Raw genomic sequence first — 72,089 nt, 5'->3', positions numbered from 1 at the left:
TTCTATCCAAGTTCAAGGAATCAACAAGAAGAAAACCCCTGTATCAGGAATTCTGCACACTCCGGTTGCCTATGACAAGGGAACCATAATTCAAAGCTTTTTGGTTATGCCTACTGGTACCATGGGAGGGACTGTAATCTTAGGGCGCAAATGGATGATGGCCACCAAGTGCAATATCGATTGGGCAACCAGACAAGTCACAACGCAAGAACCAACACTAGGTCTGACCGCTCAAAATCCCGCACCTAAGTCATCCACTCAAATATTAGATAACGAAAAATCACAAAGTCTAGTGGCAAAACCATCTTCGATTGTTGGCCACCCCTCTAACGCTTCAATGCCAAGAGTGGAAACAAGCAAGGTGGTCCCTAAAGCTTCACTTACTATGCCAAAGAGTACATACAAATGGGTCCCCAAAGCTTCGTTAACAGCTACTTCCCCTGCTCAATCTCGTTCAGCCACCAAGAAGCCTCGTAAAAGGAAAGCAGCTACCCACCCGAGAAAGGGCAATGTAACATCGCGATGGATCCCTAAAAAATTATTAGTAGCCCAAGGGTACTACGAGGGGAATGACCAGATTTGGGTCCCTAAACATAAGGTGAATCCCTCTACATCACCTGTAAAACCTTGCAAACCAATTGTTGCCACCCCAATGACAATTCAAGACCGTGGTAAGGGAAAGGTAACAGAGTGCTCCGCACCACTTCCAGAGTTAGTTTGGATTCCCAAACGATATCGATCATTACCACCTAGCTCAGAAAGGGGGGAGCCACATGAAGCTTCTAGCTCCTCATGCCAGGCACACACTCATATAGAAGTTTCTACATGCTCTACACCTACTCTTGTCAACACCCAACAAAAAACCGATGAGCCTACATCTCCCCTTGTAATAGTATCGATGGAAACCATTTCCTCCATTCGTCAATGGGAGCGTACACTACCATCTCTGCAATTGGATGTGGCCACAAGGGTCATAAAAAGCTATCTGCCCACATCACAACCTATGACCCGCTGGACAAATTGGTTCCAAGAGGCTGCAACATCATTGCAAATAATATGATCTACCCAAGGAAAGGGGGAGCATGTACTCACGCTCGACATTCTAATGCTTCCTCCTTAACCTTCTCCCCTGACCATGTAATTGCCAAATTCAAGGGGATGTATATATATAGCTTCATACATTATAAAAAACAAAAAAAAAACAAAACAAAGAAAAGAAAAACAAAAAATAGTAAAAAGACGAGAGCACAAAAAGAGGATAAATATCCGTATACAATCAAGAACTAGATTGACCTGTCTCACAAACCTACTGATGCTATATCTGTGTTTGCAGATATGGCAGATGCACGATCATCATACACTTCATCCACTCCCGCCTTTGATGAGAGGTATCATCTGTACCTTTCTCAGATATTTCACATGTGCTATCCTGTAATTGAAACTGAATGGGATCATATAGATGTATTAGCCAGAGAGGAAAATGTTGAGGAATTAGAATGGCTAATTCGCCTATTAACCATGACTGACCCCTACTCCGTAGAGGACATATCCCCGATAGCCCAATGCTTTCCTTTTCCACAAGATGACTATCCTCGCATGGTTACATTCTTGATGAGTCTATGTGGATGGGAAAATGAAAAGGAAATATCTGACAATGATGAATGGACGGATGAAACTCATGGCACTACTGAGGTTGATTTTATTTATTTGGATGATGTGGATAGAGGCTTAGCCTTAGGGCTAGAGCCAGGACTCTACAACATCCTCTTACCGTACCCTCAGTAGTAGTGTGGTGACTGGTAGGTAGGTTAGTGTTTTCAAGTTTTTTCTAGTTTAGATTCTTTAAACGAGTCTTGAATTTTCACACTGATGTGCCTCTCGAGGTATAGTGCTTGTTAGTTGATTGTACAGGTTAAAAAGTTTGAGGTGGGTTCGCTTCCAAGTCCAGAGACTGCCACAACATTCATCAAAATATATCTACATCAAATTGCAAGCTGTCTCGTCAAATCAAGGAGATCTCCAATTACAGGTGTAATTCTTCCATACCCACTCTCTTTCGTTTTTACTGTTCAATCAATTGCATAAACTATAATGCATGACCACATGGAAATTATCAATGTACTACTTAGTTTTTGAAGTTGCTTGCATGCTAGTGTAAATCATTAATGAGCTTAACTTTATTGGAAATATTCCTAGGCAGCATGACGTCTTTAGTTAACCTTGGAATACGATTGTCTTAGGTCTACGGTCAAACCATCTTAATGTTTGAACACCTGGCTGTGTGTGTGTTGACCTCTAGGACATAGATTTTACCCCTTGTCGAAAAGATGTAAGAACACATTTTAGTTCAGGAGCGAAGATCAAAACAAACTTTTAAAAAAAAAAAGAGCCTACAATAAATGGCAATACAAGTCTATGATGTGCTTTAATGTTGGCCTATCGCCTTATTGATACTTGGTAGGCGAGGAGTATTCTACTCCAGACCGATGCCTTGGTTGGTAGGGGGTAGCCTTGCCTAAAGTGAGCTAATAGATTCCTGGATAATGCCTTGTGTTAAACATGGTACCAGGATCGATGTTAGTTTTGCCTTAGGAAGGTCGCCATTGTGTATAAAAATTGTCATGTGCAAAAAAAAAAAAAAGGCAAAAGGCTCCTGTAACTCTGATGTTTCTTGTGTCCCTAGGCTCGTGGTAACTACTTGTTCTTAGAGTAGACACAGTATGGTCATCTGTTTATTTATTAAGCTTGGTTATTTTCCTTGACTTAGGCCAGTTATAAACCTTGATTAACCTTTGACACCTTGCTAACTCTTGAATTCCTTTCAATAATTTTAAACTCCTATTAATTTGCTACACTAGCTCACTCATGTACCCTTAAACTAAGTTCTAATAGCAACATCCATTGTGGTCTCACACGCTTGAATTTATACACTTTATATCTTTTGAATTCCAGCATACCTTCACTCTACTTCCCTGTTTTGCAGACGGTCTACCACAACAACCCTCTCGAGCTTACCATACCATAGCTTCCGAGGACGGAATCTACATCAGGAAGGGGGGCATGTTAACCCATGGCGGACATTGCGACATACTATATTTTACGTCATTAATTTAAATATTCTGAGTCATGGGCCGGGCTTGTCGGCACCATATGTTAAGGATGAAGGGATTGGGTGATCGCCGATGAGAGGCGCACCTTGGATATCAGTAGGATAAGGGTTAGGGTCGGCCGGCCATGTATGGGCGCCCAAGTGTGAACGGCCAAGTCACCTATATGAGTCAAATGTAACCCTAAAATCCTCATTCTCATGTGTTGTGAATACAAGAGTGCTCTTGCCTTATCTCTTTGGTTTCTTTCTCCTGCGAGTGTGAGAGAGAGAGAGAGAGTGAGAGAGCGATCGAGCACTGTGTAGCGGCACAGCGGCGGCGGAGAGGCGGTAGAGCGGCGACGGCGGCTCCTCCTTCACGGCTGCGACGCGGGAATCCTTCAAGGCAGCGGTTGAGCGGTGAGTGACACACCCTTTGGCATTCTGTTTGAGCTTCCTTCCCTGGTTTTATGCTTGCAGCCATTCGTGGCTCGCATACGGTGTCCGGCAAGTCCCCAGCTACGACCTGTGCGGCAAAAGCGCACACAATCCAATGAATCTAGTTTTCTTTTCTTTTCTAAAATAAATCCAATCTGCATTGATTTATGGAGACACAAACACCATCCATTATAGATTTCTCCCTCCATCAGTGGTTTAGCAATCCAAAAGCTAAGCCAGATTCCCTATCAATTATAGATTTCATCCATATAGATGGATCAAGATGAGGTTAAGAATTTGGGAAAACTGCTTTGAAAGTTTTTTTTATGGTTTTCTGCAAGTGATTTGCCACCCTCCTCTTAACCTTTGGTTTTTGCCTTTGGTTTTTCCCTTTGGTTAATAGAATCCTTCAAAAACCTTTGAATTTAGCTTTTTACCTCTCAATTCTTGTCCCCACATCCATAGATCTAGCTCTGATACCACTGACATGGATCTAAATTTCTAGGGAGATAGAATTTAAATAAATTTGCAACAAGAATTGATTTAAATTCAAAACAATTCATCAAACACCACATGTTCAATATATTCAAAAACAAATAAAAATTCTTAGCTCACAAAAGCACAACTCCAAGATTGGGTGCAATCATCCCCCCTCATGTGTGTATGGCCTATTTTTCCCCACACATGAGTATTTACGAGATACTATATTCCAATTGAGGCCATAGCCTCCAAAAATACACAAAAGGTGCTTTTCTTGCACGACACTCTTATCTTCAAAAATAGAGTGCCCATAAATTGAGGCTTGGGTTTAAAGCATATCACGCTTTACAAAATATTAAATATCAAGTCTATGCTTGATAAACTATGGCTTTTTTTCAAAATAAATCAAAATGTCCACAAGCTAGCACATGTATATACAAAGCTTGTTTACAAAAATAGTGTGCCAAGTAATAAATTTGTGTGATTTCTCTTCAATCCTCAGAATCCTCTTCACCTATAAAATAACCAATAATAAATTGGTAAAATAAATAATCCATAAGCACACACATGTTTGCCACGCGTAAGTAACCTGGGAATCACCCCTACTGAAACAAACATTGGAGACCCCAAGCATACATCAATTTATAATGGCATCACCCATGATATTAACATAATTTGGCATGATGCAAAGATAATCCAAGCATCTAAGAGGGTAGAATAATATTTTTAAGAGGGCTTAAAATATATTCCCATAACACACATGATTAAAGAAAAACACTCTGCACAATCTAATCATAGTCTCAAATCTAGATTCTTTTGATCAATGTTTTAAAGAAGTAATCCATTTGGACCATAACATGATGGAATATAACATTGATATGAAGTCTTCCTTGTCTAAACCAATAAAGGCAAGGAGCAAAGAGACATTGATCTCTGAGATGTCAATTGCAGAATTCTATAATGCCTTACTTGAAAACTTAGAAAGTCATTACAAGAAACGAGATGCGTTAAACTGCCAACAACCTTTACAATCCCTTTCTCTTGTAAACCTAATGTGTTGTGCACATTATGGGCACCACCATCCCAATCCACATTGCATGTACCCAAGCTAATCTTTCTATATTAGTCCCACTGTAAGGTGTTTAATCATGACATTTCACATCAAAACCAAGGAGCCCCACACACACATTTAGTCTCCTTGACTCAAATAAAAATAAAACCAAGGATAGAAACTACTAAGGAGGCAGTTAAACAAATAGTGTAGTGCAGATTACCCAATGATGCCACATAACCCATGTGTGAATGATGTGACATCGATCACTTATTCATAGACTACCCAAGGAGAGAGGCTTTATTACAAGCTGCCTCACAATACCCACTCTTAAGTGGAACCATAGACACTTGTCCATGGTTCCCACTCAATGTGCTCACATGGTTGTAAAGCCAAGGTGCAAGCCAAAGCCAAAAATCCTATAAAAGAAATCTCTACACAAAGGGTAGACAAAAACGTCTCTAAACAAGAACTAAAAAAAAGGATTCACAACCTCCTAAACCCGAGAAAGCCAAAGCTACACAAACTAGAGAGGTTAAGTCATAACCTCAAGACAAGGGAAAGAAGATTGCAAAAAGCATAAACCCAAGGGAGGTAAAAGCAACACAATGCCCAAGCATCGACACCAGGAACCCAATGTATGCAAACATTGCTACAAATGCTCAAAATTAAATTTGCTCGTTTGCTACATGGGAAAGAACAATCGGAACTTGCTAGTGATCTAAGATGAGGAAACGAGTCCTAGCACCTCCACTAGTGTAATTGACATCAAAGCACTAAGACATGATCCACCACCCCAAGATGAGAACAAAAGCCTTAGCAAAAAACACTCTCCAAGGAATCATGCTAAAACTGGTTGAATTGTTAACTAGGTTACCAATTGACATTGAACCACATCTTGTTAAACCCAAGAGGATTCCTTAAAACCAACTAGAAGAGGAATACCACTTTCCTTAAAACCAACTAGAAGAGGAATAAAACTTTCCTTTTCAAGAGAAAGAGGTACATCCTACCATAATTGATCCATTAAACTATGATGCTGCACAAGAACCTCCAAGGTCTTCCCAAGCTTCTAAACAAATCTCAATAAACATAGTAAGGGGTCCGTCAATGCCATTGTTCATGCTAAGTACACCACATTGGGTACTCTTCAGAATGACAAAAATAAAAATGAGGAAAACTATACTTTAGACCGACTCTATGGGAATAAATTTGGAAACACAGATTCAATGCCTCCATCTCATGAAGGTGAAACTAAGACATCCATGATTCCATTAGAGGAGCCTATCAAAGTTTGGCTAGATTTCCATATGGGAAAGAATGTTGAACAGAAAAAAGCCGTGATTAGTCCTAAATCCACTAACAACATTATATCCACATAAATGCGAGTATCCGTGGGAAAACCCACAATCATCCCTATACACATTGAGATGATAGATGCTAGTGGGAAATACCTATAAATTTGGGGCTATTTCACTATTCACATTGAGGGGACTAACATGGAATGGGAATTCCATGGTTACTCCTAATGACCTTTATGAAATCATCTTCTTAGGTGGTTTTGTGGGTAAATAGTTCTCACTACTCTATTGACCAATTAATGAAAACTTCCACTGTAGAACACCCAATGAATACATTCACACTACTGTCACGAGAAGAGGAGTCGTTGCCAGAAGTGGAACCTTTACCACATAAACACGTGGAGTTGGTGGAAAAATACAAGTCTACATGCACCATAGCCTCGTTTTCAATATCCTTCCAAGTGCATCTCTGGATGGGGGGCTATGGTGGGTGAAAGCCTGGTTAAGGTATAACCCATCACTGGGATTTCCCTTGAAAAGGTGTAAGCATAATAGGTTGTCCTTAGTGGCACTCATTCAAACCTCGCCAGTAAAATGAACCTGTTAGTATCTTCACCATAAATTCCCACAATTATCCCCAGAAGGTGAAGTACTTTTCAATCAACCTTGTAAGTTAAAAGAATTATTTCATGCCTCTCTAATGATTTTGACTTCAAGAGCAGCTACATCAAGAGACTTGCATACACTTCATTGTATATCTAGAATGAAGTAAAAAGCACATGGGATGAAATATGTAAGAACAAGTCTGTTAGATATATAGTAGTACTATACTGTGAGGACATATATTATACCATGGGCACTTTTATCCCACTGGGTTTTTTCCCATGGCCATCCAAGTGTGAAACGAGCACCTTATGGGTTAGCTAGTATACAAGCAACCTCATCCTCAGTTTAGGAATGCCACTCATTCAAGTTATGCTCTTATTGCTAGTTTATGTGATAAAGATGAACCTATCTCCTTTGATGAAGCAAAAGAATCTGAAAATTGGATGAGTGTTATGCAATCTGAGTATGATTCGATACTCAAAAATGATACATGAGATTTGGTAAACTTGCCTCGTGGGGCAAGAAGGCCATTGGTACGAAATGGGTTTACAAGCTCAAATGGCAATGTAGAGCAATACAAAGCTAGGCTTAATGCAAAGGGTTATGCACAAGAGAAAGGCATTAACTATGGTGAAACATTTGCACCCACATGTCGTATGACTACCATGCAAACGATCATTACATTTGCAGCACATAAAGGTTGAAAAGTACGTCAGTTGGATATCAAAACTACTTGTTTGAATGGAGATTTGCATAAGAAGGTATATGTACCTCAGTCTCGTGGTTTTATTCAGAAAATTCAGGAATCAAAAGTATGGAGATTGAAGAAAGCTTTATATGGTCTTAAGCAGGCTCCCAGAGCATGGTATGAAAAGAACAATCAAGAATCAAAAGTATGCAGATTGAAGAGAGCTTTATATGGTCTTAAGCAAGCTCCTAGAGCATGGTATGAAAAGATACATGCATACTTGGTTGCATAAGGTTTTTACAATAGCCCAACTAAAAATACTCTCTTATTGGTCATCATGTTATATGTTGATGACATGCTTCTCATCCCAAGCCCTAATGATGATCATATTTCAGCTTTTATAGTTGATTTAGAGGATTATTTTGAGATGTTAGATCTTGGACCGTTGCACTATTACTTGGGCATTGAGTTTTGGCAGCAAAATGATGGCATTGTAATACTGTAGAGGAAATACATAGATGCATTGTTGAAGAGGTTCAATCTTGAGGACTGTAAACCTGTGGCTACACCTATGGAGCCAGGTTTATGACTAAGGCTTGAAGATGCACTCTTTTGATGTTGGCTTGTATAAAGAAGCTGTTGGATGCCTCATCTTTTTGTGTAACACGGGGCCTGATATATAGTATATGGTCTCAATATTAAGTAGATTTATGCATAGCCCAGGCACAAAGCATTGGTACTCTATCAAACGGGTGTTCTGTTACCTAAAGGACACTAAGCACTTTGGGTTATTTTATCCCAAGGGGGGTAAATCACAGCTGCATGCATTTACATACTCAGATTGGCTGGATGTTATGACACATAAGTGTTCCATTACCTAAAGGGCACTAATCACTTTGGGTTATTTTATCCTAAGGGGGCTAAATCACAGCTACATGCATTTACAAACTCAGACTGGGTTGAATGTTATGACACACCAGTGTCCACGAGTGGTTTTTGCTTTCGCCTTGGTGATTCATGTATATCATGGCTCAGTAAGAAGCAACCCACTATGGCCACTTTTAACTATGAAACTGAGTACAGGGCAGTGTTTACAGCTACACTTGAGTGTGTTTAGCTTAGTAGGCACCTTGTTGTTGATTTGGGTTTTGGCGAGTCCTTAGCCACTACCATCTTCACTGGCAGTCAGAGCGCTATGATAGTTGTGAGGAATCCAGTTTTTCATTCTCATGTAAAGCACATTGAGGTGCACTATCATTATGTCAAGGCGAGATACTCTACAAAGGAAATCACCTTGGCTTATGCGCCAACACATGACAACTTAGTAGATTTGTTCACAAAGGCTCTCCCATGAGAGAATTTTGAAGCTTTTCACAAAGCTTTAAACTTACTTCCCTTTGGGGACTAGTCTGGGCTCCCTATCTTAAAGTCCAAAGAGCATGGCACATCTCTGTACTTCTAGTGCCAGCTCACACCTTGTTCACATCATCACTCCTAGGGAGGATTTATAGCCATATTTGGTAGTGATGTGTGTAAACACACTAGGACCAGTAGCTGAGTCACTTTTTCCTTCTTTAGGAGGTTTTTTCCCCCGTGCGAGTATACACCCATCTTGGGGTATAATTATCTTCTTTGTACAGCACACATTCATTATCTATCTATCATCTCATTGTGTGCTCTCTTGAGCTTCTCCATTGTGTGTGTGCATGTGTGTGTGTGTGTGTGTGCACGCGTGCACACACGCGCGCATTTTTACAACCCTATTTCCAACAGTAAAAGCCATGCAAGTTGAAATTCATGCCATTTAGAAAAATAGTACTTGGGATTTAGTGGACCTACCACTTGGTAAGAAAGCTATTGGTACTAAAGCAGGTTTTTGAAGTCAAGAGAAAAGGTAGATAGATATGTTAACAAACTCAAGGCCAAACTTGTTTTGTTGCAAAATCTTATGCCTAGCAGAAAGGGATTGAACTTTTGGCCCCACTTCCCGCAATATTCGATTTGTTACTGCTATGACAGCCTATCATGGATCAATTGGACAACATCAACTTATATAGGAAGAAGTTTATGTAAGTCAACCAACTAGTTTTTCCTAATTTGATCAATAATAGAAGGTATGCAAGCTTAATAAAGCTTTATATGGTTTGAAACAAGCTCCCAGTACTAGAAGATTCATGCCTATTTGGCTGAACTTGCCTCAAATTTTGAAATGTCAGGTCTTGGTCTTTTGCACTACTACTTAGGTATGCACTTTATACAACAAGCTCATGGTAAAATCATCAAAGTACCTCAAGGCACTACTCAAGAGGTTTAATAATCTCCACACCAATGGAACTTGGTGTAAAGCTTAGTCTACAAGATGACATAACCACTTATAATCAAGCTATTGGAAGCCTAATCTGTCTGTCTGTGTAACTCACAGCCAGACATCTACTGTGGTGTGTCACAACTTTCAAAGTTCATGCATTGCCTAGGCACTAAGCATTGGTAACACGTAGTCAAAAACATCTTCAGAAACTTATAAGGCACTCAAGATCTTGGATTGTTCTATGCGATTTAGAGCTGTACGATTAGTGATTCCGATTAGGTAAGCGATTATGATACATGATAGTCCACATCTAGAAATTGCTTCTTTCTTAGTACGTCATGCCTATCTTGGCTCAGCAAGAAGCAACCCCCACCACTGTGGAAACATCATCATGTGAAGTTGAATAGAGAGCATCATTCATTTGTGATAGTTAAATGTATATGGTTGAGAAGTGACACGGATCTAATTCTATGAAAATAGAGAAAATGGAAACTTGCAAGAAATAGATTTTCAAACCAAATAACTCATCAAAATATTTGAATGAATAACAAATAAAATACTTAGCTTAAGATCACAATTCAAACATTGGGTGCAATCATCCTCCCTCATGTATGTGGAATGTTATGGGAATATATTTTAAGCTCTCTCAAAAATATTATTCTACCCTCTTAGATAATTTAGGGACGCTTGGATTATCTTTGCATCAAGCCAAATCACGTTAATATCATGGGTGATGCCATTATAAATATTAATATGTTTGGTATACAATATTGACGTATGGTTAGGGCCTCCAATGTTTGTTACAGTTTGGTTCGTATGGAAGGGTGATTCCTAGGTTACTTATGCTTGGCAAACATGTGTGTAGTTATGGTTTGTATACTTATGAAATATTTGTTTACCAATTTATTGTTGGTTATTTTATAGGTGAAGAAGATTCATAAGATTGAGAAGAATTTGTATATTATTATTATTTCGTACACATTTTTGTAAACAAGCTTTGTATATATATATATATGTGTGTGTGCTAGCTTGTGCACATTTTGATTTATTTTGAAAAACCTTGGTTTATCAAGCTTAGACTTGAACTTTAATATTTTTGTAAAGTGTGATATGCTTTCTCAATTTATGGACACTCTATTTTAAGAGAGTGTTGTGCAAGTAAAAGAATCTTTTTGTATTTTTTGAGGCTATGGCCTATTTTGGAATAAAGATTTACGTAAAATGTATTCATGTGTGTGCCCTCTCCCCACACATGAATCTTTATTCCAAAATAGGCCATAACCTCCAAAAAATACAAAAAGGTGCTTTTACTTGTACGATACTCTCTTATGCTCAAAATAGAGTGTCCATAAATTGAGGCTAGGTTTAAAGCATATCACGCTTTACAAAAATATTAAAGTTTAAGTCTAAGCTTGATAAACCAAGGCTTTCTAAAATAAATCAAAATGTAGGGCAAGCTTAACAGCTCGGAATTTTTCAACACTCTTAAGTCTACGCTTCTCAATTCTCAAAAGTACATAATCTCCAATTTCAAAAAGATATAGCTTTACATTTACGGTTTGCTTTCTTAACACATTGTTCTTGAGCATGAGCAATAGAATATTTTACATCATTCAAAATGCTACTAAAATCAATAGTGAATTGATTAGTAACTTTGATTTTGTGGGAAAGTCTAGCTGCCAAAATAGGCAAAGGTTTTCCATACACAATGTTGAAAGGTGCTCGACTAGTAGTAGCCGAATGAGGAGTATTATTGTAAGTAAACTAGAGGAGATGAATGTGCTTATCCCATGAATTAGGTTGTTGGAAAAATACGCTCGAAGTAGATCCACGATAGTACTATTATTAACCTCAATTTTTCCATTCATTTTTGGATGGAAAGCTGTGGAAAAATGTATCTTAGTACCTAAGTTAGAGAAAAGAGTGATCCAAAAGTTACTGCAAAATCTTGAGTCTCTGTCAGAAACAATGACTTTTGGCAATCCGTGATGTATAAAGATTTGTTTGTTTGATAAACATAATCATGGCTTGCTGAGAAGTCAAAGTTTTTTTACAAGCTAAGAAATAAGCTTGCTTACTTAAACAGTCAACTATATCCATTATGACTCAATGTAGTAGGCAAACCTACAATGAAGCCATATATATTTGTTCCCAAAGTATCATTAGTAGGGTTTGGTAGAGGAGTAAGAAGTCATGGATCTTACCTTTATAGCTTTTAATTTTCTAACAAATAGAACATTCAACCACAAATTTTGCTACATCTTGTTTGAGATAAGGCAAAAAGAATTCTCTAGAGACTAATTGTAGAGTAGCTGAAAAACCTTGATGACCCATGTATGGTGGTTGATGCATTTCCTCCAATATGAATTGTCTAAAGGGTTGTGTAATACACAATCTCTTTTGGAAGAAAAGGTAACCATCATGACATGAATAATCACCAATAAGGTTCGAATTATTGTCTCTAAATTTAGTCCAAACCTCAGTAAAATTTGGGTCCATATCATAGGATTCTCTCATAGGACTCAACGGTTCACTTTGAATAACAAAAATGTTGTGAACACTAGGACAACTACTTAAAGCATATGCCATAACATTTTGTTTGCTTGGTTGATATTGAATCATGGGTTGATAACTCTGGATAAATGAAGCTCATTTGATATGTTGATCAGAGATCAATGGCTGGGTCAACAAAAATTTAGAATGAACTTCCTATAGTAGCTACATAATCCAAAAAAAGATTGAAGTTCATGAATATCACGTAGTCTAGACCAATTATCAATGCTTTTAATCTTTTTGGAGTTTGCTCGAATACTATCAACAGAAACAATGTGCCCTAAATATTCAATTTCCTCTTGAAATAATTTTCTCTTTTTAGAATTGACATAGAGCTGATTCCCTTGAAGAAGTGAGAACACATTTTCTAAATGGTGTTTGTGCTCTTGATAATTGTTACTGAAAACTAAGATATCATTAAAAAATCACTACAACAAAATTTTAATATTTCAAGAATATTATATTCATCATTCTGTTAAAGGAAGCTGGAGCATTAGTCAAACCAAATGGCATAACTAAACTCATAATGATTGGTTTGGGTTCTAAAGGCAGTCTTGAAGATATCCCCTTCATCCATTCGGATCTAATGATAGCTGGACTTTAGTTCAATCTTGCTTAAAGACTTGAGATCCCTTGAGCAAGTCATCCAGGTATCGATTCTTGACAGTAATCTTGTTTAGTGCACGATAATTGATACACATTCAAAATGTTCCATTCTTCTTTTTAACGAGAAGAACTGGAGCTCCAAATGGAGAACTACTGGGTCTAATCAATTATTTCTCTAATCTTTCTTCAACTTGCATCTGGATCTCTTTTTGCTCAATCATGTTGACTCGACAAGAAGCTTTACATGGCGGTGAGCTACATTTCAATTCTATGGTCTTCTGAAGGAGATTTGGGTAAGCCAGGAGGTAAGTCGTCCATGACGCAATTAGAGAACTTAGAGATGAAAGGGTCATGAGACACATTTGATTTAGAGTCATCCTAAGCACTAAGCTAGTTGACAAGAATAAAAAATGCCTTCTCTTTTTTCCATATGGCTCTTTTTTCTTGGATATGAGTCAAAAGTGAACCTAAGTCATTGGAGACAAATTTCTTTGTCACCTTCCATTAACCACATGGTATGAGTTTCATAATCAATCTGGGGATTATGCTCATGTCTCCATGGCATTCCTAAGATAACATCCACACCTTGCAAAGGAACCACTAGGAATGTTTTCTTTTCTTTTAGTGAATCCATTTTCAATTCTAAATCCTTAATCTCTTTTGTGTAGTTGTACTTATTAACTTGAAATGCAGCTTTTACTTTGTAACTAGAGTATGATGCATCTAGGTTAAGTGCTTTCAATGCTTTTTTAGAAATGAAGTCATGCATGCTATCATCATCATTCAATATAGAAATTGATTTTCCTTTTATTTTTCCCTGAATTCTCAATAAAGCATAAATCAAAAGCTTACCTTCATCTGAACAATCAAGACCAGAACTACCCTCTTGCTTGAAAGAATCATCGTCATCTTCTTCAATAACATTGAGACAAGTCACATATGCGGAGTTATTCTTCTTCTCGAGACAGTCTTGTGCAAGGTATCCTTCCTTGTGACATCTGAACCACTGGATGATTCGATTCTTTGGCTGAGGGTTTGTTGTTGTTGTCTTTCCAAGCATATCCTTTAACCACATCTTTACCCTTGTGCATCATCCTAGATTTATCAAAAGTACTTGAAGGAAAAGATGGTAGAAGACTTTGTAAAAGACTTTTCTTGCATCCTGAAATCTCTAGAAATAGATGTTGTACGTTTAGAATTTAAAGCGAGATCCATAGTAGAACTAATCCAAGGATGAAACATATTGATGTCAGCCCTAATAGTAGGCTCGAGTCTAGCAATGAATTTCCTTCGTTGCTTTTTTTCCTTAACTTTTTCAATCACTTGAATTTGTAATAGAATGTCCCATAATTTGTCGATGTAGGCTTGGACATTCTCTTTCTCGACCTGGCATAAAGTGTCCCATCACTGATACGCTTTAGCCTTGTATTGAGAAGGTAGAAAGTGTTTCTTTAAGAGTTTTTGGAACTCTTTCCATGTCGAAGGTCGATGTTTACCCTACTTGATCACATTCCACCATAAAGCAGCACTTTCAATCAAGTGATTGCAAGCACACGTAATCTTGTCCTTTTTCAAGATTTTTTTGCATGAAAAATAATCATCCAATTTGCTAAGACATGTAATAAGTACTCGTGCATCTTTCTTGCCATCATAGTTATGGAAAGCGGACTCCTTTCAGCTAATCCGTGAATCTTTTCGGGAACTCTAAGCACGTAAAGTAGCTTCGACAGTGCGCCTAACATTATCACTTTCCTCTTCGTCAGAGTTAGAAGAGTCATGCTTGCACTTAGAACGCTTCACTTGACACACTAGCTTACGTCAGAGTTCACACTCACTTGCAATTTGCTCTTGAAGTGCTAAAATTTTCTCTTTCATAGTGGGTTGTGTAGGTAGATTGGCCATTGCAAATAAATAAATAAAGAAAGTGCAATTTTATGATGTGGATAAATAAATAAAGATGAGAAACTTAGCTCTTGAACCATGTTGAATTCGGGTTTGAAGTCGTTAAATGGTTGATCTTGACACCGTCCTTTTACTCCAATTATGAATAAAATTCGAGCATGGTCAAGAAGCTTGAGTTTTGGTCGACTTTGGCAAGATTTTTAAAGCCACTTTAAAATCCTGTCGGACCTTGATGTGATGAAGAAACCGAAACCAAAAATAACACCTTCCAAAAAATTCCAAAATTTTGATGTCCTTTGATGCCCAAAATTTGTGTTACAAGAGGCTTCCAAAGAAATGTAGAACTTTCTGTAATTTTTTGTAGCCGTGAAAATATGAATAGTTGTGCCCCTTTCTTCTTTGAGACCCTTAAAAGCTTTTGAAGTTAAGCTTATCAATACTATAAGCTTTTGTTTAAGCTTATTTTATTGAGCTTTTTTCTTTCTTTCTTTCTTTCTTTCTTTCTTTTTGTTTTAAAGCTCATAGCATAAAGCTTTTGTAAGGCTTACAACACTTTGAAAAGAAAATGACTTCTCACACAGTAGGAAACCTGCGCAGTGCCTCTGGGAAAGAAAACATCTTCAGCCTGTTTTTCACGCTACCACCCATTGGAGAGAAGAAGAAAACTATGAGCTCAATTACTTTTCTTGCCCACAATTGCAATCTTCCAATTTGATTAAGCTCTTCTTTATATATAAAAATCCAAAAAGAATTTCTCCCTACAAAGCTACATTTCAGCGCTTTTCAAAAGAAATTGATTTGTAGATGATTATGCTCCCTTCCTCCTGCTAGTGGTTTAGTAATTTGAAGATTGAGCTTAAACCTCCTTCAGAAGCTGATTTCATCCATACGGTTAGATCAAAGAGAGGCTATGAATTTAAAAAACCATTTTTCAAGAGAAGAGTGGTTTGGTGGTTTCTACAGAGTGGTTTGCCACCCCCTTTATCTTTTGGTCTTTAACCTTTGGTTAAAAGCCTGCAACTCTTCAAACCTTTGAATTAACCCTTCAAGCTTTCAAATCTTGCCTCCATCTTCCTAGACCCATGGCTTTTACACCACTGACATGGATCCAATTCTAGGAAAATAGAGAAAATAGTAACTTGCAAGAAATAGATTATTCAAACCAAATAACTCATCAAAAGACCACAAATTCAACATATTCAAGAGCTAAATGAATAACAATAGCTCAAGATCATGACTCAAACATTGGGTGAAATCATTCCCCCTCATGTATGTGGCCTCCTCTCTCCACACATGAGTATTTATGTAAATCTTTATCAGGGATTTCATTCACGTCTTCACGTGAAGTGTGAAGTGGTAATAACCCCTGTTATTATCACTCTATCAAAGTGTTAATAACATCAAATTCACAATTGACCTGCCAAAACAGGCTAAGTCGGTTTTAGGTGCCTTTTTTGGAGGTGGCTATATAAACAAGTGGAGGTGGCTCTAGAAACAATTTTGGCACTCTCTCTAGAGCCCCTCACTCACTCACGAGTCACAAGAGCTTGAGCTTGATTAGGTAATTTTTTCTGGTTTGGAGTAGCTTTTTTTTCAACAAGCTTGTCTACGAATAGTTACCTCCCCTGGGTGTCTATTCGCCTTGGAACAGGGCTAAGTAGGGAGCATCCTTGAGGAGGAATTAGGTGGTGCAAGTGCTTGGGGCTCATTTCTATTATTGGAATGGAGCGCTCCTCGTCACTGCACCGATGTACTTGTATTTTACGAATAGTTACCTCCCCTGGGTGTCTATTCGCCTTGGAACAGGGCTGGGTAGGGAGCATCCTCGAGGAGGGATTAGGTGGTGCAAGTGCTTAGGGCTCATTTCTATTGTTGGAATGGAGCGCTCCTCATCACTACACCAACGTACTTGTATTTGACGAATAGTTACCTCCCCTGGGTGTCTATCCGTCTGGAAACAGGTTTGGGTAGGAAGCATCCTCGTGGAGGGTTTAGATGGTGCAAGTGCTTGGGGCTCATTTCTATCGCTGGAATGGAGCGCTCCTAATCTCTACACCGATTTCACGTTATTTTTTATTTTTGCTGCTTATTTTTTGCCTGCACATCCCTTTTTGCATCTTATTATTTATATTTTTAATTGATTTTAATATTATTAGAACCAAACATTTTTGTGATTATATGTATGTTTAGGTGTTCTGTGAAGTTATCATGGATGCTAATGCTCGTTCCCAAAACATCAACGAAGTTGGTTCTAGTCGCCCATCCACTGGTGGTGAAGGATCAAATAATAGAGTTGCCAATAAAGGTAAGTGTAAGGTTGGTGGTAAGGTGCTAGGGCATGAGTGGCAATTTGCAAAGAATGTTAGATCATTTGTAGATTGGTGTTGCAAGTTATGTGGCAAGGAAAAATCAGGAGGTGCACGTCGTATTAGGGAACACTTCCTTGGGTCAGGGAGGAGTGGAACAAGTGGTGGGGCAAATGGAGGTAGATGCAATGGCATAGGCCATGAGAATGCCACAAAACGCTTAAGAGAGTTATTGGGTGGTGTAGCTAATGCAAAGCGACCCAGAATACTAGTTCCAAGTTTTGTGACCTCAGAGCATCATCAGCGCACTACTTCCCCTACACAGGGGGGACAAAATAGTGATGCACCCTCCATGCAGAATGCTACACCTACAGAAAGAGTTAGTAATCAAGATGGGTCACCTGGATACAATTTTGGGACGTCTAGAGCAAGACAAGTGATTCTCGATCAGAGCTTTCGATCAACTGCTCTTGAGGCGGCGCAGTTTGGTCTTGCTCAAGCTATCTATTTTACAGGCGGTTCTATGTCGATGGTGGTGACACGAGATCCATGGAAGCATGCGTGGAAGAAGATCGGTGAGTATGGCCCTGGTTTTTGCCCTCCATCATATCATCAGATGCGAACAACACTATTGGACAAATGCTATGTAGACACTCAAAAGGAAGTTGATAGGTTGATTCTAAAATCAATTGATCAATCAGGATGCACTATAGTCAGTGTGACGGATGGTCAAATGTTCAGCGTAGGCCATTAATTAATGTGATGGTATTCAGTCCTCGAGGGGAGTGCTTCGTTAAAGCAGTGGACAGCTCAGGTGAGATCAAGACAGGGGCCTATATAGCTAATATTATAGGAGAGACAATTCAGCAAATAGGTATTCCCAACGTAGTACAGGTGATCATGGACAATGCAAAAAACTGCAGAGCAGCTGGTCGACTCTTGGAGGAGCGCTTCCCTAGCTTACACAAATTTGGTTGCAATGCACACAGCTTGAATCTTGTGTTGCAAGATTGGTATAAGAAAGATGATACTGCATGGTTCAAAAGCATTGTAGACAACTCAAGGAAGGTGGTGAAATTCATTTTGAAGAGACAACGTGTTCTGGATATGTATCGTCAACGTATGACTACCATGCTAAAGCTACCGTGCGAAACAAGGTTTTGCACAAACTTCTACACCGTGGAAAGTTTGCTACAAAACAAAAATGCTGTAATGGAGACATTTGTGTGTGCATCTTTCTATGAGTGGGAAGCTCAGCAATCGGTAACAGTCAAAACAAAGGTGGGGTCTTTGAAAGTCCTCATTGATGACAAACATTTCTGGTTTGATGTGGGTGATACATACCTGTTAATGAGGCCTGTAATGTTATCCTTGTGACAGTTTGACCAAAAGTTAGCCAACATAGGAAAGGTGTATATGGGCTAGTACAATGTTCAAGAAAGTTTGAACTCTCCTTCAGAGCCTACAAATAGCTTGATAAAGCCATGGAAAGTACCATTTAATAAAACTAAGAGGGATATCTTAAATAAGTATGTGCATGCTCGATGGGTAAGTGCGCACAGTCCATTGCACAGTGTTGCTTTCTTGCTTGATCCAGAGTATTGGAACATGGATTATGACGAATTAGATAAAGAGGTGATTGAAGACTTTTATGATGTGATCATCAATTTCTATAGCAATGCAGATGATCAAGCGCAAGCCATCTCACTGACTTAACAAAGTGTAGATTAAAGGAGGGCCTTTTTAGTTCTGAGTTTGTTCAAAACCTTGCATCAGAACAACCAGCTTGGAGGTGGTGGCTCATGAACGGTGCTTCAGTCCCTACATTACGAAAATTGGCTGTCAAAGTCCTTGCACAGTGTGCTGCCAACTCTAGCTCTGAGCGAAATTGGAGTACCTACAGCTAGGTGCACTCCACTATCGTAATCACCTTCTAAGCAATCCTGCTGAGAAGTTGGTATACTTGTATTGCAATCACAGGCTACTCAGCAAGATTCAATCAGAAGAGTATGAAGAGGAGAGACCACGGTGGACTGTGGATAGCATTGAAGAGGACAATGAGCTAGGGCAAGAGGTTTCATCTGAAGAACTAGACTTCCGTGAGTTGGGTGGCTGTAGTTTGTTTGAATTGGATGCAAATCTTGAGGTGGATGATTGTCCTGCTGCCAGCACGCGACAAAGAAGATTATTGCGGAACAGTGATCTAGACATATGATATATCATTTTATGAAGTGCAGAACAAGTGTTAGACTGTTTTTGCCATTATTTTTATCAAGTGCAGAACAAGTGTAAGACTGTTTAGAAGACTTGTTGAAGGCATACTTATTAAGGTTCAATGTATTAATCCTAGAAGCCTATAACTCGTGGATATATTGTACTCATTTTGGGAATGAAGATGATTGTGTTTTACCCTAAACTGCTTTATACAATCAGGCATGACTGTGTAGTCTGTGCCTGAATCTCTGAATTGTAAGAAGTCTTGTGTTTAGCGTTTGAATTCATGACATAATTGATGTAGAATTGTACTAGGTGTTTAGCCCTAGTACATCACTATATGAAGTTATATGAAGTTGTAGTTGAATTTGAGCTTCTTTTTCATTGCACTTCCTTATCATAAATTTGACATATTCAGACTACAAGTGTGAATACATGTTGGAACTAAAGATGACATTATCACCGCATTTGTAGCGTGCAAAATACATCAAATACTGTGACAACTATATCAAAAGTATGGTACATCTGTTTTTAATCAAAAGTCAAGAATTACAAAGTGTGCTTCAATGATAAGTATTCATTCATGTAGCTTCTACAAAGATAAATTCAAGTCTCTAGCAGTGGGCAGCCACCAGAGGTTGATAGTCTTTCTCCATTTTGGACATTGACTATACCAACTCGTCAATGGGCGCTGCACATATATGACACGCAGCGTTGTTGACCATGTTCTGCATGAGACATGGCAGATGATACATGTGGCCACATGCTATGCTATAGTGACCACTCCAGCTGTGGAAGAAGTGGGCACAAATTGGGCAGGGCCCCTCGGCATGCGGTGTGTGAGGTGTTCAAGGTGCTGCCTGTGCATGCAAGGTATATGGCCTCTGCATGTGTGCAAATCTCTGGCACAATGCACTTGTCTAGCTTTAATCTGCCCTTGCGGATTCGCTCATCAGACACACTGGGCCATATTTGCTTGACCATATTTGTGGTGGACACTTCTTTATTTATGTCCTTCCATTGCTTGCCGTTAGTAACCGGTGTCCACTCAGAGATCTGCGCAGCAAGCCTTGCCTGGTCATTTGGACCAGTCGCATCTGCAAGTAGCCGTAGGCGCTCAAATGCCTTTCTAGCTTTTTCGCGTTCGTCCATACCTGGCTAATTGAACAATATTAAAATTGAACATTGCTTCCATAATTCAGTTCAGCACGACACAATATAAAGTTTGGCACGACATAAGAGAAAATCTACCACCACTACTTGGAAATTAAGCATAACTCAAGAGAAAACACCATGGGTTATGACCACTACTTGGAAACATCACTTGAAATAGTTAATGCTTGCACACATTATATACACTACGATTTATGACCGTCACTTGTCCACATCACTTGAAATAATTTATGCTTGCACCACATTATATACAAATTAAGAACCACAGTCCACGCTTTATAACCGTCACTTGGAAACATCACTTGAAATAGTTTACGCTTGCATCATATTATATACAAATTTTAAAACTGCACCACAACTTAAAATCATATACACAATACACCACTTTGGGTATTGAAACGCTTTGCACCATAAGATGTGAGAGAGATTGAGCATGTGAGAATCCATCACTATACGCAAAAATCCATTTACAATTGTAATTTGCAAAACATATCCATATGTGATGGGATTTTTCAAAAGTTCAATGAACTAATATCTAGGCATCATCTCACTTAGTGGTCGCAGACACACCTCTGGGTTGAGCTCTAACATGTCAAAATGCTCACTCATATTTTGCATAGTCTTCCTTTGCTTGAATGGTGGCTTCAAATAGTTTTTGCTCATCATAGTGGCTATCATGCCTACGTCTACTTGATTCCGATTTTTCCAAGAGATGTTGTAATGCTCTGAAAAATCTTTGCACCACTCGCATAATTGCAGTATGCAGAAAGCCACTGCATATGTATCAGTGGCTTTAGAGTACGGGCAGGCATACGTCAGATTAAAAAGCTCAGGGGCCCTCCATGGATGTAGCTTGTGCTCCTGTAAGTTTGTAATATTAGTCATCCGCTACTCAATGCCCACTCGTAGCGCCAGGCCCCAATCAATGACGCCAATCCGAGGGATACCCTCCTTTGTGAAATTTGTCATGATATTCCATGGGTGCAGGTCACAGTGGATGATCCCTTTGCTGTGCGCATGCGCCATGGTCTTCACTAGGGCATTCATAAAATGAGGTGCCCACTCAAGCATGTGCTTGCACATCTCGATCTCTGCCTCTGTGGGAGGGCGTCTAGCAGTTTCCTGTTGCGCCACCAAGATGTTGGCAAATCTGCCCTTTGGTGGTGGGACACACTCTAGCATGTCGCCCAAGTCCATTCCATTAAAGTGCGGAAAAATGAGGGACCACGGCTCTTCGTGTGTTTGTGCTATGCATCTTACGATGCCCCTGTGAAACAACTGCACACTGGCCTCTAGGGCGAAAGACTGTTGCTTCTCTACTTCATCTCCTCTGAAATCCTTTACAACATATTGCACTTCAAGTGGCAGCCAGGTGACCCCTTCTATATGACACTCAGATACAATTCCATAACTGCCTTTGCCAAGCCTCCTTCCATGCCTGATGGCCTCGGGTACGAGGTAGACACCGATGGCGCACTGTGACATGTAGCGGGTGCATCCACAAGATGTGACATGTAGCGGGTGCATACAAGATGCTCTCGGTTCGCCCCAACTTCTCCCGCATGTTGAGAGGAGGCTGCACTATAGAACAATGTCCTAGCCTTGTGACTAAGGACATCTTGCATATCAATGTTGCGTGCTCTCTTGGATTTGGATCTCTCTGCACGCCATACATTCGTCCAGTGCTCTAGCTTTGTCGCCCAAGTCCTTTAGACATTGTGTCATGTTGCCCACAAAAATGACCTGCTCTGCCCGTGTCTCTCAGGTCATTTTATGTTTTTTTGTGAATGTGAAGAGTTGTGAAGTGATAATTTTGTGAATTAACAATGTAATCACACAAAAAAAGACGTGATTACGTGAATATGAAATCCATGATCTTTATTCCAAAATAGGTCGTAGCCTCCAAAAATACAAAAAAGTGCTTTTACTTGCACGACGCTCTCTTATGCTCAAAATAGAGTGTCCATAAACTGAGGCTAGGGTTAAAGCATATCACGCTTTACAAAAATATTAAAGTTCAAGTCTAAGCTTGATAAACCAAGGCTTTCCAAATTAGTGCATAGGCTAGCACATGTATATACAAAGCTTGTTTACAAAAATGTGTGCCAAATAATAATAATGCATGAATTCTCCTCAATCGTTTGAATCCTCTTCATGTATAAAATAACCAATAACAAATTGGTAAATAAATATTTCATAAGTATACAAACCATAACCACACACGTGTTTGCAAGGTGTAAGTAACCCAGGAAACACCCTTCCATACAAACCAAACTGTAACAAACATTGGATGCCCCAACCATATGTCAATGTATACCAAACATATTAATATTTATAATGGCATCACCCATGATATTAACATGATTTGTCTTGATGCAAAGATAATCCAAATGTCTCCGAATTATCTAAGAGGATATAATAATATTCTAAAGAGAGCTTAAAATATATTCCCATAACAAGAAGATTGATGGAGGATCTTTATGTCCCTTCAAACACCCCTACTCCTATTCTCACTAATAGTTAGAGCACAATGGTAGTTGCACAGAATCCTATCTTTTATGCCAAGACCAAGCACATTGAAGTGCATTACCACTATGTTAGAGAGCGGCTCCATGCAGGTGGGATCGATCTGATATATTGTAGTACACATAACAATGTGGCAAATCTTTTCACTCTAAAACCTTTGAGGCCTTTCGCAAAGCTTTGGGCCTCTTTCCTTTCAGAGACTGATCTAGAATCTCTATAAACCTCACATTTGTAATACAGGAGTTTGTTACATATATGGTAGTGCTACATTGTGAGGACATGTACTCTTGCCATGGGCACTTTTGTCCCACGGGGTTTTTTCCCATGGCCATCTAGGTGTAAAAAGGCACCTTAGGGTTAGCTAGAATATAAGTAACCTTATCCTCAGTTTAGGGATGCTACACATTTTGTACTTTCTTCTTTATACTTGTAGAGAGCTTCATCTCCCTCACACTCTACACCTTTGTGTTCTTGTCTTTGAGCATTGTGTGTGTGTGAGACAGAGAGAGTATAGTGCTCACTTCAAGATAATTTGACAAGGTTCTGTAAAATAGGGAAAGCTACATTTACATCACTTCAATGTATCAAATGAGGAACTGCAATTCGCTCTCTCATTCAACATTCCTCCGGGCTTGCCCTATCTCTTCTCCTCCATTGTTAATAAGTCTTCGTATCACCGCTAGTTTTAAATAAAAAAATGTAAATTTGCTTTGGATTGCTCGAAAAAGAAGAAGAAACGGTGCAATCACTCATAGAAATCCCTACCCCGTTTACTAACTTCATCATTCACTAACTAGCCTTCCTCATTCTTTCCATGTGTTTCTAGGAGAGGCCGAAGCGACATACCCTTAAGTGGATGTAGAGAATTGAGACTAATAGAACTTAGGATGCAATCACACAACATTTCATTTAATAAGCTAAGGGTCTCCTGGGATAATGGCAGGGTTTCACATGACGCCACATGATTGCAATCATTGGGAAATGCTCCATTAAAGACTCCCCGCTTCTCCAAGGCATGGTGATTGGTTGGCAAAAGATTTTAGCCACACTACAATGGAATGGGTGATGCCCACTAGTTGTAGATGGCGCCCAAGGCGAAAGCATTTGGTTATGCATTGCATAAGGAACAATGAAAGCCTCTCATGCACCTGGACCATGCCTGTAAGCTTCACAAGGCGGGTCTCTGCACTTGGCACGACCTTTGGGATTCCCGGCCTGCACAATGGCATGATTGGGAAGACATTGCCAAGCAATATGGGCTCTCCCTTCGGTGCTCAACGTGTTGTAGGCAGCAGCATGTGCACTCCCTGCCTGCTAGCCCATAACCCTTTGGCTCACAGCCTTGAAAACCGGCTCTCTAAACTAGAGTATTGCTTCAGGAAAGAAAGCCCCTTTTGAGAACGAAGTGTACAGATGTCCCAACTTGCTTCCCAAACTAGAATCTTTGGTTGGCTGCTAATTAGTGGCAATCCCATGACCCTCTTGAAGCTTGGGGCATATGCATTATGGACCTGTGGAAAGCTACCCCATGCTTTAAGGTTAATGTATTTCTCTAGAAGGTTCTTCATCATAAACTCTCCACTTGGGACCAGCTCGCCTATGTGCCAAACATTTCTATTTTCTGCCCACAAAAAAACATATCTTCCACCTCTTTCGGGCATGCCCCTATGCTCAGTCCTAGTGGGGAGAGGAGCTTGCTAATGGCTCTGTGTCAAGGGGACTCATTATCAATGTACCTAGAAGAATGCCCTACTTGGCGACACTAAGAAACTGAACCTCGCACACATTCCTCTGACCTTGGATTCGCTACAACATTCTGAACACTCCCTGGACTGCTCGGAACATGTTAGTCTTTCGCCGCGCTGTCGAAGTGCCCACCGCCTTGCCTGGGACCTGATGTGTTTCACCATCGAATTGGATATTCTCATTCGCCCCTTTAGTAAAATATGAAGGGTAGGGGACTATAGGACTATCATTGAATAGTCTTTCGTCATGTGGTATATCTGGGCCTTTTCTGCTAATATATATAAATAATTATTATTGTTCCCAAAAAAAAGATTTAGCTTTGCGCAATTGTTGACCAATCACTACCCATATTAGGAGACTTTTTTCCTTTTTTTTGGTCTCAATTATGTACATTAATACAAACCTTACCTTTTCCTTGAATAAATTCTAAAGTTCAATTGCCTAGCTAAAGGTGGCTAAAGATTCACATATCTAGCAGGCCAAAAAATAAGTTTATATATATATATAAAAATTGGTAATAAAACACACACACGGTACAGGAAGAGCATTAGTACTCTCCAGGTCTTGCAGGCAGATTAGGCTACTCGAGTCTTCAGCTAAACGCAGACTGCACAGCTCGGTAGGTCCCATTTTCTTTTTTCTGTCCGCATCCCTGATTAGGGTTTTGTAAGGTTTTTCTGTTCGGGTTTCTTCTGCTTTTTTATAGGGTTCCTTAGGACTAGGATTTTCTTCAATCAGTGGTTTTTCGCTTTATGTCCCTGATTAGGGTTTCCACCAGGGGGTTTCGATCTTGCCTCTGCAATATCGTTTCTTCGATTAGGGTTTCGATCTTGCTTCTGTAATATCGTCTCTTCGATTAGGGCTTTGTGTGTTGTTGGAATTCTCTACAGGCCTGTGTTTAAAAAAAAATGTGCTTGGATGATTCTACTCTGGCTAAAGGTTAAGTATTATTTTTTTGGTTGAAAATCATGTTAGTATAGATTGTATTAGGAAGTTCTATGCTGTTTGATGGCCCAAGTATGTTTAGCTTGGAGGAAATTTCGTGCTTTTAAGAGGGTATGCGGTCTGCATCTTTGGACTTTTAAGGCATTTTGGAAAATTACATGCTGGCTCAGCAGGCCACATGATGGTGGGTCTGAATACGCAGCCAGAATGGGAAATTTCTGTAAGGATAAGGGCCATTACACAACTTTTTGATGTTGGTGGAGATGGACGGGCAACATTGGATGCCTAACTTTCTTGCCCGTTGCCAAGTTCTCTGTCAAAATTGATGGGTACCCTTATATGTGTAAAGGCTTTAGGTGTCCTGTTGGCCTATCATAGCCATGGGCAACCAACTTAGGGGTATGTGTGTAGTGAGCTTCAAATGCTATGCCCATCTGCTAGCGGCAAGTGTCCTCTTTAGGGGGGTGTGTAGCTTTGGTTGAATAGGCTAGTTTCAAGTACTATCCTGAACGGTGGTACATTTTTTTTTTCTTTCACAGATATTTTGTGGACAGCAGCTGCTTAATTGATGCATTAGCAATTTTCGTGGGGTTTAAGTAAGCTGAGGTATAGGAAAATGATACAAAGGGAAAGGGGCCTTTAAGGCCTAAGCTGAAGGAAGAAGATCCCCTCTGCCTTGAAGTTTTAATTTAGTGGTGCACCGGCATAACAGCTCCTCTGTGTGTGCATCCGTTTCAGGACAGGGATCTTTCAAACGCTGCCATCAATCTGCATGATAGTGAGGGTGTCGGGTGTTCGTTCGAGACGATGTGGAACCAGAAAGACGCAATGGATGCGGGGAGGTTTATCATGCATCAAGCAGGATGGGATGATAAAAGTGTATGATACACATGACAATCCGTGTTTTTCAATCCATTCTGGGTCGTGGGGTGAACTCCTGCTACGTCCAAGATTAGTGTGGATCACCTGGTTCTCAATCCATCATCATATATAAACAGCAAGAAAAGCAAGCCCATGGCCACTCGTGGATATTTGCTTATTGGGCATCGTGTAACGAATGCTGACTTACACTTATTCTTTTGGATGCACAGGCTTTGGGGAGGTACAATCCGGTGCACAATCCTGACTTCAGGTAATGCCATACAAGGTGTAGTCTTGTTTATTAAAATAAATTGCATCTATCGTGGACTTTATGATTACTATGACTGGTATCTTCCATGGTCTTGATATGCACAGAGTTGGCGGACCTTATGGAGGAAGAGGTTACACCGAACCTGGATTTCCTGGAGAAAATGGATTTAGTCGTGGAGGCTTCCACAGAGAGGTGCTTCTGGAGAGAGATCGATATCAGATGGCTCCACCAGTGCTCGGAACATGGCCCCCTGCCCGCCGGACTACTTATGAAGACGAATTAGGTATCATTCGAGGACCACAGAGGCATGCAAAGGCTGGATATGGGGATGGTTACAGAGACACCAACACTTTTAGAGATGCTGACTTCAGAGAGGCCACAGACAACTACAGGGACATGAATAATTTTAGAGATGTGGACAAGTTTCGAGATGTTGAAAACTTCAGGGAACCGGACAATTTCAGAGATCATGAGTTTGAAAGAGGGGGCAGATTTTTGGACCCAGAAAGGCACGGCTTTGATGGTGACGACTATAGTCTTAAACGGTCAGCAGTCAAGAGCAGTAGAGAGGGAAGCTGGGATAGGGATTATGCTCATTCAAGATATGATGATGAATATGACTCAGATCATGAGAAGGAGAAGAGGGATCGGAGTTGGCGGAAGCCGCGAAAAAAGGACAAAGAGAAACGGAGGAGCAAGGATAGAGATGAAAGCCCGGAAAGAGGGAGACGTAGGGAACGGTCACGTTCTCATGGCCATGAGCATCGCTCGAGGAGGTCTCGCTCATCTTCTCGGGGCTATACAAGAGACAAGCGAGAACGAAGCTATGAAGACGCTCTCTATGACTTGCACAATGATAGAAAGCGCCCTAAGGATGAGAAGCGCTATCGGGAACATCATGCTGTGGTACTGTTTGGAGTGTCATATGTTTGTGTGTGTGCACATGTGTGCGCGTGTTGCTTCATGAGTAAAGTGCATCAAGATTAAGTAGTTGGGGGTCAGTTAATTGTATATTGGTTCCTTTTGTGTATGCTGCAGGCTCCATCAGCCACCCTTGTTGTCAAGGGGCTTTCACAAAGAACTGTTGAAGATGATATTTATCAAGCACTGGTATAAGAGCTGGCCCTTCAAGTCTGTAAATTGTGTAGCTTTGTATTTGATTTTGGTTTTACACTAGTAACTGGTTAGATTTAGACATTGTCCTTGCTAACTGCGATTCTGAAATGTTAATTGTCAGGTTGACTGGGGTCCATTGAGGCATGTACGAGTGATCAAGGAAAGGACTACCGGAACCTCACGAGGTTTTGCATTCATAGATTTTCCATCAGTGGTGAGTTTAAGAGTTAAAATGTTTCTTGTATGTTTTGGAGTCTATGTTTTCATGCGGCTTGTAATTTACTTGAACTCTTGTCTTAAGCCAGGATGCTGCCCGGAAGATGATGGATGACGTAGGAGATAATGGCTTAGTGGTGGATGGGCGACGCCTATTCTTCGAGTATAGGTGTGCACTTGGCAACGTTCACCACCTGCCTAGAATTCATCTCAAGTTGCCTTTTGATCTTCATGCCATGATACAAATGGGTAGTTGGTTGAGAGTATGTATATCCTCTAATCTACTTGGAGCATAGTTGTTGAAACATCCCAATGGACAAACAAACTTTTTGAAAATGACAAAATTGAAAAAGAACATGGATCCAGATTCCAAATGCCACATCATCATGCCATATTATAGGTTTAACTGTGTTTCATAGACTTGCACATTGGTGCAAGCAAGGTGAAGTTTATGAATGTGTGAGGTTAAAATACGATGGAAGGTGCACCCCCAATGGTAATAGTGCAAGTTTTCCCTCGCGCTTTTTTTGATGTCCAGGGAGAACATGCTTTTCTTAAGGCTGCGCGTAATGTGGCATGTGTCACCATTTGGTCCTTACTGCTTTTTCCTGAAGGGTGCCTAGTGAGATTGGACGTCCTGATGCAAGTATTGAGAACGTGAGATTTCCAAGTTTATATGCGTTTGCACCACTCATGTTTGCATGCTTGAGTAGTGTATTTTGCTAAAGGTTTGACTTGTCTTGGCGTATTGCTTGTGATGCCATGCTAAAGTCCATCAATGGTGGAGACATCGGCTTGTTGGCATGTGAGAGTGCTCCTGCTTGTTGTGACGAGCGGTTGTCATTTTGCAAAACTCCAAAGTTATGGTAGAATTCAGCCCAAAATCATGTTTGGGGACTAAACACATCTAGTTATAAAATTTGTCTAACACACTTATTATTGTGTGTGAAAAACTTTATGCGGTCATCGGGCATTTATGGCAATTGGGCACCCTCTACACCCCCTTTGGTTCGATACGCCCTGTCTTGAATTAGTTTGGGTTGCCCATGCATTTTATTATAAAGTGTGGGCTCTTTTGGTGGGCTTGCGCCACTTGGCCAATTTCTCTTGCATGAACCACCCACCCACCCATCCTCCTCTCCAAGCTCTCTCTACCGAGCATAGCTTATCTTCTTTGCCGAAACAAGTGTTGTTTGGTCTTGCCTTAGAGCCATATATGCAACTTCCCAATGTGGGTGTGTTGGCCTATCTATCGTGTCCTCACTCCGTTGTCACATCAGAACGCTTCCATGGCTATGGGGGTGACGAGAGAGCTCTATTTTCCTAGAGGGACACAAGAAGAGAATAGCCTTCACGGGATTCTCTCTCACAAGAGGTGGTAGAGAAGTACCTCATGAGAGAGAGAAGCCTACACTCAATCCTATCTAAGCAAGCAAACCATCAAGCTAAGCAAAGATCTGTGAGAATACAAGCAAGCAAGGTAAGAGGCAGAGCTCATAAGTATTCTAATGCAAGGGAATGAATGTGTATTGAATAATGTCAAAAATGACTTATATACAAACGACTAGCTTGCACACTAGATTGGACAAAACTTAAAAAAAGGTCAATTGGTACTAGTTCTAGTCTTAAGCAAATATGTACATGAAGTTCATAACTTCTCTATTTGGCATTAAGCTCAAGGTAAGGCCGTTTTATGAAGTCCAACGTCGTCTTACAAAAGATAGGAAGCATGTTGAGGTTGCATGTGGGCGTAAAAATGCTTGATGCAAGGCCTCATCTATCACATGCACTCTGCACTCAGTGCATGGTGACAAGATGGCTCATCATCAGAAGTGCAACAGTTGTACAGTTTTAGAACCCAATAGGATGATATTTGTCGTATGCCGTGACCCCATTGTACATCCTCAGTCCAGGATAAGTCAGGTACGAGCTACGTAGGTCATTCCTCAGCCTTAGTGGGTCTAGTCAGTCAAGTCCCTTAACCCACTTGGAGAGAATCATTCATGCATGTAGAGTCAGTAGAAGCCTTAGGGTTTGCATCAGAAAGCACTCTGCATCCTGCATAATATGCATTCATATGCCTGTGCATCATTTAGAACATCCCCAAAGCCTTAGGGAATTTACTGGGATTTATCTGGTATTTTTTTCATATTTATTAGTATTTATTTAGCATTATTTGCATTATTGGGCATTTATAAATATAAAACTTTATTAAATGACCAACCTCCAGTTAGTATGAATAGGCTTGCCTAGAGCCTATTCTCTCATTCAGTCTTCATTGTGCTAAGAGCTCTCCTCCTCCTTGCTTTCAGCCCAAGACTAATCCAGCCCTAGAGCCCATAAGCTTTCTTCTCCAGCCCCTTGAGAACCATAGCTTCGGTCAGCCCTAGGCGCCTGGATTCAGCCCTGATTCAGCCTTAGTTCAGGCCCAGATTCAGCATACCATTCAGCCCAGTTCAACGCCAGATTCAGCAGTTTGCAGCCCTGCGTTTTTGCACAGCCGTACAGCAGTTCTCTGCGTTTCTGTTCCAGCCGTACAGCAGCAGCCCTGCAGCCCCTGTTTCTCATGCGTTTCAGTCCACAGCATCCCTACACTTCAGCGTTTGTGTCCACAGCAGTTTCCAGCCCTGAAGATTCAGTCTACAGCAGTTTCCAGCCCTGAATCTGCTGTTTGCATCAGTGTCCAGCCTTCTGTGCATCATCCACACATGCAGCAGTCATCTGGTGAAGGTAACACAGCATTCATAAGTGTTTTCAGCATTCTAACATAGTGTAGAACAGTCCACCTTCTTCTTCTCTCAGCCTCAGGTGTGCAGCCCTTCCTCATGCCCTTGGGAAGAGTGCATAGGCTCGAGATCAAGTCATCGAGGTGTTTCTACAGCAGTGTACAGATCAGCCGCTCTCTGATCCTCCGAGATCTTGCGTTTGGCTTATCTACAGTCCACAGTCATTCTCTCTAAAGAAATAAAGCAAATACTATCTCGTTATCGGGATAGGGGGCCCTTCAGTGGGTAATTCGGGACCCAATCGGGTGTACAGTTCTCATATCTCTCTCTCTCTCAACTCTTTAAAGTTTGAAGTATTAAAGTGGATTGCTAAACTCACGAAACTCAGGATACAGAAGACGGTGTGAGCATATTGTGTGACAGGATCTTCCAATACAAAGACTTCCGCTGCATATCACATCATCGCCGGGGTTGTGAGTTGAGAGGGCATGTGGCTCGCTTTGCGGATTCATGTGCCAAGACTACCTTCATTTGATTGGCAATGATCGATGGTGGTTGAGGATCGTTTTCGTGTTGTAAGGTATGATTCCCGGATCTCATGGTGGAACTAGAGACTAGGGTGCTTCGTTGCGTGTTGCACCGTTGGTGGTGAGGTTCTTCTTGTGATGGTGAAGGTAGTCGAAGAAGAGACAAATGGTCCAATGGAGATTGCAATTTCTTTGAAGATATTTGGAGATTCTTGCACATTCAAAGGGGATTCAGGTGAAGGTAGTCGAAGAAGAGACAAATGGTCCAATGGAGATTGCAATTTCTTTGAAGATCTTTGGAGATTCTTGCACATTCAAAGGGGATTCAGGCGATGAGTCATACCATGGGCTAGGCTTTGGTCAACCCCCCATCTAGAGATTTACTTGGATGGTGGTTGATGATGAGGGTTGGTGCTGGTGCTGGTGCTGGTGCTGGTGCTGGTGCTGGTGCTAGCTATTGTGAGTGTCTATGTATGCAAAATGTGCTTGTGAAGTGCAAAGCCGTTGTGGGTAATGGAGGTGTCATGCACGGGGCTATGAGGGTTGAAAGTGTGTCCGTGTGTGTTCTTCTCCATGTGAAGACTTCAACACTTCCGCTTTCTTTGACTCTTATTTTTGCTTTCTTCGACATTTTTTCACTTTGGTTGAGAGAAGCTTGAGGGGCTTATCGTGAGGAGGTTGGTGTTTGAAGGAGATGGTTGCTGGCGAGGTGCCGGGTCGGGTTGTTGGCCAGGCACCTGCCTATCTAGCTGAGGAGAGGGATGGGTCCGACCTCTGGTCTCCTCCGTTCCAATCAATGGGCTCGATGCGGGTCTGGGTAGGGTTAGAGGGGCATCCTTTGCCGGTATGATGGCGAGGATAGGCTCTAGCCAGTTGCACCATCTGCATGCATTTGAAACACTACCCGGGGAGACTTAAATACTCCTTGGGGGAGTGGGGCAAAGGGAGAAGGGGAAGAAGGGGGATGGCAAAAGGGACGACAGGTGAAGGAGGGTGGAAGAAGAAACAGGAGGCGTGATGGATAGTAGGCGGGTGGAAGGTGGTCGTAGAGGAGAAGGCAGCAGCAAGGGGGGGGGAGGGCATTCTAGTGCAAGGGGGAGCTCTAGTGCTTAATACTCTGTGAAGTTTGTTGCTGTGACTTTGGCAAGGTATACTTAGTGAATGGCATTTTAAGTTGTAAATCTTGTTAAAGTGAACACAATCGTGAGAGAGAGCCCCTATTGTCCCAAGTGCGTTACAGTAAGGCCTTCTCAATATGCTAACCAATGTTTTTTCAACATTGTTGTGTACAGCCCTTTTCAGGACCTTCCCAACATGCTAACCAACGTTTTTCAACATTGTTGTTGACAACTTTGGAAAGGGCTGGCTGGGCAAGTTGCAAATCCCTCAAGTGTGTTGGCGCTCCTCTTGGGCAAAAACGTAAGAACAGGGCTAGGGTTTGATAACTATGAATTGGAGAGTGAGCTAACAATTTGTGGATTTGTTTGGGGTCCACCCCGAAAACAAGTTTTTTTTGGTGTGTGAGCTCTTCTTCGCTCTGCTCTTAGGAGGGCCCAGCCACCTTCAACAGGAGTGGATGGCATGATGCATGGAGCCCAGTAGGGCGCACAATTGTGATCGCCATTTTGGGAGCGGATTTTTAACCTCTGATTTTATGTCTAGGGGGAGCGGCCTCTATGGTTCTATTACTGATGATAGGATTCTGTGCACTTTGGAGATTGGTTTTTGTCTCCCTTCACTCGTAGAACTTAGTGGGCACCGCCTGATGTGGGGATTTGGCAATGGGAGAGTCTTTCCATTGCCCATGTGGATGGTCACATGCATCAATGGAAAACACTCAGATGCATGGAACTAGGGTTTATCAGAGGAATCAGCCTCCTTATATTTATAGACTAGGCGATGAGTGTTAGCAGAGTGCATGAATGGGCAACAATATACTGATTTGAATGAGTTAAATGCAAACAGTGCAAATGAATGCAAGTAGGCTTACTCTTTGGAGGTCCATAACTAGATCCCCTCTCCCCCCTTTGGCACATCTATAAGTTCTTTGGAGCACCGGCCAAGGGAAACCTGAAGAGTAGCAGAACTGGCCCAAAGAGCAGCAGATATAGAAAAAGCAAGTCAAACAGCAGCAATGAATGCAGTTCCCGCTGGCAAGGACAAAGGTTATGGTACTTTTAACTGGTATATGTCAGTAAAAGTGCTGTTCGGGCAGGGTGGAGAGGTCTGAGATGTAAACAAAATTTTGTACATGTTTATTTGTTTCGTAGAAAATAGTAGAATATAGTTTCTTACGTGTTTTGTTCCTTGGTAGGATAAATGGTATCAACTCCTGAGTGTGGTTCTTGTGATGTATAATTTCTTTCTGTGCTTGCTTAAATTCTTTGATGTTGTAGGAAGGCTATGATGGCAGGAGTGCTACAAGTTGAATGGTATTTTGGACCTAATTATCATGCTTATTGCGGTGTTTCAGTAGCAAGCCAACTGGAGGTGTAGGAGGGCCTCAAGTTGACTTAGCCACTAGTGGCACCACGAAAGGTGGCAATTCTGCTGCAGCTGCAGTTGACTGGATGTGCACAGTGTGTGGTTGCGTAAACTTTGCGCGACGCACTTCATGTTTTCAGGTAATTTTTGTATAAACATTGACATTGGGCAAACTGAAGTGTAATGATGTATGTGATAGTACGTTTCTTTAGCAAAGAAGCTTATAACTGACAATGTGTGACATGCAATATGAGTTTGAAGTGAGCAGCTGATTTCTAGAACAGAATTAAACCCTCTCATTTTTCAAGCGCAGGCTGAGGATGATAGTTTTTGGGTCCCTTGAGGTAGCACTGACTCTTATCAGTGCAGATGCAGAGCTCTAGGTATTGCCAAACCCAAGGTGAAAGAACTTGGTAGTTTTCTCGAATATCTTCAAAGGAGGATTTATGTGGGAAAATGAGGCTGGTTGAACACAGAACTTTTAGAGAAGCAATCTTGATTAGTGGATGAAGAGCACGTTTACACATGATACTGACCCATCTATTCTTCCTTCATGCCTGTTCTTATGAGAACCACAAAGCCTCGGACATGGATGCACTTTGTTAGCATGTAGGTAGGGCCACTGTTTCTTCGTTTGTGTAATGGGGAGCATAGATCTTGGGACAATTAAGCATTTATTTAATTAGACACTTAAATATGAAAGATGAACATTGAAGCCACATAATGTCAAGACCAAAAACACTGCACCAGGGGATCAAAGATAGGCCGAGCCTTGCCAAAAGAGTTTTAACTACATCCACTGGCTCATTATCATCATTCTATTACAATTGATTGATGAAAACATTCAAAGAGCAGTGGCGTTGCCGCGTCGGTGTACTGGATAGTTTGCGAAAAAAACAATCACATAATCAGAGACTTACCCACTACTGGAGCTGAATACTCGCTTTCACAGGGTAATCTGGTTCTCACAGGGTAATTGATTCGTTTACAATTGATTGATGAAAACATTTAAAGAGCATTAGTGTTGATGCACTGGATCATTTATCAACCAAATGGTTACATGTGATTACTCGCACTCGTGAGATAATCTGGTTCTCTGAAAAGCTTTTAAATCTGATTCATCATGTATAAACAAAAAATGATGCTAAAATGGACATTTGTTGATTATATCGCTTTTCTCATTCGTGTAGTGGGTAGTTCAGCCCTTCACACCTTCAAGTCAGGTTGGACAGCAATATGCAACCTCTAATTAGTCCTAGAACAGGCAGAGCAGCATTGGAGCGCTTTCGGGCAGTACTACTACAGCTCTTAAAAGAGGCCAAAAACCAGTCCCAACAGCTTGGTTATGAGGAGGAGAACAAGAAGAGGGAAGAAATGAAGAAGGGGGTGCCAATTTGCCATACTTGCTCATATCTTTTGCACGTGGCCAACAGGATTGTCAGCTATAGTGCTGGAGGTATGTTTCTTCCACTTGGAGTGTTAGCAGGACAAAGAGGCATTCTTGGACCGAAGGATACATGGAGATCCAGAAACCTAGTATCTAGAGATTGGTGCTCAACAAGCTCATAGTTGGAGGCTTGAGTACTGGGGCTGATGTTGACATTGTGGGCCTCTAGGGTGTCTAGAGGGGGTGCCAAGAGGGAGACAGTTTGGTGGTGTTCACTAAGGAGCAGATTTTTTCTTGGAGGTAGAGAGTCAGACGACATCCTTTCTTGGGCTGAAGAGGGAGCACATTGTGTGGACTGGTGTGATACAGATTGGGTTGGAGATATGGACATTTGGTGGTTCTTTTTTGGATTTTGCTGGACTTCTGGATTGGGAGCAGTTTCTTGGAGTAAGTGGTAGAGGCGGGAGCAGATCGACTTCTCGACTTGCTTTGGAGGTTTCCTTTTCCAGCTCCTTGGACCGGTTTCTCTCCCAGGATTTGAGAGGGGGTGTTAGCATTATTCATCTCCTGGTAGTGTTCCCAAGTTGAGTATCAGGGGTGCCCAGATTTATCTTGGGCAGCACCATATTTTTCCCTCATGGTTGTAGGGTTAGCCACCCATACTCACATGTTTATTATTTTCTAGTCGTGGGTCTTTTTTAGAGCAAGTCGGCTAGCTCTAGTAGGGGCTATATCAGGCTCTTACTCATTTGTAGACACCTTGATAGGGGATTCCAAGCCTGGGTCCTCCCTTATGGGAGTAGTTGCTCATCATGCCCTCACCTACGGGGACCACCCCTTGCACAGGGTTGTTTGTATCATTGCTTCTTCATCATTATGCAGATTCGTTTTCTTTCTCTTTGTGCCTATGTCTCACGCTTTCCGCCACGCACTTTTGACCCCTCACCCCTGTTGACATTTGCACAGGCATCAAATCCAGGCAATGACCACACTCGGAAAACAAGTTCACACGTGCAAAGCATCATGCTCACACATAATTCAGCTTTGTACTTTGGATAATCTACTCATATTCGAGCATCGTACATGTGTTATTGAGATCCTAGAGTAAGAAACCTTGCTTGGGAGTCTGGCCAAATGACTCAAAGTTAATAATCACAGGGTTCAATGCATAATTATTCAAATTGGTGAAGTGGATAATTAACCATCTTGTGACTCTTTGTTTGTCAAAGACCATGCTGGAAAAAAAGTTCTAAAGGAGACAAAATCTGTATAGCAATGATACTTTGTATACGTGATTCTATTTGTACTGAACCAATTTTGGAAGTTGTGTTTTGAATGATCAAGCTTACACCATTCAATTTATATTATTGGCACAGTGCAACGAAGGGCGGACAGATGACTCTCCTCCTGCAGATGTTGCTACAATGATTCCGTCAGCATTAGGGAAGAAAGGATCCGAAGCAGGTATTGGGTCATCTCAATTCATTCATTTTGTTACTGGGCTTTGTCGTCTTCACCATTTGCCATGCTTTATGCAAGCAGTCATCTGCCTGGTGGTACTATTTTTATACTTGTAGGACCTACACATGTTTTGGTGGTCCGTGGGCTGGATGAAAATGTGAATGAGGAGATACTGCATTATGAGTTTTCCAAATATGCTCCTATTAAGGTGACCACCATTGGATGATTAGCTGTGGGTGGGCTGATTTGTGGGGTGGTATACGAGGCATTGTTGTGCTGACATATATTCATGGTTTTTCAGGATTTACGGCTTGTCCGGGATAAGTTCACACACATTTCAAAGGGTTTTGCATTTGTACACTTTCATTCGGTATGATCTATGATGATGATGTTCCCTGTAAGGAATGCTTGAAGGCATCGAAAAGAGGCTATGATGACCACAAGTGGATTTTCCTTCTTGATTTCTGTTATGATGGACACCCCTCCTGCTCTTTTGAAGGTGGAAGATGCAACAAAAGCCTTAGGATCAACCAATGGTACTACTCTAGACAAGAATGGACAGCCCTTGAGGGTGGCTTATGCCAAGAGTATCCTTGGACCTGGTTCTTCCTCTTCAAACACGCATGCTAGCAACAGTCTTGCTGCAGCTGCCATTGAAGCTGCCACTTTTGCGCAGCAGGTGTGCTATTGTTGTTGTTTTCACTGACTCCTTGTGTAATTGCAATGTCTGTTAAACGCGTGAGGATGTGTTTTTCTTGGCAGTATGATGCAGTAGGATGGGCACCCAAAGAGTATAATCCTGACCAAGAAAAGGATGGTGGAGCAACGGATGGAGGCTTGGCTGATCCCAATGTAGCCCCACAAGCTGGGTTTGTATGGGATGAAACATCGGGCTATTACTATGATGCTGTCTCTGGTTTTTATTATGATGGCCATCGTGGTAATTCCAGTCTGCCTGACTGTTGTTGCTAAGCCGGACCTTATTCTTCAACATGTCTATTCTTCAACACGGCCTCCTAAATATGCTGTTTTCGATCTTTTTTTAGGTCTGTATTATGATGGAAACCATGGCATTTGGTACTCATATAACCAAGAGACACAACAATACGAGCCCTATGTAGGGCAAGACGGAGAGACTGGAACCACAAACGTTACTGCAAGTTCTACAGGTGACGGTGCAAATCATCAAAAGAGGAACTCCAAGGCTGCTGCTAGTGTGAAAACTAAAGACGGGACCACCAGTCGGAAAGCAGTCATCTCTGCGCCGCCCGCAACCATCCATATAGAACAGGAGGCAAAGCTGGGCGTTGCTGAAGCTGTTAAAGCAGCTGCTGTTGCAGCGCAGGCCACTATGAAGAAAGACAAGGCACGCAAAAGTCTTTTGCCGTCGAGTAAGACAAAGATTAGTGGGGTCTCTGCCATGTGGAAGCAAAAACAAGAGGGTGTTCAAACTGCACCATCAGATCAGAGCCCGGCTAGTGCACCAAAGACCTCTTTGGTTGATGACAAATTCAAAACTTTTCCTGCTAAAGCTACCACTGGCAGTACGACAACAGCATCTGACGCAGCAGCAACAGTCCCAAAGAAGATACAAGGAGTGATACATACGAAACAAACCTTGAATAGGGGAGCATCAGATGATACCTCCTTTGCAGCTGACAGTAAGTATAAGCTTCCTTCAAGAAGTAGTGTGGTGCCGACTGGCAGGTCCGGGGTGACCACAATAGCAAAGAAGTTGGAAGGTGTTATACATTCAAGAGATGGATCTGCATATGGCATACAGTCTGTGGGGCAAGGGGCAGGCAATCCTTTTGGTGGTGACTATCATCCATCTGAAAGTTCATTGAGGGCTAGACAGACGAGCAGCAGCTCACTGTCGGAAGGTGTAGGTGTTAATGCAAACGTAGATATGACCTCCAATAAGACGGATTCTTCAGCTGTACTTTCATATGGGGGGCCAGTGGCAGGGGGAAGACGAAGATTTACGGAGACACCTCAATCAGGTTACAGAGACAGGGCTGCAGAAAGGAGAAATCTTCACGGAGCGTCTTTACCTGGTGATGCTTGAAGTAAAACCTGCATTTTCTAATTGAGCCTTTTTAGGAAGGCCCCTCCCTTGCTTTCATGCCCTTGCTCTTCTCCTTTCAACAACCCCCCAAAAGAGGTTGGGTCAGAACATCTTGGCTAGGGTGGATCAGAGCCCACCAACGGTGTTCTTTTATCATATTATTCATTTGAAAAGAATCAAGTTTTGACTCAGCTGAGCGCTTTTTTAACCCAGTTTCCTTAGCTTCAAGTTGCAGAATTCCTAGTCATTTTGAGGCTGTTTATGTTGTGCATTTAATGAGAGGAACACACACACACACACACACACACACACACACTCTCTCTCTCTCTCTCTCTCTCTCTCTCTCTCTCCCCCCCCCCCCCCTCTCTCGTACTTCTATTTTTTTCAAGAGTTCCACACAACGTGAGAGGGCACATGCTTGTTCTGTTTTTGTATACAAAGTTCAAATTTGCAGCTTAACACGCATGGTTTTTACAGAACACCAAGTATTAAAAGGTAAGGCAATTAATGTTCTTGTGTGTTGTTATTCCATATAATCACAAGGTGGTGGTCCATGTATGTCCTCATTCAACGAACTCTTCCATTTGATTGTGTCCTTAAACTTGATATTAAGGAATGTTTGTGTACTAGATTGTGTGTGCGGGCGTGTGGACACCTGAACATTCCTCCTGTTGCTTTCTACATGCCCCCTCCACCTTCTCCCCAACACACACACACACACACACACACACACTCACACACCCCTCTCTTTATCACACGTGCACACGCACACGCAAGTGGAGATTTCTATATATATACTTACAATCTTGTTCATTCAAAATTTCTCTCCCTCACACGCGCGCGCACGCGCACACACACACACACACACACGTTTTGTGAAGTCAATTTGCACACGTGCGCGCACACAAATCGTACTTGGAGATTTCTATATGTATCATTTTTAGATATTTACTTACAATCCCGTACATTCAAAATTTTTCTCATATAATCTTTTAAGTAGAGATTGTTTTTTTCTTTTGCTTTTAGTAAAATTTTTTGCTGAAAACAATTTACTCTTTATTTCACACTAATTTATTATATTTGTAGTCGGTAAGAGCTACTAGCTTTGAATTTCAAAAGCTTAAAACATACTTAATATGGTCAAATAGTTTTAAGTATTGAGCAATTTGCTTGAGTGAGTTATCATTTTTTGAACCAAAACCTTAGGGCTTCCAAGCTTAGTAGAGCTTGATGTAGTTGTTAGGGCTCTTTCTTTCTTAGAAACACTTTTGTAAACACTTATCAGAATTGTGCTTAAAGAAGTCGTTAAGGTCTAAAATGTCATTAACTATAACAAGATGCGTTTTTTAAATTAAAATAAACAAAATATAATCCCCACTTTCTCAAAGCAACGATGGGTCGGCAACATTATAAGAGATACAACATATCATGTTCACCATTTTTCATAAAAAAAAAGATTTTAAAGAAAAATTATAATTGTCGTCTCACTTAATCTTGTGAAATTAATACCATCACCATGGTCATGAACTATATAGAAGCCATCTCCCATTATCTTTTCAAGTCTTATAATTTTTCAAACATTACTTGGATTGCATGGTTGGATGGAGTTTTACATATAATCAATTTGAGCTATGGTTTGAGAGGTACAATCATATTTTTGAGCATCATCATGTTCCGAGGGATCCTTTCGTCTGCAAAAGGGTTCTCAAGCTCATGGCCAATGTTATCTCTCACCCCAACCTAGGTGGATTATTGTTGGGAACTTGCTTGCTACCCATAGCAAGCCGTGCTCGGATTTGTAACTTTCATTTGGTCACTCTTCTCCTTTGTTCCTGTAATTGCGTGTCATTCATCACGGTTGCTCAATCACACAAGATGATGCACTTTCTCACTTAAGCTCTCTCAAACACATGCAAGAAAACAAAAGGCACAATGTATAACCTAATCCACTTCGTATGTATGTGTGAGAGAGAGAGAGAGAGAGAGAGAGAGAGAGAGAGAGAGAGAGAGAGGTGTGTGTGTGAGAGAGAGAGAGAGAGAGAGAGAGAGAAAGAGACACACACACACACGTGTGTGTGTGTGCGCGCACACACACACACACACACAAGCACACACTAGTTAGCTAATCATTTCATCTATGCATATGTTCTCCATACAGAGTATACCTGATCCTTGGTGTTCACATTTGGTCAGTCATCACTTAAAAAACTAAACAAAGTATGTAGGCTCTATAACATCATCCTTTACATGGAATTGAGAGACAATACTCTTGGCTAATCTTTTTCTAGGTTACTAACAAAATATATCAAAGGCAATATATGTACAAAGTGTGCTAACAAAATGTGTGAACCCCAAAAAAATGTTAACATGCTCCCCTTCTTGAGGCGGATTCCATCATCTAAAACTGGATAACCTTGAGCTTGTTGACCTATGCATGTCTTTCACCTTTTGTATCTCGATCCTCTAGAAATAAGAAAGCACCCACCTTTGCCATTAAGACTGGCGTGGAGGTCAAAATTTAGATTTGGCAGCCATGCTACTTCGTAGTACTCTTTTTGCCTGCAACACCGTTATTGTGAAGAATCTGCATGTGGCAATGATTCAAAGATGGAGGATTGCCCTCCACTTTTTACACATGCATTCTATGTGCTCTTTCATATGCTTGGAGGTATCAAACTTTGAAGGCTCAAAGAAGGGAAAATTATAGACTGTGTGTCAAACTTTGAGTCTTCCTGCTTGACACTTGTATTTGGGAGCTTCAGGATGCGATGAGGTTTGTTCTTGTGTGGTGGGTGCATATGTTTGTGGAGGGGGTTCTTGTGTGTTAGTAATGCTTGTGGGGGCTAGGGTTTCTTGTGGATTGTGGCCTTCTACTAATGTCAAGGCTTTGCCTTGCTTCTTTTTCTTTGTCTTCAAGTTTCCTAGGCTCCACACTCTCCAAGAACTGCTCAACATCTTGATAGAGATTGTCTTCCTCATCATCATCAAGGTATGCTATCTGAGAAGTATCATATTCATGAGAATACCTTCCTTGTGGAAGATTGGCTTGTAGCTATAGGTAAATTTTGTGATAAAGCACAACAAAAACACCCTCCCCCAAATGGTAAGTAGCACTATTGTGTTTATCAAATGCTCGCATGTAGCTTTAGCCACTCTCCATCCTTTTCCTTGGAACCATTGGAAGCATTCTCATTGATTGCTTTCGCGGATGCCAGTTAGGGGTGATGTCTTTCACACATTGTAAATCAATCATTTCCTCATCCTCATTGGTCAAGATGGAGGACTTGTGGCATCAAGATTTGAAGTTCAAGATCACTGGTGGATGATGTAATAATTTGATTATATCTATTCGGTTGCAAGGGCTCAATGAAAGAAGGCCATGACCACAAGTGGATGTGTGGTTAATTAGTCTTTGGATATGATTTGGTGTAAGTGGTTTGTTTTAGTTAATGTTAAATGCAAAAATGAAACGATTAGTGTAGAAATATATATAGAGTAAGAAGTTGCATGAAACCTTAGAGTGCAGGGGTACTCACTTCTTTGTGTAGCTTGAGTTAATACCTGACTCTATCTCCATCTCTTTGTTCTTTGATGATACTATCTTGGCCATCTGTTTATGTAGCTTACTATTTCTTCATCCCTCACTTTTTATTGGCCAGTGTCATCTTGTTGAGCACAAAACTTTCTTCGTGTAGTTTTTGCCTTTAAATATCTCTTTATGTCCCTTGGTGATATGTTGTGCTTTTAGTTAGCTGTGCCTTGAGTTATGCTACCAATGAGCACAATACTATTTTATGTAGGCCTTAGCAACAAAAAACCCTCGCTTATATGGTTTCGGTGACAAATTGCACACTGAACCATATCTCTTCTCGAAATAAGTGTTGGTGGAACTGCTGGCTAGGGTTAGCCTTGAGGTTGCCCTCGGGACTAACAACCTCAAAGACAAACCTGCCACTACTGGGCCTATTTGTTCTCATCCATACTCATGTCCTTGATTAGGACTCTTATTGGTGCTTGGGCACCCTTCATCATCGTAAACGCTTTGAATGATGCATACCCTATCTCTTAGTTCGGGTGGAAGACTTCTATGTCCCATCTCTTGCAGGTTGTCTATTAGGTCTATTACCTCGTGGCAACACTCATCAAAGATGCGAGATGGTCATGAAGCCACTTTCTCTTGAGACCGATGAGCGATAAGTCATCTAGTCTTTTTGGAGGGACTTCATCTCATATTCGAGCAGCAAGACTTTTTCTCTTCAGATGAACCATAAATCAATCAATGACCGATAAGTCATCTAGCCTTTTGGAGGGACTACATCTCATATTCTAGCAATGTAGTCCCGCATGGTATCTCCTTCCTCTTACTTGAGGTTGTAAATTTGTGCAATAGTGCTCCATTTGGCTCCACTGGGTGAGAATCCCACAACGAAAATGTGTCTCAAGACCTCATAGTTGGCATGGTTTAATGTTTTAAACCATTGGCCTAATTTGCTTTCAAGGCAAAGTCTGAATGAAGAGACCTTGGTGAGACCATCAATCCTTCCCCTGGCTTCCAAAACTAAGTCAAACTTCTCTACGTACTGAATGGGATCTCCAGTTCCACCAAATTTGATCATCATCCTTGAGATTTGTTTGCCCAACTCTGAGCTTCTTGGTGCTATGTTCGTGGAAACCCCCCTTCCCATTTTTAAACTTTATTCTAAGCATGTGTTCTTTATATTCACATGGCAATGTGGAATGTAAGGGAATGGTTGTGCAGAACCGTCTATTTCAGGGTTTGGAGTTTCCTGCCCCATGGGGTTTGGGCTATTGAGTTTCCAATAACAATGGCATACATAGGTTTGGCTTTGAGGCTGCATGCTTGAGGACACATTTTGAAATTGCTCTTGTGGAACCCTTGTGTTTGAGGTAGTCCTTTTCATTGGCTCCTTACCTTTCCCCGTGTCCAGTGTACGCTTCCTTGTGTCCCCTATTCCTCATTCAAACAAAGAGGAATCAGAACTTGATTCTATGGGTGAAGAAGCTTCCATATTAGGCTCCTTGAGAAGGTGAGACTCTTGCTTGCATTGTGTATGCTTGCTGGGTGTCTTGTGGAATGAATGCTCATTCCTAATGGTACTTTAAAAGAGACGTGTCTCGATGACTGCTATAATTGTAGAATACTCGTCCCAACGGTATTATAAAAGGGATATGTCTCGACTTTCGTAAATGTGGTTGTTGGGCTACTTAGCCATGGCTAGTGTAGGGAAAACCTAACTCAAGGTCAGCACTAAAGGTTTGAAACATTATGGCATCTTAACATGGTTTGAGAACTTTGTGAGGGAGCGACCCTTGAGGTTCCTAGTACTCCTCTCTCTCCTTTACTGGAGCTTTGCCCAAAGAGAGGATAGTTTAATGCCCTCTTCAAAAAGTTAATAGCACTGTTTACTAAGACATTTGGTGAATCCTATACTTAGAGGACCGTGATAGCTCCCATTTCCAGGGATCCTAACGTTCCTCCACTCATGTTAACCACTTAGTTGGTTAACATGGTTTAGCTCGCCCGACTTACAGTAAGGCACTTTGCCATCTTACTCACACAAAGGGGAACTTAAATTTCATAAGAGACGGCATTGGAACATATAAAGTAGACTTACCATGAGCTTAATGTTAAATAGGGAAAGTCTACAGATTTAGTGTACATAGTTGCTTAAGACTAGTAATAGAGGTCATACCATTTTTAAGCTGAGATCGGACCCTTTTTAAGTTTATTTGGCCTAGTGTGAAAACTAGTCATTTGTATATGTCATTTTTGACAATAAGTAATACACAATCATTCCCTTGTAATAACAGAGGTTAGACCATTTTTAAGTGTGGTTGGCCTAATGTGAAAACTAGTCATTTGTATATAAGTCATTTTTGACAATAAGCAATTCACAATCATTCCCTTGCAATAGCTTACTTTTGTGAGTTCTCCTTCTTTTCTCTTCTTGCTTGCTTATATGATTTGGAATCTTTATTGCTATGGATGTATGCTAGACATAGGGTTGGTTGCATGTTTTCTTCTTGCATTAGCTTCCTCTTCTTCCCTCGCCTTTTGTGAGAGAGAACCATCACGAAGACGGATCTCTTCTTGCCTCCATCGAGGCATTGAGAGATCTCCCTTCACCCCTTTGGCAAGGATCATTTTGGTGTGACAACGGAGTGAGGATGAGACAGACGAGCTAGCACACCCACAGGGGAAGTTTCAGATTGCAGCTCTAAGGTAAGACCCAATGCCAAATTTGATGGAATTGGAGATCCCATTCAATATACCTAGATAAGTTCCATCAGATTTGCGAGGCCATGGGACGAATCACGATGATCCCACCAAGATTTTCTCATTTGGACTTTGCCTTGAAGGCAAAGTAGGACAATGGTTTAGGTCTCTAAGCCCACTTAAAAAGAGGCCAGCTAGACACACTTTCATAGTGGGATTCTCGCCTAGTGGAGCCAGATGGAGCCCAATTGTATAGATATATAACCTCAAGCAGAAGGAGGGAGAAACACAGGACTACATTGCTAGAACCAAGTATCTTCACATGAGATGCATCATCACCCGCAAAACAATTTATGATCGATCTTATGTGCAAGAGGCTTCATGAACAGCTCTATAGGTTTGGGTTGTTTCTCTATGAGGCAATAGACCTAGTAGACAACCTGCAAGACATGGATGTAAAAGTCATCCACTTGATGAATCGAGAGATAGGGAATGTGTCATCCAAAGTCTCATCATCAGCCAAGGGTGCCCAACCAGCACCATCTAGAGCCCTAGTTAAGGACATGAGTATGGATGAGTTGGCAGAGAATATGCTCAATCGTTTAGGCCAGCAACCCCAAGGGAAACCTCAAGGCCATCCCCCATCCCGCACCTTAAGCAAGACACTTGCATCTATTCTCATGGTTGGAGAGATACAGTTTGCTGCGTAGTTTGCCACAATAAGGATTATACAAGTATAGAGTGTCCATTACTTAGGCCTAGATAGCAACAATTTTGTGCTCATTTGCCGACACCCCCACGGGAAACCATGAGACAGCTCATTGTTGGTAATAGGGAAACCTAACACCACAATCTATGCTCTCAGTGCCAATACAACCACACTAGGCCTACTGCCCATACTAAATGCTTCTCAATCGGTGCATAATCCCTAGTGCCCAATTATTAGAACCCTATACCTAGAGGTATGTACAAATCCTGCCACTAATGCCATACTGAATGCTACTGGTGCATAATCCCTAGTGCCCAATTATTAGAACCTTGTATCGAGAGGTATGTACAGATCTCGCCACCAATGCCATACCCACCTCTGGTACTACCACCCCAACCGGTTCCCCCTGAAACCACACCAAAGATTACAAAAGGCACAAAGGCCGCCGCCTAAAAGCTTAATCCTATCCTATAAAGCCTTCCTTATGGAGCGCTTTATCCTGACGTAAACGTAGTGCAAGTGCCATGTCAACAGGCTTTAGGGTCACCCTTTTGGCGTGAATCTTGAAACAGAGAGACCAAAATTGTTTCTGACGCCTCTTCAGTGCCGTACTCTGTACCCGAGTGACCCTGTCACTGTACTTGTCGATGACTTCTTTTACAACTCTTGCAAAAGGGGCCTTCGCCATGATGGGGTCTGTGCTCTTTTGGTACTTTCTGATTTCTCGTAGAGCCACGGTCCCTGGTTTCCATCTTCTCTTCTTGTTGGCTACAGGGGGTGGTGGTGGATGCGACCTCTCTTCCCATGGTTGTCTATCATTTCTAAATTTTTTTCGCCTTTCTTGCTCGCCTGGATCTAGATTTAGTCTTCTCTTACTTGCTTCTGCCTTCTTCTTTTCTTGTTCTTGTTTTAATCTGCGTGCTTCTTGAATTCTTTGTTCCCGTCTTTCCCTCTCCCTTTGCACCTCCTGCTCCAGTCTTTCCCTCTCCCTTTGCTCCTCCTGCTCCAGTATTTCCCTCTCCCTTTGCTCCTCTACTTGTCGTCGATCCTCCTCTTCCATCTCCACCTCTTGCTGCCTGTTTGCACGTTCCTTCTTTCTCTTGACACGAATCTTTATTCTTTGTTTTTTGGGTGGAGACGGGGGCTGACGCCTCTCAAGTTCCTCATGTAGTGTTTGTGCTAAGAGCCTATCCTGCTCTTCACGATGGCTTATTTCCTCTGCTTCATAGAAGTCAGCAGCCTGTTGAAACTGCTCTTGCTCAATACACAGAAGTGCTTCCTGGTCTTCCTCAAATGCGACCCTTAGCTCCTCTTCTAGCTGCTGAGGGAATAGGGCTTGCTGTTGCTCTCTTCTTCTATGCTCCTCCTCATCAATCTGGCGTTGTTGCTCTTCCAGCACACGCTCCTGCTGCTCAGCCTCTGGGGAATGGTGTACGTGTGGCTCTAAATGAGCCGGTGTCTCCAGGCTGCTTGGAGACATCCTCAATATTGTCCAGTCCTGAGAACACATCTGGCTGTACATCTTCCTGTCGGGTCTCTACCTCTCTGTCCATGCTTGTATGCTTCTTTTTGATACGTTTTTACACTTGTTGAAATGCCTGTGCCGCGGCTACTGCGTGTATTAAGTTGTGTGCACCAGACGGTACGTTTGGGTTCTCAGTTTTGCGTGCAGTGTGCTTAGTTCTAGCCATCCATTGACTTACACGAGTGAATGAACGTGAAAATGTAATTTTAAAACTCACTTTCACAGGTTTATATAGTTTTTGAAAAAAAACTTATTAATAAAAAAATCTCGATATTAATAAAAAAGCTTTAACTTAAAAAGGCTACAATTTTTTAATATGGAACCCATTTTCGACCCATACGCCTCCGCGCAGCGAACCACTCATGCATCCCATGCACGGCACTTGATGCTCGCCATGCAATTGCTCGTTGCAGATTGACATTTTTTACAACCCTTCGTAGTAATGACACCTGCCCTTTTGGTTTCTGTCGGCGTCGACCTCCCAAACTGCGATAAAACCAATTAAACATCTCATGCAAGGCATTACTTTTTTCCTTACCACCTCCACCATGTCGCGTGTTCTTAAAGTATGCTGCCTTAGCTTGATAATGAGAGCGCTCCATTCCTTGGGTGCTCCAAATTGCCATTGGACCATATTCGTCGAGAAAAAATTGTGCGTGGGCAAATATAATGTGCTGCAACAAAGATCATATCAGAATTTTACTATTTGGCGATTAATATCAGTAAATAGATAGAAAGGTAAATACCATATAGTGGGTGATATGTGTTTCTCCCCATGCATCAACCATTTGCTGAGTAAATGTATGTATTGCAGTCTTTAAGTTTGCAATCTCCTCAGCAACAAGTGGAGCCTTTTCTAGCAATTGAATCATTTTGTCAAGTGACTCCCACATCCTTGCCCGCTTGAGACCAAGCTCTGCATTATTCCCACGATAAGTGGTGCATTCACAAATGGCCTTCCATAATTCATATTTTGTGTGACTATTGTATCCCTCGTAATTTGAGAGAAGGTGTCTTGCTTTGGACCCACCCATGCATATTTTGTTTGGATTATCCTGACCCGGTCCTGACTTTTTAGTATCCTTAGTCAACTTTACAGCACCACCATGAAGCCCCACACTTGAAAGGACATCTTCCAGCTTACTGATGCATTCGTCGTTGCGAAGATGTTCAGGCTCCATATTCCATGCATAATTGATATGTAACTTCAGTAATTTGTCCATTATGCGTAACCTAGCATGAAGCGTGCAAATATGAACACGGGAAAGTGGAATCTCTAATATAGGGCTCCATGAGATATCTTCTTGATCACGATTAGGCGGACAATTGGTATTACAATTCATGATGCCATTAACCCACTGCATAGGTTTCTTTGGATCTTTGTTTTGCGTTGCACTCATTGAAGTTGGTTGTACATTTTTCTTGCCCTTTGCATGAGATTTGGTCGTCTTGGTGGCTGCAACCTTGCCTGAAGCTTTGCCGCGATCAATATACTCTGATTTTGAATGGCAGCAATAAATACATGGAAAAAAAGTATTTGCTCCTAGCTTGCATCCCAGCATACACTTCAATGTCTTTAAATCACCTGCCATGTGCCACTCAACTGTAAATGTTCCTAAATCTTCCACATGCAAAGTTTCTCCTTTTGATTGCAATGATATGACATTTGGGATGCCTGTTCGGGTAAGGTACCATCGCAATGTATCATTCGTCTCCTGTGGAAGCTCAAATGCTGCCAACCACCATATATTCTTTTTTGATTGCACTCCATAGTAATCTTTTCCCTGAGATTGACTTCCCTTGTTGGAATTTGAGGCTTGTGCACTACAGTCAAGAAGATTATCATCCTGTTCCAGATTTCCTTTGATAGCCCTGTTCATAAGTGTTAGGCTGACTCTTTCTAATTTTCGTCCTTTTACAATTTGACACTCATCAAGCTTTAACACAAACACAGCCTGACCTTGGCACTCCTCAATGCTTAGACCATAATAAGAAATCATAGCTCTTTGAAGGGTCCTTAAATCAATAAAGACATTGTTGTACTTGTTGTATTCAAATACCTTTGTAGTACATACAGGCAGAGCATCCTCCACATGACGGTAGCCACCTAACATGGTCGCAATTTCTGAGTTTGCACTTTTTCTTGACATGGTTACACTGTATGGAGTTGGTAGCATGGGTCGAAGAAAACCTTTAGCACGATGACCTAGTGTAAACACCCTGTAGATGGCTTCATATCCCTTCCTACTGACACCAGCACTATCACATGCATCCATAATCTGTATGGGGCTTACCATATTTTGCAGCTCTCCAGAAATTCTATTTCGGATTTGCTTAGATATTTTGCATGTGGGATCTTCTAGCAGCTTATATATGTCTGATAACTTAATAACATGTTTCAATATGCCTGCTCTACATTCCTCAGCACCACCTTCATATCCCATCATATCCCCAGCAATATCTCTACATGGAACATAAATACAAAATAACATCAATATGTTTCACAAAACAGAAAGGCCTGCAAAACAATGGCAAGAATAGAAGTTACCTTGTTGCTCGTACACGTCGTTTTCTTGCTCCACTTAGGATTGCCAAGGTTTCTAGGGACTGACGCTTTCTTTTCCGTTGTCGAAAGCTTCTTCAGGCTTGCAAGGTGTCGTTGCTTATTTCGTGCATCCTGTTTGGCTGCATTCACCTTGTCCCGTTCAATATCAAAGGCCTGCTTAAGCAAAAAGTTGTTCTTCTGGAGCTCCTGATTCTGAGTTTTCAAGTTGTTCACCACTTCTTCAAGCCTGTCAATGTCCTTCTTGTGTTGCTTCTGCAACTCAAGCCATAAGCCTCGAAAATGCAGTCTTGAATGCGATTCCTGAGCTGCAACTAAAGAAAGCCTCCTACAATAGCCAAATAGACCATTAGCTCCATCACCTACATAACTAAGAAATGTAGTGATATTAACAAAATGAGGTGGAGCATTGGTGAGCGGGTCAATAGGGTATATGAATCCATTCGTCCAGAGGTCAATACATTTTCGCCCTTGTGATCAAAGAGTACCCAATGGCACATCGGTCACACCACTTGATTTTGTGCTGCGGATTGTAGCATACTCAGCAGCCAAATCTACATGTAACCTGAACTTTGGTGCTCTGTTAGATATATCTTCAAGTGGCATTTTCTTTAGGGTTAGGCAATGCTGAAAAGAGCTTCTTGTAGAACACAATGCAAGAGTGAGGATAGGGTATTCTGAGGAGAGTGCAATGAAGTTTTGCTGTAAAAAATATTAGAAGGTCATAGATCTTCTGATTAGGTAATAGGAGAAAGGACAAGGAAGATTGCAAGAGGCATAGAAAATGGTAGATTGAGGTTTTGCAGCATAATGCAGTAGAGAGAGAGAGAGAGAGATGTAGATTGTAGACAGAAGTAGGGGATATGTATGGTAAATAATGCAAGAATGGAAAATGGTAAGCTCTGAAGCTATGGAGGTTGACAGAGGGATTTTCTGCACTTCAATGGGGGAAAGACATGAGAGAGAGAGAGAGAGAGAGAGAGAGAGAGAGAGAGAGAGAGAGAGAGAGCAGAAAATGATAAAAAGATGAGGCATGGAGGATGAGAGAGTGTGAGATATCTGCATTTGGAAGTGCAGAGGTTATGGAAGCTTACTAATCATAGATGCAGAGCCATGGCACACCCAAATGTGAGAAAGGGGAAGAGAAAGAGAGTGGTAGAGAAACGAGGGCGTCTTAGAGAGAGAATGTAGAGAAAGAAAGTGGGGGAGGGGACCTAAACGTGGAGGGAAGAGAGGAGGGAAGGCTTTTCAGCCATTTTGAATTTGGGGAAACCAAAAAGTTACCCCCATTTTAGCTCAAGCAAATATATATTTGAAAAAATAGAAATTCAAATAATGATTGCATAAAGATCCCCTTGTCAGGCCTAGTCAAAGTATGCTTAGAGTCCTTAAGCAAAAGTACTTAAAAACATAATATGGCAGCTTAAAGGGCCCCCATAGACCTCAACCTTCCCCTAATGTTCTTCCTTTGCTTAGTTATGGAGCCTTTGCAAGCTGTGTGTGTAACCCCTTTTGTGAGAAGCTAGAAAACGAAAGATTGATATACACATTCGTATTCCTGAAGAGTATGACAGCTCTAAAAAAACCCATCCTAGTGATGCACAATCTGTCCAAGCTCGTAGGATAGTTACGGAGAAAAATATAGATCTTTGGGTTGATGGGGGTCTCTATCCAATTGACTCTCCATTAAGAGCAAACCCTCCTTTCCAGCGATTTATCATCTTTTATGTAATTTGTTGGTGAAGGAGAGCTTGGCTTGTTAGGATACACTGCAGAAGATTGACTACAAGTGGAGCTTGGCAAACCCATATTCTCCACTCTCAATTGCAAGCATCACAATTCACCCTTTTACAATGTCAAGAAGGACTTAAAACATCATCAGATAAAATGAAAGAGATCCTCGCAGAGAATGTGGAGAAGGATGCAAAGATTCAAAGGTTAGGGGAACTTATAAAAAACGACTCAAAGCAACGCCAAATGGTGCTCGTAAATGCAAAAAGACATTGGCTGGTGGTATAGAATCTCTTGCGTTTAAAGGTGGAGCATGGAAGAAAAGGATTCGTATAACAAAGTAAGTAACATAAACTTTCATTATATGCACTCAGTGATTTAAACAAAATAGTCATGATTTGTGTTCTGCCAGGAATTTTCTGCAAGAGGTGTGTGGTTCTAACGAAGAGGGATGGAAGGATTTGGTCAAAGCCATTTTGAATACCAACAAGGATATTGCCTTAATTATTATTGACCCTCATCATCCTAACATACGCCAAGCTGTTGTCAGTAATGTGGTGAGCGAGATTACCATTCATCAATTCAACATGCTTGTGATGCAAGCAACATGCTTGTGATGCGGTTGGAATCAGCATGCTTGTGATGTGGTTGGAATCAGCATGAAAGGGTACCAAGCAATCCGTCAGGTTGTAAAAGATGCATTTCTAAGATAAGGGATCACTAGCACTTTATTTCCTACACTCAAGGTGATTCACAATGTCAAGCGTATCAATAATGATGATGTGCAACAAGCTATAGGACAGTTTTATTACGTTGAGGGCACACTAACATTAGACACAGGGTCGAGCAGAAAGAAAAGCAAGATAACAAGTACAGAATTTCACTATGATGTTTACAATAACATCTTTGTTCATATTGAGAGACTACAACAAGCTATGGTGAAGTTCTATGGTCTTTCACCAGAAGCTTTCACCAGAAGGTGAGAACTTACAATTGCTACTATTCATGTTTTTCAGTATAAAATGAAGATGATTATTTTATTTTGAATATTGTAAATTACCGTTTATTTGTAGTTTTGGGGAGCACACTTTCATTTGTGCTCAAGCTAGATGAGTGCCAAATTGCGAAAGGTCGGAAGCTGGAACGTATGAGCATTACGCTCATGAATGAGGGCATGATATGTGCATGGAAAAAGACTACCAAACCAAGTTTTAGTGTGCAATCTGAGAAAGAGGTCTGGTGGCTTGGTGCATTCGAGGTACCGATGGAGACACATGATGAGGTATTGACTTGGATGTTTGAAAGGACTCCCTAGATAACAAATGTAATCAAAAAGCAAATTTGATGGGTCAACTTTTAGATGTAGAAAACATAGGAAAGTTCAAGGTGGATTGGCATCTTGGGGGAGATTTGAAGACAATTAAATGCATGATGGGTTGTGCTCAAGAGGCGCGACATCAAGATGGCCTTGTCCATACTGCAATGCTTAGATTGATATTCCTAGGTAGAAAAAGACAAATGGAAAAGGTATGCAGAAGGTTGGTTCTATTGGGAAGGTTGCCTCGAAAGGTCCCAAGAAAGGGAAGAAGCAACAGGAAGATGCAGTAGATCCAATTGAGTTAACTGACGAATGAAGATGAGGAACAACCAAGATGGGTGGAAGGTGTCACGTCTCCTGATATGCTAGGAGAACCAAACAGGAATTCAAATTGGAGCCCCATCATTAACTTTTCACTAAAGAATATTCACTTTTTCACACTTCATGCATTCATGAGAATTTTTGATTGATTGCTTGAGTGCCATATCGATTATGCATTCACAATGCCTATACAAGAGAGGAAAGTTGTAGCCCTTGGTAAATTAGAGCATCTTTTGAATTCTCTGGGCTGCCATGGCAGAAATGTGAAAATTGAAGTGAATAAGCAAGCCTCTGGCATGTCATACGAGGTTTGCTCATCAAAAGGTCTCCATGGCTGGAGCAAAGGCAATGAGATTTTTGGAGAAGCCAACAAACATAGAGAATTCAAAGAAGACTTGGGGACTCTGGAGAGATCTCAGTGTTGTGCAATCACCACAAATGTAGATTGTCCAATGTCAGCTCTTGTAACGCAAACAGCTTTGGATAAATTTCAGTAACATGGTTTGCATTATGAATCAAAGTAGCACAACTGCCCAAGAACGAGCATCATTCCGACAACATATCGTAGAATTCACCAATAGGTGCTTGGGGAGAGAGTAAAGTAACAGACTATATGGTAAGCTGTACAATAAAAACATAAATTGGTGTTTTAACTTGGACTTTTTCTAATTAAATTCTATTGTCATGTGTACAACACATAGTTTATGCGCATGGTGCATATTTCATGAACAAGTATGGATCGCTCGACATGTGGAGTACCCAAGGGATGGAGAAATCATATTATAAAGCAAGAGGGGTTTATTTAAAAAATACAAGACATGGAGGTGGAGCTTGTGCAGGAGGAACACGTACAAACTATCTACAAGAGATGTTCAATTGGTTTTATCGCACAACCTTTGGAAGGGTATTGGTTAGGGAGCGGGCCCAACAATCAAAGCTTGCGTAAGAGGCACGCAAGGCTGCAAAAAGTCATGCTCCGCTTGAATGGTTGCAGACTAATGCTCCCCATAGGCATGGTGCTTGGCGTGTATGAATGAGGAGACAAGGGAGGCATTGGGTTGTGCATGCACCACCACAAATCTAGATGTAATAAGGCTAATATTTAGTTAGGTTTTTTTTAACCCTAAAAAAAAACTATTAATAGTTCTTTCACTCACTTCGTTTTCATTTCACTTTTTTTAGAGAGCTTGAGCTCAAGATCTACGTAGGCACCCACATAAGGACACTAGCACATCACCACGTTAGCACAATAGGCATAGTCGTACATGGATATGGCATGCACCAAGAACACTGCTCGTGTTACCATGCCTTCACAAAACAAAGTGCAAGGCACCCAATGACCACATACTGGCAACACCATGGAAAAGAGTGACCCCTGGGATTCTAGGACACGCCCAACGGGATCACCAGAGTCCAGCAGCCCTCCTCCCATAGCAACACCAACGCACACACATGCATGCCCTTCTAGTGGGAGAGCAAGCGTGTGAAAGGAGACCCCACGACGTAGCCACCCTAGAGATCAAGACAGAGACTTTGATTGATGAGCAATTCGATTGGGTTGGTGAAAACATTCCTACATTGCGCAACACCACAAATTGCAAGACCTTACTACCAGGACAGGGTGGTTCCCTACCTACCCGGGAGAAACTTGATACACAAGTACCACAACAGCAGAAGGAGGAGGATTTAGACTATGAGAGAGATCAAGGGGAGGTTACTGCAAGTGCGCGCAAGTGCAGAAAGGTCAAGCTCTTTAAGCCAAGGAAGTCCCAACCCTCGTCAACGCACCAACACAACACAGAGAGCTCCAAGGAGAAGGATGCGCCAAGGGCATAGGGCTCTACAAGAAATCAAGTTTTATCAGAGGATGCGCCAAGGGCATAGGGCTCTACAAGAAATCAAGTTTTATCAGAGGAACACTGAGTTGCTGATAAGAAGAGCCCCTTTCGCTCACACAGTTAAGGAGATTCTCCAACAATATAGAACAGAGTTCCGTGTGTAGGGGATTGCCCTTGAAGCATTGCAAGAAGCCGCCCCGAGGCTTACCTTGTTGGGCTTTTTGAAGACACCAACCTCCTTGCAATACATGCAAAGAGGATTACCATTTTGCCAAGGACATGCAACTAGCTCGGCGTATTCGAGGCGAGCGGCGATACGATCTAGAAATCTTAGATGTTAACCTGCTTCTTTTGAAGCAACTCTTTTGTTTCAAACCCCCCTTTGTAACAAGCCTATTTGCCTTTCATTTGTAACCTTTTGATAGTTTAAATTTTAAGTTTTGCTTACAATGTCTCGGTTTCATCATGTTTGTTTAACATGGAGTGTCTATCATGTGCCAGTTTGTCACCCAAGGCATCAGAAATGCTCCTAGAGGGCTGAGGAAGTTGTGCCAGAATATTGTGAATTTGGCCTCTGTAGAGCGGCGATGTAGGCTAAAAATTTGCATTGTTCTGGCACTTCTTCCCTAGCCACTCAGGATCATTTCTGATGCATTTATAATGAAGTTGAGTACACTGATTGTGAAAAACAGTAGTTTACAAGATAAAAACACCTTTAATCATGTGTAAAAATACATTGTTTGTCATCCAATGCATCAGAATTGCTCCTGGAGGGCTGGGGAAGTTGTGTCAGAACAGTGCGAATTTGGGCTCTGCAGTGGCGGTGCAGGCTCAAAATTCACATTGTTCTGGCACTGCTCCCCCAGCCACTCAGGATCATTTCTAATGCGTTTATAATGAAGTTGAGTACACTGATTGTGAGAAACAGTAGTTTACAAGATAAAAACACCTTTAATCATGTGTAAAAATACATGCATCCAATGCATCAGAAGTGCTCCTGGAGGGTTGGGGAAGCTGTGCCAGAACAGTGCGAATTTGGGCTCTACACGACGGTGCAGGCTCAAAATTTGCAATGTTCTAGCACTGCTTCCCCTGGCCCCGAGGGTCATTTTTGATGCATTTACAAAGAAATTGAGCACACTGATTGTGAGAAACAATAGTTTACAAGATGAAAACACCTTTAATCATGTGTAAAAATACATTATTTGTCATCCAATGCATCAGAATTGCTCTTGGAGGGCTGGGAAAGCTGTGCCAGAACAGTGCGAATTCGGGCTCTATAGCAGCGGTGCAAGCTCAAAATTTGCACTGTTCTGGCACTGCTCCCCTAGGTCCCCAGGATCATTTCTGATGCATTTACAAAGAAATTGATGGTACAAACTAGAAAAAACAATGATATACTTGATGAAAATAAGTTTGCAAAAACTGTATTGTATTCATAATAAGAAGTGATACATCATCTTCACAAAAGATTTCTTACAATATTGAGCTTCCTTCTCTTATTATCGGGTAGAGTGTGCTTAAGGAGTGATTGGGCTATTTCTTGAGGATCCTCTGTGCCTATGCTTTTGGCTATACCTATAATACAAGCAAGAAGCTTACCCCTAAATCCAGAACCAAAAACATCGAAGGCAAGGGATTATTTAATCAAAACTATACATTTGGTGCTCTGTGCCATAGAGGCTACACATAGCACCTTAGAGAGGGCTTTCAAAAAGAAGAGAGTGAAGGCATTGAGGGGTGTAGTCCCTGTGGATGATGGTGATGCCATCCACAGGAAGCCGACCAAGATAAGATAGTGTGCCAATGTAGCATCATGTTCATGGACCTTGGCCTGGTCTCTACTGCCGCCACCTCTCCCAGCAAATGCGTCAATTTCAACCACCCTCTGTAATCAAAGGAAAATTTAAAATATTTTCCTATACATAATTACAAATGTTTCTAAGTTGTAAAAAGTTAATTATTACCTCTTGCTCAATGTCTTCTTTTGCCAAAGTGCTGGTGGGGGCAAAGAGGTCAATCGAGGACTTAGCCTCATCCTTTTTAGGTGCTTTGGTCTCCTCCATCACTCCAGCAGAGCAGCAAGGGTATCCTTTTCAGCCTCTAGCTTGTCTTATAGTAAGGTTGTGAATTCCTCCTCTGGAACTAGGGCTTGCTCTGCGGTCTCAACCACACTATCCTTGACCAAAGCAACTGTCTCTACGATAGATTCTCCAAGGGGTAATATGACACTATCTAGGTGAGGAACGAGGTTGGACGTATCAAGGTCCACCTCACATCGCGTGCATATAATGCCCAAGCATTCATCCATTCTCAAGCTAGCTTCCTTTTCAAGGTCATGAAGAAATAGGTATTCTTCACCTTCCACCACAATGGTGCTCAAGAGATTGATCTCAAGCTCTGGCAGCACCTTGCTCTCCTCGTGTGGGGAAGATGGCCTCGCATCTTCCACTACAGCGGGCTGTTCAGCTGCAGATTGTGCACCCTTTGGAAAGTTGATGCAAGCTGCTCTTCCACATCAGCACTCGTACCTAGTGCCTTCACTTCCTTGTCATCCCTCAAATACCGTGCCAAAACTGCAATGCAGGCATCTCTACCTCCTTATCCGAATCCTTATCTCACTGATGAGGAATGCAAAAGTGGCAAGCCACAAGAGGAACCTAGTTCCTAAATTTTTCCTCCCCAACCTCTTCACCTCCTACTTATTGAAGGTACAGTAAGCTCCTGCGGGGATGCAGATGTCGATGAAGCGTTCAAGGTGCTGGATGTAGGGGCGGGTGTATTGTTGAATGTACTTAAGCAGCTCAATAGGCACCCATTGATCATTGGGGCAATGGGGAAAGGAGATGGAGTGGGGAGCCAAGTATTGCTCCATGTATGCAATCTGCGTCTCATAATGTTAGGACGCAAGGTTGAGGGACTTTTCAAAGTCAACTTCATGACAGAACATGGCAAAGAGCTCGCTCTTGTCCACCCAGGTGGAGAGGAACTGACAGAAGTCGTCAAAGTGGGTAGCCATGTGTGAATGCAAGAGATAGTGTGAGCTCGTAAGTTATCACGTGAAAATGAGAAAGAAGGTACCTTTGGCCTATTTATAGTTATAATTTAAAGTTTGGCCTTTTCACACTAGACCGCTAGACAAAAAAAGCACAGTTTGCAAAAATATTAAGACTCAATTAAATAAAGAGGGGTTAAAAAAGAGCCTGCTACAAAATTACAAGCATGTCATCTAATCTAAAATTGTTATAATGTCTTCATTTTTTGCCTCTTGTGACATTTACTTCATGTTGATCTCCATCTCCTTGTTGACTTGAAAGCTCGTCATTGCCTTCACCTCGATCCTGAAACTCTTGCCCCTCACGTGCATCAGAACATTATTAGGCTATTTTCCCATATACCCAGTTGAGTCTTCAAGCTCTTCCACATGCCTACTATGTGTTGGTAGGGCTATGCACCTTGCGCTGAAAATTCAAGGTCCCCCATTCGCCATGATTCTGAGACCATGGTTGTCCCCTCCTTACACTTCCCAATCTGTAAAAATATAGAAAGTGGCACAATAACTAGAAAGTGTAAGAGTTAATTCTAGACATGTAGTGGAATCAGATATACCTTTCTTCTCATCAACTTGAAACTTGACTCTTCCACATTATCAAAGCCCATGATGCTAAAGTCTTGACGCAGGTCTGCTAGGCTCCAATGCTTGCTTGCTGCCACTCGCTCAATCCATCCATTTTGCATCATCAGAGCTACCTCAATAGGCACGATTTCTTCTTCTGGGGCTTGAAGTGGGATCCATGTCCCGTGCTTTTGCATCCATCTTTGGTAGTGTAGACGCATGTACAAAATAGAGCGTGCCCTCAAGAACCTGAAAGAGACACTGTAGAATCTACTACATTGTACTTGTACACATCACCTTGATGTGACCCCTCATTAACCTCCCAACCCTCTCCTAGTAATCCTTAAATGAGGTCAGACCGTACCTCCTTACAAATATACAGTGTTTTAGTTTGGTGCATTGGCATGGAATTGAACATGTGCACAAAAACATGTAAAGGACAAAACCAATTTATCCCTACTGACTTAGATGCCTTTGAAAACTTGAGTGATGTCTTGGTATCACTCACCATCTTAAACTTTAAGCATAAGATGGTCCAAGCATTAGATTTGGGCCATTTGGGATTGTTAAGAGGGGGGTTGGGAATCTCTTCTAGCTTGCCAAATAAACCTGGTTTTTTATCTACAAAATATGAGTGAGAAAAGAAAAAGATATTGTTTTGTACAAGCTCACTTGGGCTTTGAGATACAAACATTGCCTCTCCAATGGATGCATGCATAGCATCTATAGAAAACTCCAGTGAGGCTTTGGAGTGTTTGTTCCTCAACATAATTAGAGGGGAAAATATCTGCAGCAGATAGAGACATAAGAAAATGGAGAATCATAAGAAAAATTGAAACAAAAAATCCAATATTAGCATGTTGTTAAAGCTGTGTTTATATTACACTGACAATTTGAAGGAAACCTTGGTCATTGGCCTTGAATGTAAAGGTCTCCAAGGGTATACACATGTTGCACTATGGCAACCAGTCCTTTCTTCTTAGTATGCTTGAAGCCTTGTAGCCGCCCCTTCCAATGATGTAGCATATTCTATAGTTGATGCACTCGATGTGGTCCCTTAGAGCTTGGCTGCATGTAGACCCAAGCCCCAACCCTGAATCTTGTTGGAGCCCAAACTCCATGCTCATCTCTTGTGTTATGCAGCACAAGCTTTTCCACCTTCTCCATAGGTCTTCTCACATTACTAGGGGAAGAGGCCATGGCACCTGGTAAGAAAAGAGAAGAAGGGAAAAGAAAAGCTTGTTACAAGAGAGGAGTGGAGAGAGGAGAGAAAGTTCAGGGTTTTCAGTGCAGCAATGGAAAGCTTAAAAGAGGGTTAGAGTTTGAGAATAGGCTTCTTGAACCTAGAGTAGACTAAAGAGGGATAGAGTTTCTGCAGCAATGGAGAGGGAGGGAGCTTGAGAAGGAGGGAGAGCTTGAGAGGGAGGGAGCTTGAGGGGGATGGAGTTTCTGCAGCAATGGAGAGCTTAGAAGAGAAAAAAAGAGGGAGAGGGAGCTTGAGAAGGAGGAGGGAGAGCTTGAGATGTATGGAGTTTTTGCAGCAATGGAGAGCTTAGAAGAGGAAGAAAGAGGTTTAAAATGAGCTTTCCAAACCTAGAGTATGTTGGGGGGAAGTTTGAGAGGGAAAACACACTTTTGGGAAAAAATTAAATTTTTTAAAATTTTAGGGTTTTTTAATCCGCGAGATTCTAGGTGGGGGGACCTCTAAGTTTGAGCCCAAGAGGTAGGGGGACAAGAGTAGTAATTAGGCCCCTTTAGAAAACCAAAGCCTAGGCCCCCTAGGGTCAAAGAAATCATAGAGCATTTGGGAGTTTGTCTTGCAGGTATAAGGAGCCATAGGGCTTAATACTTAAGCATATGGTATAGGCCAGCAGATGTTCTCCTTGAATGTGTCGATAGTTCTCCTTAAATGTAGATTCTCTTTGGGCTTTTGTTTTACTTGCCGACACATTGTCCATCTCCTTTTGCAGTAAGCTCTAAACCATAAACTCTCTCTTTTTTAATTTCGCACCCTTGGGTCTAATTTTTAAATTTTCATTGTAGCTATGCATGCAAGCTCTTTATCTATAACTTCTCATGCACAAGAGCTTAAATAAGCTCTTATGCATAAGCTCTCATGCAAGAGAGCTTAAAGGTCTTATGCTTTATGCATAGATCTTATCCGTAAGAGCTTGAAGCTCTTAAGAACTATCTCTTTATTTAAAAAAAGTTGGGGTAGACAGCTTTTTTTTAAAAACAGTTGGGAAACCTAGGGCAAACTAGGGAGTTCTATGAAAACTCCCTAGTCTGCCCCAGTTTTTTTAATTACAGGCCGTTTCTTGTTTGCTTTAATAGCATTTCTAGTTGTGAATATCGCTGCCCAACGAAATATCACTACATAGGAGCAACGATATTTCATTACTAAAAATGACCTCGACATTTGCCAAGGCTTGTATTTATAAAAACGCTACTAGAAACACTGCTCTACTGTCATTCTATTGTAGTGAAAATTGGATAAGAAAAAGAGTATTGAGTGCTATTTTTCAACCTTATATATACGTTATTTTTTTTAACTTTAAGGATTCATTCTATAGATAACCTATATATCACGAGTATTCAAGGACTATTTGAAAATACCTTATCTATATAAATTTTAGGCATTCAAAAAGACCCCTTTTCTCCCAAAATTAAAAAACCCCCCTTACATAAGTACATCTCTACAAATTTATCCTTAAAAAAGTAAATTAAAAAACCACTTCGAATGAACTCATGTGATATAATTACATATTTTTAAGTGAACTCCCTGAGTTATGAAATATGTTATCTTGAAAAGAAACATGTATGTTGTGTGTATTTGTGAGAAAAAAATTTAAGGGGCTTATTGCAAAAAATTTGTTTATGAAATTTACTATAGTCCAACAACCCACCACTGGAAGAAAATAATATTTTTTTGAAGAAAGAAGACTCGAAGAAGAAGCAGCTAAATTAGCATCCATTTTAAATACTACAAGATACCTTACCATAGTTTTGTAGGCTATGGTTTACGGTATTGCTTATTTGCAAACATATGAATATCTTGTATTGATAAGCATCGTTTTTACAAACAATGGCTATTCAATTCTATATCCTCACCACATGAATTTGGTTCTTGAAAGGATATGTTGCAGCACAACTAACTTTGTGTCGAAGCCAGTGTTGTAATCATTTGTCAACATAGTGGTGGTGGATTGTGGAAGCTGCATATGGAAGTGATGTATTGATGAAACTAAGATTTTAGAATACATATCCCACTTTTTGGACTATCTAGCCGCATTTGACAAACTTTGAACGTGCGATTTCCTCACAAGGTGCACGTAAGAGCCTGTAAGATAGCATGTGAGTTCACTAGGAGGTGCTTAGATTATGGAGGATAAAAATATTATTTATAAAAAAGCTTGCGTACATTGACAAGGGATTCAATATGAGTTTTTGGATTCAGTTTTTTTGGGGTAGTTTTACAAATCACACTTGGCTATCTCCCCTCCACCCTCCATGTAGACAAATGGATATTTGATAAATTGAAATGGGCCTTGAGGAAGAGAGCATGAGAGAAGGGTGGACATTTCACACCGCGAGGCGATATGTGGGCGGACGTGTGTGAAGGGGGGGCGCAAAAGGTTTCGAGGGGTCGCGTTCGTTGGCACAGAATAGCTGCAGGATATATATGGAAGTGATTGAAGGGCGTACGCAGGCAGGCAGGCAGGCGGGGCATGAATAATATTTATTTTGATATAATTACTATGAATGGCGATCACGAGAGAGCAGCAGCAGCACAAGTCAACAACAGTAGTGGATTATAAGCCAATCAATGTCGCTTCAGCCAAACCACGTCTCTCCTGCGCTGCATGCTCTGTAGGCGGCAAGCTGCGCTACCCCCCCGAACCCCTGCACATCTCCCCAAACCCTAAACGCTCGCACCCTCAAAACCTTACCCATGATGAAGACAACAAATCAGAAACATCATTAAAATGCTTAACCCTAGATAGCTGCCGCTCTTCTGCCACCTTTCATCACAATAATTGTAATAATAGCAGCTTAGGCTTCAGCCCCGCCTCCACCTCCTTTGATGGCCCCGGCTTTAAATTAAACTTTGATAGCGGCGGCTCTGATCAATCCCACCCTAATATTAACTGCCATATTGATCACCTTGATAGAGACCTTGAACTTGACGTTAAGCTGGAGCGTGATGAGCAGCAGCATAATAATAATCTACAGCCTTCTAGTAAATTCTCCCTTAATTGCTATAATCCTTCAGACCCAGATAAGAATATCAGATTGAAGGTAGAGTTATTTAGAACCTCGGCTAAGGGGTTTGCGCTTAGGATTATGCAGTCTATGCCAAGGCCTGCAAGCGTTAATAACTCGGATGGAGGAGGCGGCAAGAAAGAAAGGAGGGGGGATAAGTGCGATGTTGATTCTGCAAGGGCTAGTAGTAGAAGTAGTGAGGCTAGGATCCCAAAATCTAATGATATTTCAGAGTTGGATGAAGTGCGGATCTCAAGCGGAAAATTGAGCAAAGCAGGAAGCGATGAAGATGATCATTGCAAGTGCACCACCCCGTGTGGTGCCCCCCATTGTAAGGCAGAAGACAAGCCCCAGGCGCAAGAGGTGGACTAGGTATGAACCTTAGGAAAACCAGTTAGGTAGTTTTAATTTTTCCCTTTTTTTAAAAACAAATCTTGTCAGCTCATCAACCTTCCTAACACCTTTATAACACTGTATCAACCTTCCTAACACCTCTATAACACTGTATCAACCTTCCTAACACAATGTTGTGTAAGTAGGTAGATGGCTTGGTGGGTTTGTTTTGAGGGTTGGGTAAACTTGGGTGCACTATGTTTATCCAACCTTTTATATATCCTTTTCAGTATAGGTTGTTAAAGAAATCATTATTTTGAACAAGGCAATCTCTAGTCCATAGTTTTTCTTGAATATTACTAAAACCTAAATTTTTTGGGAAGGCTTTTCTTTTCCCAACATCTTAAGAAGGATTTTTCCAAATTTGAATCGGATATCGGCTTGTTTAAAGAGAACTTATCTTTTCCCAAACCTTGCTTGTGTGTCCACAAAATTGCCATTTTTTTGAAAACCGTGTATCCCTTAGATTCAATTGTAAGGGTCATTACACATGGATTCTTAGCCCTTTAAATTACCATTGGTAACCTCTTGTAGTATCCCTACATTCATGATTTATAAATATTTTAAGTCCCATGTCTCAACCACTTCCAATAAGATTGCAAAGTCACCATTTGAATTTGTAGTGGCCTTTCTCTAGAAGCTAAAAAAGGGGTCTTATGTGTGTGTGTGTGTGTGTGTATTATATAATACCAAAAGGACTTTTGTTATTCTAGATTAAAATTTGAAACAGTTGTACTTGTGTGTTTTCTGGTTACCTTGCGAAATTCTCGTAAACCAATGTTGCTCACATATGTATTCTTAACTTATAGGATAAGGATTGATTATATTTTGTCTCCTTCACTCAATAAATTCTTTCAAGCCTTATATATTAACATCTTTAAAGTATAAAACTTAAATTTGACATATCAAATAAAAATTAATAACTTCAGCTTAGTGGCTTTGTTTGTCTAAATGTCTCTCTTTAATTGTTTATGTATTTAATTATAGATAGATTACCTAATTTTTTAAAAATTTATTTGCTATTATTCATGACAAGATAGATGGATTCACATGAAACAATATGGATTAATTAAGTTTTAAAGATATTGCCTATGTAAGAGGACTAATAGTGCACTACCAAACTCTGGCTCTCATTGAATATTGAGAGTTATTAAATTTTAAAAATGATTTTATCCAAGTATTGAAGTAGCTATGATGAGTAGCAAGAGGTTAGAAGGCTCATGTAGATGTGAAAATTTTAGTACGTAAGAGGATAAAAGAGAAGAAAATTTATTCTATTCTTTAGTCAAAAAATTTGGGCAAAAAAAAAACTTTATTGGCAAACTGCTGTGAGAAAAAGTTATAAAGAACCTATATTATTTTTCAAAGTTTTTAGTACCATTCGGGAAATTATGTATATTTAAAGAATTTTTTAGGAAATTTTTTTGGGGCACCTTGCAAGCGATCCACTTAGCTCTAATAGTGTTTTATGAACAAGTGGAGATTAGGATGGGTGTATATGATAGGTGAAGATATGTAGAGCTTGGGACATGTGTATATGCATAGCTTGAATGTTACAAAGCTCATACATCAAAACCTATACTATGATGGATAGCCATAAGACATTTAGCATTATTTCTAAGCCCTTGAAGAGGTATATACTACAAATATATACCTTATGAAGTAAGTGTCTTACTTTATAGAAGAGTGGAATCCCTACATTCATGGTTTACAAATCTTTTGAGATTTCAAGTCCCGTGTCACAACCTCTTGTAGTATCCCTACATTCATGGTTTATAAATATTTTGAGATTTTAAGTCCCATGTCACAACCACTTCCAATAAGATTGCAAAGTCACCACTTGCATTTGTAGTGGCCTTTCCCTAGAAGCTAAAAAAAGTGGACTTATTATTAGAGCCTAATTATTCTTGGTTACAATTTGAATCTCTTAGCATATACATTATTGTGTAAATGTGTACATCACTTAATTCTATCCTTGTACTTCTGGTTCAAACACTACAATGGAATGGGGGCTTAGGAACCTTTTCGTTTTGGTTGTATTAATTAATGCTGTTGATGCAGCATTAATTATTATGGCCTTATATATTACCTTAGGTTTGAATTACAACTTTTCCACACAGCATGCTACCGTCATCTCCTCCTGTGACCTAGTCTACACACAAATGAAGAGAGGTGAGTCCTGCAATTATGGTCCCATTAACAATGCTAACGGAGGCCACACAAGATTACTGAAGCTAGCTCCGGCTCAGTAAATCTTCCTTATATTTGGACGCCCAAATTCCTCACTCTTCTCTTCTTGTGATGGAAAATGCCTCTCTCGTGGCCATGATCACCTCTTCTCAAATGGCGATAATACACTCCACATAAAGGAAACTATGGCATATGGCTGCAATGATTTCTTCTCATCTAGCTATGCGAAACTCTTCTCATGTGGCCATGGAAAACTGTTCTTAGTTTGGCTATGGCAACCTCCTCTCTTGCCTACCAAACTGCCTTGTCTCCTCCCTGTTGCATATTCACGCCACACCAAAAATAGAAGGAGAATGGGACATTGACAAATGTACAGTAAAGGTGTGCATATTAATAGGGAAAAAAAAATTGGTTCATATTTTGGAGGAATTTCTCTACCTATAGTACAGTGTATTGCCTAAGGTCCTCGCTCTGTTTAATTAATTAATGATGAAAACAACATTTTGGGTGCATATTGACGCTTATATCGAATAGAACTAGGCAAGGTGGCGAGGTTGAAGTATCGCTACTATAAGCGACGGTATAATGACGGTATTTTTTTCGATAATATAAGAGATGATATAAACGATAGTATAAGCGACAGTATAAACAACCATACAAACGATGGTATAAACAACGATATACGTGATAGTATAAACAACCATATAAATGATGGTATTAGTGACGGTTTAGGTGTTGGTGGTAATGACGGTCTCAGCAGTACTAGCAAACCAAAAGAAGGGGGCAAATTGGAGGCAACCCATTTTAGTTTAAATAAAGCCAGAATACAAGTTTGAGCCATTAAATGACACATGGTAAAACAATCTCTATGGAAACCAAACTGGATAAATTTATTCGTATTAAATCCAAATGGCCATGGAAACCAAGTTACAAGTACCAAAATCTAAAAACTATTTGTATTGTTTCAAGACGGTCATAGAAGCCCAGTTACAAGTTATAAGTACAGATGCATACAAAAACCAACTAAATGAAGACAAGGGGGAAGGCCTCTACTACTCATCATCATCCGCCTCCTCCATGTTCTCTTCATCTTTATTCTCTTCAGCATCTTCCTATATTATGCAAGATTAATCAAGATAGTTAAAATACAAACAAAATATATAACTAAAAGTGAATAAATAATAAATTACAAATTTAAAAAGCCAACTTAAACTTAGATCTACACAGACAGCTATGCATGCATACATAGATCCTTGTAGCTCTATGTACGTATGCATTGCTCTATGTATGCATCTGATGCTGATGCTCTATGTATCACTACAAGACAATGCTGCCATACACGCGTTTCATACACGCGATAAATTAGGAGCGCGTGTATGGTCGCGGGGTGGTTGCAAGATCAGGGTGCCCAGTTTTGTCCACTCAGGCACCCTGTAAACAGTAAAAAAACAGGCATTTGTTTACCTTTAGTGGCTAATCTCTCCTAGTAAATCAAGGAATTTCGTTTCAAGTTCTTTTGTTGGAACATCATATTCAAAGTTGGAAATATAGTTACATAATTTGATTAAGCATTAGATAGTCAAAAGTCCTCATTTTCTTAGGTACAAAGTCTATGTATACACCCTGTCCCAAATTTGAACTAATTCCATAAAATGCTAATATCTTTTGCATATAAACTCATATGAGATTCCCACTTTGTACCTTAGATCTTCACATAATATAGAGCTTAACTTGATTTTTTGAGAAAATTTTAAGATATTTGTCTATTTTCTTTAAATATTTCAAGGTCTTTAAAGTGTTATAATATATGCCACTTTTTGTACCCACAATAGCTACCACTTAAAATCCTCAATCTTGTAGATCAAAAGTGTGGGTAGATACTGAGACATTAGTAGAATGTGGTGGTTAGTAACAATTACAAATCCAATGGTTGGATTTTCAATGATCTCTTTTTTAAAATTCTTTCAGACTATCAGAAGGCCTGCAAATATTAATAATCTAATTAGTAAAATTACATTTTTGATGTGAATCATCTAACACCTATAGGGACTAGTGTACTTGTAATGGTGCATCTATGGAAAAATAAATTGGATCACTCTAAGTATGGAAAGATCATTTGTTTATCATTTCATCATATTTTTGATTAATTTTGATTAATTAGACTAATTTATATTAATTTAAGTTATACTAGGTTAATTTAAGGGTAAGCATATTTTCTATTATTTGCTTGATCTCATTTTAAGTACCTTGCCCCCCAAAATTTTCTCTCCAAGCATTGTCCCAGTCCCAGCATAAACTGGATAAAATTGGACACCTTGATCTTGCAACAACCCCGCGCATGTATTTGAATAGAATCGAGCGCGTGTATTTTGGCATTTACATTCGCGTGTATATTTGCATTTATCAACGCATGTATAAGCGCGTTTATATACACGCAATAATACACGCATCAATACACGCTGCTATACACGCATTAATACACGCTTGGTAAAGAAAAACTGAAAAAAAAACTGAATTCCTTTACAAAATTAAGAACTATTTTCTTTAAACCATCTCATAGTACATTACAGTATATATCATTACACAATCTCACTACATGCATTTACAACAATGAAATATATTCAAAAATAAATCATGCATATGAGATGATAATGAAAAGACAACACATACAATAGAAATGTCATCAATTTAGAACGATACAGTGACGGATTGGTTAGGGTTCGATCTCATCTTCAATAAGATCCATCCTTGCCAAACGATCAACATCAATATCCATTTGATCAATTTGTAAGGCTACGATTAAATTTATTCCACTATTGATATTCTGTACTCCATTGATAATGGTATCGATGTCCTGATCATCCTCATCAACATCACCACTCATTATCATGATCATCTCTTATTTCTTGATCATCGATCACAACATCTTCATTGGCATGTTCGATATCATCTTTATTGCGGCTTGTTAGGAACGTGGTGCAATAGGGATGACGTACCACCATTTAATGTCATGCACCATTGGTAGATAGATAACCTACTCAAATACACATACTACAGTAATTAATTAGCATATCAAAAGTCAAGGGGTACGCGAGCTTAGATATATATGTACATGAAACACATTAGTAAAAAAATGCATACCTGCTCACATTCTTGTGGCAATACGAGCCTATCTTTCTTTGTTTGCCAAAACTTTGTAGAGTCAATAGTTACATAGCCACTTGCATGGCGTTTTATCGTTGCATCAGGCCCTTTTTCCACCATGTTCATTTGCCATTTGACATCCAAAACATACACAAAGAAGCGACGAAAGTCAAGCCTAAATATGTCTTGGATTATGCCACAATAATCATCCATTTTTCCATTAGCTTCCTCAAAGCTACTAATGACACCGCAATCTTCTGTATTCCTCTTTTCATCAATTCTTTGTGTTCGAAAATGCTTGCCTTCACACCATATAGCATTGAACATAGTGCACTGGACCAAAATAGAAGCAATATTTGTGTAAGCAATGTGAATAAATATTAAAAGCAAATCACTTACAACTAATGCAAAACATTAGTTCTATGTACCTTTAACATGCATCCTCGTGCATACTCCCATTCTTCCACCCCGTGATATGCAGCCCCTCGTCGCTCTCTACTCTCTCCATTTCCTCATGCAACCAATCAACATGGATATCATTCGGAAGTGTTACTAGATGCTTAGGGTACGCCTTACGAGAGCCATGTTGCCTCCGAAAGAGAGCTCTTTTTGCTTGCCTTTTTGTCTTTGCATCCTCATATCTTGTAATCCATCTGCTCATCACATCACTATTAAGGATGCAAGTGAAATTGAGATCATCAATCAATGTTCTGTCAATTACTTTACTGTGTCCTTTTCCTTGAGGCACAATAGAGGTCATCCTCAAGTCCTCTTCATTGCTCCATAGTCGTGGCAAAGAGCTATCCACCTGACCAAGAAATTCTGAAATATATACAAGAGACTCTTGTATCAACCAACCCTCGGCCATGCTTCCTTCAGGCCTTGCACTTTGCCTCACAAAGTCTTTTAAGGTCTTCATGAAGCACTCTAGGAAGAACATCCAACGTGCATGCACAGTACCACATAAAGCGATTTCGTCCACTAAATGCACAATGAGATGTAGTTGACTTTTGAGAATGGTTCGCGGAGAAGTCTCCTCTACCAAACAAACCACCTCCACTGCCATAACACGCGCATCATCCAACGTGGCTGGATCAATTGCTTTGGAACTAACATATCTGAAAAATAAATAAATAGTACGTTATACCTCATGCACGTTCATTTTGCAAGGTATAATGAAGGGCGATCTGACATGGGTTTTACATACCTCACAAGCTCGCCCATCTTATAAATACATTTTTTCAAACTCTTATTTGCACAATGGTCGATGCTTGTATGTATGGTTTATGGCATTACAAAATTTAATTTCAACGTACAAGACTTGGAAAACACTTACTTGAAGCATCTTGTGCCAATCGTGGGACTTCAACCCATATAGTTGCTCAACGCCTCTTTTCTTAGTGGTTGTAAAGGCTCCCTTCAATGATCTCATGCATCCACTGGGAGTACGCAAAGTGGTGATGGCCTGCTTTACCTGCTTCTCCTCTTTCTTTGATATAATCCATGGTGCAGGCAGAAGACGAACGTGCCCACCCACCTCTCGTGGGCCAAGCTTGACGTATACGTCTTGCGACCCGCAAGTCCTCACGTACGCTAACATTGTCTCGTTTACCAATAATATGTTCCCAAATACCAGATCCCACATTCTTGAAGATGTGCATGGGACCAAGAAGATGGTTGATCTTAAGATGGGTCCAATATGGTAGCCAAAAAAAAATGGAGTACCTACACAAGGGATTGCTCTATGTGACCTTTAATCCAATTAGAGACTACACAAAACAAGATTGAAAAAACATTACTATACCTGTTCATGCCATCTGGAGGAAGAATATTTGTAGACTCCCAAATACGCTTCCAATCTTTTGCACGAAGTGTTTGTGGAGGAATGTTACTCTTACTAGCAACATATTTAGGATGATCTGAGGGGAGAAATCGATGATGATTATCGAATATGGTCTTACACAAACCGTCAGCATACTCATGTACTAACGAAGGGCCACAAACAAGACATGCATGTTTACCCGATGTTTTCAAACCTGTTAAAATATAAATAAAAGTTAGAATAATAAAGTCAATATGTATAATTAATATATATAGCCAATAGTATTAGAGTAGGGAGGTAATTAGAATTCTTACCAGAACAATCGCTGTATCCTGGAAAGTCATGCATTGTCCACATCAACACTGCTTTTAAGTCGAAGTGTCGAGAGGAGGGAGGCCTACTAATGTCCACCACCGCAACACCTCTCCATAGTTCCTCCAACTCATCAATCAACGGTTCAAGATAAACATCCATATGCTTGACTTTATGTTTCCCTGGAATTAGAAGGGATAACATAAAATGTCCCTTCTTGATCGCCATTGATGGTGGAAGGTTGTAATTCACCAACACAACTGGCCACACGCTGTATGCGGTGCTTTTGAAACCAAATGGATTCACTCCATCCATACCTAGGCCAAGTCTCAAGTTTCTGGGCTTTGTTTTAAAGCTGGGCCACTCATCTTCAATATGCTTCCAAGCAGGAGTGTATGCGGGAATTCTCCACATGCCATCATCCGATCGATGTGAGGAATGCCATGACATGAGCTTTGCTATGGATTTGCACTTGAACATGTGTTTGATGCGAGGAATTATAGGAAAGGGTCGCAAGACTTTACGAGGTACATCAAAACTCTTCATATCTGTTCTATACCTTGCTTCACCATAAGTGGAACAATGTCGAGCCTCCTTAAAGGTCCCACGAAAGAGAATGCAATCATTGATGCATGCATGTATGTGATCATAATCCAATCCTCCAAGAGATGTCACATAGCGCCTCGCTATGTCTCTTGAGGTGGGTAGTCTATTTCCCTTTGGAAGCATGTTTGATAATAGCCTGCATCCAATATCATCAATTATAATTAGTCTTAAATCCTAAACCTTAAACCACTAATTCAATTTTGTAAGTTAGAATTCTTACTTCAATAATGCGTCAAGACTTGCATTGCTCCATCCATAAACTGTTTGTATATTGAGTAGTTCAAGTGAAGCACGTAAAATAGAGAATGTGCACCCTTCAAAAACCGGTGTCGATGAAGCCTTGTAAAGATGCTCTTGTTCTATATCATCGTCGTCCATACCTTTGGGATCATCCTTAAAAAGATTCCGCACCATATCATCAAACACTTCCTCTTCCACAACTTCGTGGGGTGCAG

At 40.8% G+C, this 72,089-nt stretch overlaps 2 protein-coding genes and 1 pseudogene across 3 annotated transcripts; all 3 read left to right on the top strand.

Annotated features, from left to right (window-relative positions):
- Nucleotides 1-18,536: 18,536 nt before the first annotated feature.
- On the top strand, nt 18,537-19,539 carry LOC147635572 (uncharacterized; annotated as a pseudogene).
- Nucleotides 19,540-25,467: 5,928 nt separating this feature from the next.
- LOC147635571 (SUPPRESSOR OF ABI3-5-like) lies at nt 25,468-39,236 on the top strand. Of its 2 annotated transcripts, XM_086802922.1 has the most exons (15): nt 25,513-25,602; nt 26,468-26,534; nt 26,667-26,807; nt 27,020-27,060; nt 27,165-27,966; nt 28,099-28,170; nt 28,298-28,390; nt 28,482-28,561; nt 34,119-34,269; nt 36,893-36,980; nt 37,094-37,185; nt 37,279-37,347; nt 37,477-37,656; nt 37,740-37,917; nt 38,024-39,236. In XM_086802922.1, exons 3-15 carry the CDS (start codon nt 26,736-26,738, stop codon nt 39,043-39,045), a joined length of 2,940 nt encoding a protein of 979 aa, XP_086659048.1. In that variant the 5' UTR covers nt 25,513-25,602; nt 26,468-26,534; nt 26,667-26,735; the 3' UTR covers nt 39,046-39,236. The 2 variants fall into 2 exon arrangements, with proteins under 2 accessions (XP_086659047.1, XP_086659048.1); XM_086802921.1 differs by lacking the exon at nt 26,468-26,534 and having other exon boundaries at nt 25,468-25,602.
- A 23,401-nt stretch (nt 39,237-62,637) lies between these two features.
- LOC147635570 (uncharacterized) lies at nt 62,638-63,789 on the top strand. The gene has a single exon (XM_086802207.1). It carries the CDS (start codon nt 62,667-62,669, stop codon nt 63,537-63,539), a length of 873 nt encoding a protein of 290 aa, XP_086658333.1. The 5' UTR covers nt 62,638-62,666; the 3' UTR covers nt 63,540-63,789.
- The last annotated feature ends 8,300 nt before the right edge of the window (nt 63,790-72,089 follow it).

Source organism: Cibotium barometz, chromosome 9, assembly GCF_041138505.1.
Source record: "Cibotium barometz isolate CiBa-2024 chromosome 9, ASM4113850v1, whole genome shotgun sequence".
Lineage (NCBI taxonomy): Eukaryota > Viridiplantae > Streptophyta > Polypodiopsida > Cyatheales > Cibotiaceae > Cibotium > Cibotium barometz.
Note: the sequence above shows the minus strand (reverse complement) of the source record. Positions and strands in the feature narration are given on the sequence as shown.

Coding starts and splice junctions, on each gene's coding strand:
- LOC147635571 (XM_086802921.1), top strand. CDS start 26,736: ATGTGGAACCAGAAAGACGCAATGGATGCGGGGAGGTTTATCATGCAT. Junction 27,967..28,098: donor ATCGGGAACATCATGCTGTG/GTACTGTTTGGA, acceptor TGTATGCTGCAG/GCTCCATCAGCCACCCTTGT. Junction 28,391..28,481: donor TCATAGATTTTCCATCAGTG/GTGAGTTTAAGA, acceptor GTCTTAAGCCAG/GATGCTGCCCGGAAGATGAT.
- LOC147635570 (XM_086802207.1), top strand. CDS start 62,667: ATGGCGATCACGAGAGAGCAGCAGCAGCACAAGTCAACAACAGTAGTG.